Source organism: Mesoplodon mirus (assembly GCF_964341445.2).
Source record: "Mesoplodon mirus genome assembly, chromosome: 8".
Classification (NCBI taxonomy): Eukaryota; Metazoa; Chordata; class Mammalia; order Artiodactyla; family Ziphiidae; genus Mesoplodon; species Mesoplodon mirus.
Genome location: NC_138984.1, coordinates 14656023 through 14716045, shown reverse-complemented (window position 1 = coordinate 14716045; position 60023 = coordinate 14656023). Strand labels below are relative to the sequence as shown.

The window sequence follows — 60023 nt, the reverse complement described above, 5'->3', positions numbered from 1 at the left end:
GGAATCGGAACTGGGCCCCTGGCAGTGAGAGCCCTGAGTCTTAACTACTGGACTGCCAGGGAATTCCCAATAAACATATTATCTTGATGATGAGAGAAAATAAAGCTTTAGTGCTTAAAAAAAAAAAAAAATCAATAAACTGCCATTCTGATCTCTAAACCAACCCCTTATCAGTTAAGCTGAGGACTCAGTTCTCCTGGGTCTGAACCACCCTGTGTTTCTTCATAAGACTGAGCTGTTGGCAAGGGGACCTAGCGCAGGGATCATGGTGTTTCCACGTGGCTCAGGGCACTCAGGGGGCCTGTAGATCCTGAGTGATCCGACTCCAGGGCTTCACAGACTTCAAAACAGATCATACCTACTTCCTTTATATAAAACCCTCATTCCACGCTACCACATTAAGGCAGGCGGTATGAAGAAGGCACGTGCTTTCAAGTCAGACAGACAGTATCTACTTGGTTTTCTCATTTGTAAGACGGGGAAAACAATGCCTTGCAGGAGTGCCGCCGGGACTGAATAATGCAAAGTCCACAGAGCACCCAGCACACAGACAGTGCTAAGCCACGGTAGCTACTACTGCTGCCCTATGTCCAGATCAGACATAACAAAAGCCAAATTAAGCAACAGAGTAACAAGCAAGGGACACTTTATTGTACGCACATCCTCAAAAAAAACACAAAAAACAGAACCCGCAAATAGAAACAAAGAACCAAGTTTTCTAGCTGTCTGGGACACGCAGGGCACCCCATCTCACAGAAACATAGCTACTACAAGACAAAATGTACTAATCAACATTGCCCTTTGCTTCCCCGGTCAAAAAAGTCTCTAGAGAAAAACACTTCAAATTGTATTCTAATATAAATTTGTTGCACAATTAAACTTCAACTTACTCAAAGAGTTACTGTATAGTAAATAGCAGAAAATAGAGTAGGCATTCAATAATCTGCTCACAGTTAACAATTAAGCAACAGACACTTGAATAAATATAGTATGTATTACTTACTTGTTAAACTTCACATTTATAATGAGGAGATGGTTTATCATTAATAGTAACGGGTTTCTTATATTTAAGGAGACACCAGGTCCAGTAACGGAAGTAGGACGTAATGTAATGAAAACTGATTTTAGAAAATATCTCCTTGGGTCTGAGCCACTATGGTATTTATTCCATACTTAGGCCTGTTTCAACAGTTTAAAAATGTAGGTATTAACAGACTGAATGCTTCGGGGGGAGAACAAAGGGACACCATCTTCTAGAGCAGTATGCTTTGTTTATATCCTCTAGGCTGCAGGATAGAACTAAGACATAGTAAACAGAGATTTACAATGTAATGAATAATGTTTCCATCTCATGCTATAAGGGTATATTCCTATCACCTGCACTAATAAAGAGCAATTTTAGAACATGTTTAGAATGAAGAATTGGCCAAGTCCTGATCACAAACATACTAGATCTAAACAGAAGGATATTCTCTAACATTCTGTGCTTTGTGATCCCTAATGGCAACTCAGCGTGAGTATTCAGGAATGGAAAAACCGGTAAACCCTTACTCGGTAAACACTTAAGTGACCCGTTTAAAGAGTAACGCAGTCAAAATAAGGCAATAACTAGAAGTCTAGCTGTACTCTATGTGCCCAGTCCCTAAAACTGTGAAAATAATTTTTACCCACCTTTATAAAAAATATTACCCCATTTGCTACCTAGTGTGTGATAGAGACAAGGCAAGCCTGCCATGTGCATTTCAAAAAAAAAAAAAAAACTGGTAATAAGCTCTGGTGGAGAAAAAATACATTGAAACATTCTCCTTTCCTTTTCTGGATACCCTGTTCCAATTCTTCCTCACACAGACCTTTCCTCCTTGACTTAGGTTAACCCCTTAGGAAGCGCTATATCAGCCTTATATTCTCTATGAAACACTGAGTTTTTCATTAAGGATTTTTTAAAATAAAAAAAGTCTCAAAGCTATGGCATATTCTCAGCAGCTGCGAAACTCTGCTCAGTCTACCACAGACATCATAAAATCACATTTTACAGAGGTTAAAGGAAAGCAAAACCACAGTTCGGCACTCTTCAACATGGCAAGGGATAGATCATGTTCTATTTTCTTTGCAGGACTTCATAAAATCCCCAGGATAGCACCTTTGTATGAGCTGAACCATTGACTAAACTAAGCTAACATTCAACACTGCCATTCAAGTTACCATCACTCAAGTTTTCTTCTGGATTATGTCGGTAACAGACATTATGCAAAGGGCCTAGTAAAAATTTTTAAAGAAAACATCTTTTTCAGGTGATATAACACAAAAATTACAAGGAGCAACAAAGTCGACTTCTACTGCAGATCCTTCTAGAACATGATGTGCCTGACCTCCTTTCCTTATTTGTGCCACTTGGCCATTAAGACATCTTAGTTTAACTGCCTGTCTTAAACTATTATTAAAAAAAAACTCATACAGAGTGAAGTAAGTCAGAAAGAGAAAAACAAATACCATATGCTAACACATATATAAGGAGGAATCTAAAAACAAAAAAAAGGTTCTGATGAACCTAGGGGCAGGACAGGAATAAAGACGCAGATGTAGAGAATGGACTTGAGGACACGGGGAGGGGGAAGGGTGAGCTGGGACGAAGTGAGAGAGTCGCACTGACATATATACACTCCCAAATGTAAAACAGATAGCTAGTGGGAGCAGCCTCATAGCACAGGGAGATCAGCTCGGCGCTTTGTGACCACCTAGAGGGATGGGATAAGGAGGGTGGGAAGGAGACGCAAGAGGGAGGGGATATATGTATATGTACAGCTGATTCACTTTATTATACAGCAGAAACTAACACACCATTGTAAACCAATTATACTCCAATAAAGATGTTAAAAAAACCATTTTAATTAACAGCTGTTATTTTAAAATATTTAGTCCCTTAGTTATATCATACAGAATGATGTTGTCTTGATATGATCCCCCAAAAGCGATGCAGTAGTTTTTTTCAATATCCATTAGTAAGACTAACAAAAATAATTTTGCTATCTATTTTAAAATCTGTCCTTAATAAAAGTCGACGTCTCTCCACTCACTTCCATAGCCCTAAAGTAACAGGTACATGTTTTGCTGTTAAAAACAAATAGATATTTGAATATTAAAAGACAGGCTCCCCATTCCCTACCTCCGCCCCATCCTGGTACTAAGTCGCCAAAAACTTTTAAAATGCCGTTTGATACAACAGATTTTGCTAATTGTTATGAAAGTAATTTACAAGTTAGGAATTACTGTGCAGGACCTGGTTAACAGTTACTGCTCTGGATTACTGATTTCCTTCTGTGAAATAAGTTATAACTAAAAGTCAACCTAGTTTAAAAAGCTTTGGAGTTCTTTTCTGAGGTGTCTATTAAATTGCCACAGTATCACAGGGACTCATCTTGAAACTGCAAATAGATTGTGTCTTTTAGGAGGACTGGGCTGTTCCATGGAATGGACTGATCATTTCCCATCACAGTCATGCTGGTAGCTGGGTTTTCCATTAGTCATCACTGACTGCAATCAGAAAAAGTCAGGCGGCTTGTGTGAGTCCCGTGTTAACAGCACCATAGAAACGTCTTGTCCTCAGAGCACATCTGGGGGAAAGGGAAGAGTGTGGACTGCCTTGGTTAGTGTAGAAACTGTACAGCTCACTTAGTGACAATCTGAGAGCTCGCCCACGGCATGCTGGCTGGGACGAGAAACAACTGAAGTGGGCCACACACTAAGAGCAGACATGGCACTCCCTGGAGAGGACAGATATTGTTAAGAGGTTTCTCAGTGACTAGGGGTAGAGAATATTCACAGACTGCCAGCAGATGAGGAGGATCTCTGGGCTCCTAAGTCCCACTGCAGCCCCCAAGGGAGAGAAAAAGTCCTCCTCCCCTGACCCCTGCTCTGCCTGCAGAGAAGCATGGGAGCCCCTGCGGGCCCAGCAGGTCTGGGGGGAAGTGTGTTTGTAGTTGGAATTGCTTGAAGAAAGTTCTAGGCTTTAACTCTTCCGTTCAGAATTTTTCCTCCGGAACTCTCACGTGCTCAATTACTGCCTCAGCACGCGTCAGCTCACCACTCCAGAGGACGTCTCGCTGGGGTTAACTCCACTCCTCGGGGACCCGCTACATCCCGCGGGTACTTCCACAAATGCCCCAAAACACACTTTTACATTTTTTTCTTTTTAAAAACGTTGATTTGTTTTTTTAGTGGCTGCTGTCCATCCACGTGACAGTGACTGTGGAGCTACAGGGAAGCATCGTGTTTGGTGAAGGCTGCTGCTGGGAAGGCACAGACCCCGCCCGGCTCCCGGATCAATGTGGAGAAAACCCAGTCGCCAGGCTGCAGCCCACCACGGGCGTCATGTCCCAAATCTGCAAGAGAAGGGGGAGGCCTGGAGACGCAGCACCGGTCACGTGGCCCCCCAGGAGGCGCTGCTGGCACTGAGCACAGACAGCTGTTACACTCTCAAAGGGGCCAACATAACTCATTCCCTTCTTTCCCTACAAAACCTTCTCGAGATTTACATAGCGGCGAAACAACGTGGTCGGCTACAATATGAAAAAAGCTTATAAGCAGTATCTCTCTAGACACCTGCAAATTACATCATAATGATGTTTTACTATAAATTTACTTTTATTTTTAATAAAAAGCCCACTGGGGAAAAGCCCATTTTCTTTTTATGATGAAATAAACTATGTCATAGTTTTACAACTCAAGAGTGGTACTAGGATAAAACACTTACTTTCAGTTTCTGCGTTAGCCACCCAGGGATTTAATAAAAAAGCGTGTGGTTATTTCTTATACGTGGGAAGCCTTCTGCCCAGGATGAAAGGATCAACAGCCAGGGAAGGAGTGATCAGAGAAAGGGGTCAGCTAAGGCCAGGCAGTGGGAGGGAGGACCCTGGGGCTGGCTCAGGGCAGCCAGTGACAGAGGTGAGCCAGGCCCTCACTGGCTCACCTGGAGAGACCGACGTGGCCAAGCGAGACACCACTGAGTGCGTGGAAACTCACAAACATGCAGTTTGTTTCCAGGTTTCCACGTGGCTATAGGCTGTTCATCAAAAGGCAAGGCGAGCTTGCCAATCAGAAATGCCTTATGCACATTCATAGCGTGATGGTGGAGCAGTCTACACTGAGGTGCTAATTGGCAGGTTACCTTCACCACGCGATCGGTCCCACAGGTCACCATCAGGCCCCTAGCAACATCCATGGACATGTGGGAGATGTTATGTTTTCCTTCGTGAAAGGTTGCTAGAGAAGTCCGACTAACAGAGAGAAAAGAAACCATTTAAACTCACCCCGCTGTTTCTAGAGCCAAGGGGTGAATTTTCTTAGCAACAGAGAGGAAATATGATAACAGTGTCAAAATCCGCTCCTAAAAGTGTGGCTACAGTTTTGAAAACTATAATTAAAGGATGATAGAAAGCATGATAAGTTGCAAGACTGTTTTATAAAAGATTTTCTAAAACTCCCAAGATAACCAAAATATTTTTTTCTTTTTTTTTTTAGTGGAAAGGCTGGTACCTTCCTAGACACAAGGACAAGACTAGCATGAGATCCCAGGCCGCAGGCTCCCTCAGAACCCTGGTGTGAGCAGCAGCACTCCTGCGCACGCTGACCCTCACTCTGCTCCAAAGCCCGCAGCAACACAGGCCCCATCTCCAGCTCCCTGACTGACACCAGTGATGCCGCACTAGCTTTCCTACTTGGGCCTCCACCAAGGTATGTCCGCCTGCTACTTTCAAAGACGATTCAGAAAGGAGCAAAAGAGGGCTTCCCCGGTGGCGCAGTGGTTAAGAATCCGCTTGCCAATACAGGGGACACGGGTTCGAGCCCTGGTCCGGGAAGATCCCCCATGCCGCGGAGCAACTAAGCCCGTGCGTCACAACTACTGAGTTGCGTGCTACGACTACTGAAGCCCGCGCACCTAGAGCCTGTGCTCCGCAACAAGAGAAGCCACTGCAGTGAGGAGCGTGTGCACCGCAACGAACAGTAGCCCCCGCTCGCCGCAACTAGTGAAAGCCTGCGCGCACCAACAAAGACCCAATGCGGCCAAAAATTAATAAAAATAAAAGAAAGGAGTAAAATAAAATGCTGGTTCTGTCCAAATGGATCTGCCTGCGTCAGCAGAGAATGGAGGACAGACAGACTTGTCTTACACACAAATAGTTATTTAAGAACAGATTGCTGGGTCGGATTGTTGTGGAAGAGAGAACAGGGGTCTCCGGAGTTTTCCCACAAATAAAATTTCCATGCGTGTGTGCGCACAGGTGGAAACCGGGGTGCTTTTGTAGGGCGCCAGTTCAGCCACCCATCAGTGTGCACACGGCCTTGAGCCTCACAGCATCCCGAGTGGTGCGGGGGCTCCTGGCCAGACTGGTCTTAGCAGCATCATTTCTCACAGTGTTTGGGAGAAACATGTCTTAAGTCATAAAGCTAGGGCAGAATCCTCTCTTTAGAAATTGTTTATGAAAGGGATAAACGAGTGGGCAGAAATACAGGGGATCCTGAACAACACGCTTCCAACGGCGTAGGTCCGCTGATACCCGGAGTTTTTTCAACAGTAAATACCACAGCACTACGTGATCCGCAGAACCGTGGATAGGAGGGGCCGACTCTTTTTATACCTAAGTTACCCACTACGCGGAGGGCTGCACCTCTGACCCTCACATTGTTCAAGGGTCAACCATGTATCTGTATCATTTCTCCGTCTCTCCCACTGCAGATGGACACACAAAAAGATAAAGATAAGCAAACACTCACTCCTCGTCCTTGATGGAGTCATAGCAGGAATCGCAGACGCGGACCTGGAACTCAAAGCCCATGACAGGGTAGCTGGAGCGCTTGCTGCTGCACTTCCCACAGACAGCCTGCCCACACTTCCTGCAGTGGTGCTTCGGGGACCAGAAGGAGGAAAAGGAGGAGTTTACCTTTTGTTTTAATGCCCATGGCCTCACTTCAGAGTAGGGGAAATGGAATTGGGACAATGTGCCTCGAATTATAATCACCCCCAATTCAATGTATCAGTAAACACGCCAAAGGCAGACAATATCAGCACCCGTTGAGGATTTCCAAATATCTTTGCTTTGTTATTGGTCAAATACTAGTTTTTATTCACTCATATTATCTGCCTAGGCGACCATAAACAACATTGTTAAGACCAAGTTCAAGCTCTTTCAGGAACCCAAATGGCTAGAGACTTCAGGAGGGAAAAATTATTCCTATTACAGAGAAAAGTTTTGATATAAAGTTTTAAATGTAATTTGCCCTCATTAAGAAACAGATACCTATAATCATGTTGTGCTATTTCTTTTAATCTTTCAAATTGTGATTCTGGAAATAAGCACCAAGAACATTCCAAAATAGCCCAGTTATTATTACTAATGTTAACATATATAATTTTTAAACCACTAAAAGCCTTGTGACCCACACCTTTCCTCTCTCTATCACTAGTTGTTAACTCATAAGATTAAAATTAATTCTTCATGTTTCCTTTGAAGTAGAGACTACTTCACACATCAGTTACCACCAGACATGCGTTGCGAAAACTAGGCCAAGGGTGCAATGTGGGTGCTATTTCCAAGCATTAGAACGTTATGAATGCTAAAACAATTCCTGCACTGCCTGCCAGTCTCATACCTGACCTTGCTGTAGAGTAGCTTCATAAGTAAAGTCAAAGAAAGTTTATTAACACACACAAACTTTCTGTCAGTCCCTTAGAGAGGTGCAACCAGTAATAAAAGGAATAAAATTGCATTATTTTTTACTTATCTGCACAAATTCATATTCAATCTGAACGAGTGGCTACCTTCAAGGCTACTGAAGAACTATGTTTTTTGTAGAACTTTAGTGTTACGTGACTAACCAGTTCTAAGCGCTTCCTTGAAATCTGTAGGCTATTTGGGACATGTATCTTCAACAAATTAAAAAAAATAAAAAACAGTACATACTTGAAACGTGCTTAATAGAAACGCTCCAGGTACGCTTACGTGGAACAAGTTATGAATAATCTAAAATTCTTGGTGTCAGAGTATTCCAGTGAGGGCTAATCTGTTACTTGTTGTCTGTTTGTGCAAGCTTTAGGCTTAGATGCCTTAGTTCATTCTGATTTTGTGCTGGGCTAGTACAAACACTGACTTTAACAAGTAATAGTCCTAAACTCAAAACTTTTTCATCTGTTGACGAACGGGCTCCCAGGGTTTTCTGTGCGTCCCGGCTTTTCCACTGCAGGACAAGCAGTGGCATAGTTTGCTAACAGTCTCACTATTACCTGGGAAAGGCCCTGCTCATGGTCAGCCACACGATGATGGTGACACCACAAAGGTAGGAATCAACAGCATTTACAGGGAAAAGTGCGATCCCAAACAAAATGACAGATTAATCATATAAATAACAAAATACATAACCCAGTGATGACTCGATGTTGGCTACTCACCTGTCTCAACCCCAGTGTCTTCGTGTCCCACATCTGCTTTATATTCCAGAAAAAGGGCTGCTCACATTTCTGACAAGAGTCACTTTCTAACCACTGAGGAGCCTGGGGGACGAGAAAGTGAAACCCAACATGTGAGCGTCTGCCTGTTTACACTGAGTTGCCAGAAATTAATACAACAGTTCCAGACCCTGGTGGGGTTATCCTTTTTTCAAACTCTTCAATATATTATAGCTGTTGCCATATTCAATATTATGTTTGTGTTTTGAATCATCTTTATCATTTTTGCCATGTTTTCAGGATTGTTCACTTTTAATCTATCGACAGGAGGGAGTAGTTCATTTTGCATTATGAACTCTTAAGAGCTGTCTTCATACACTTCTTTTTTATGCCCAAAGTTTTTAAAGTTGTTTGGTAACTATATCCAGTTGAGCAAAAACCTTTCCTGCAGAACCTGACGAACTACCACTTGGGAAGGCTTGTGGGGTCACAAGGTGACCAACAGGAGATCTTCGGGGCGGGGCATCGTGTCAGACAGATGAGCTGCCCCGCCCCCATTCCCAGCTCCCGGAGTGGTGCCCTTCCCTCCCTGTGCCCGCACAGCCAGCCTGCGGACCCCCATTCGAGCAGTGATCTCTCTGCACTGCAATTCTTTTTTTTTTTTTTTTTTTTGCGGTACACGGGCCTCTCACTGTTGTGGCCTCTCCGGTTGCGGAGCACAGGCTCCGGATGTGCAGGCTCAGCGGCCATGGCTCACGGGCCCAGCTGCTCCGCGGCACGTGGGATCTTCCCGGACCGGGGCATGAACCTGTGTCCCCTGCATCGTCAGGCGGACTCTCAAACAGTGCACCACCAGGGAAGCCCTGCACTGCAATTCTTTATGCACATTTCCTCTCCCCAGCCCCTTCGACTAATCTATGAATTATTCACTGGTCTTTTCATCTTTAAATACGTCCAGCCTGTCACAGGGTAGGCACTCAATGAATTTTTGTTGAAACGGGGCAATTAGGCCTCAAAATTACTTCACTCAGAACTTAGAAAATACTTCTCTAAACAAAACATTACAAGTTGTATTCGATTACAAGATGAACCTGCTAAAAGCCTACTTAACCTCAATCATGTACCGTCATATACGTGCAATAAAAATGGAAAATACTATTTCCATAAAATTAAACCAAAGGTCATGAAGTAAGAAATAATCTGTTCTTGATCTTGAAAGTTAACACTCAAGAAAAATGTATCTGATAAGAGGAGACGATGGGACAACCACAGGAAATGACCTACACTGACTACCTTATAAAATATGCAGTGAAGATGGTCAGCTTTACAGAGATTCGAAAGGGGACTTTTGGTGGTTTAAAGAATGAGTTTCCCAACTTCTTTTTTTGTTTCCTATTTCATCAAAACTTTTGGCTTTCTTATTCCTTATTTTAGATAGGACAGCCATTACAAAGGTCTTTCTTTCAGGGGTCGGGGGGTAAGGCACTCACAAACAGAATGAAGTGGGCTGAGACAGAGGAGAGGTTTCTTTTTGTGTGTGTGTGTGGTACGTGGGCCTCTCACTGTTGTGGCCTCTCCCGTTGCGAAGCACAGGCTCCGGACGCGCAGGCTCAGCAGCCATGGCTCACGGGCCCAGCCGCTCCATGGCATGGGGGATCTTCCCGGACCGGGGCACGAACCTGCGTCCCCTGCATCAGCAGGCGGACTCTCAACCACTGCGCCACCAGGGAAGCCCAGAGGAGAGGTTTCTTTAAATAACTGCGCTAATGTTGGAAATGGGAAGGGAGGACAGTAAGAGTGATAAAGAGATGCGCACCTCCGTGAGGAAGATTACCACTTGATGTAGAATTACTTGTTTCTGTGACCAGGGAAGAGAGAAGGTGGTTTGAAAACACTGCCTGTGAACAATGCTCCTGAAGGAGAAACGGTGATTACAACGACACGACAGGCCCTGCTGCCAACAACGTGGGGACATTAAATCGCAGGGGGAAGGAAAGCAGGGGCCACTGTCTAGTCTTATGTTTGTGACACACGCCAGTGTTAACTCCTGCAATACCACTCACGTGAGGAACAGTCCCGTGGAACAAGATGAACGCAAAAACGTATTCACGGCAGTGATATTCAAATAGAAGTATACACCGCATAAGGCTGTGAGGATTACATGAGGCAACATTGGCGAAGTGTTCTGCATAATGCCTGGTATACACAAAGGGCCTTGTAAGTCCAGCAGTGTGTGCCAAGGGTTTTATATGCCATATTTTGCTTAATTTTCAACACAACCCTAGGAGATACAGAGCAACATTCTCCCCATTTTACAGGCAAAGAAACTGTGGCTCAGACATTGAATCGACTGTCCATGGTTGGTTAGTGGGTGGAGCTCCCAGTAGACCCAAGAGTCCAGCCCACAGCCCTGCACTCGTCCACTGCGCTCTACACAGCCTCTGGACATGGTCCTTTTCACCTCAACATGTCAGGGTCTCCAAACATGTTTCTGGAGTATGACAACCAATGGGGACTGAGTTCCTGCCCTCAGGAAGCATGCTTCTGCCTAAGGGTTAGGAAAGAATATTACTTTGCTGAGCTGGAAGGCAGAGGGGCATGAGGGAAGAAAAAAATATGCTTAAAATAATTTGAGATAACAAATGAAAAAATGAACTCAGAAATCAACAGACTTTTTGGAACATATTTTGATATAAGAAATACCCATAACTTTGTTTCTTTTAATAGAATTAAGTGTTACGGTGTAAGCTATCATGAACCATCCTATTAAATGCTTATTCTCTAAGGAGACAAAGTTTTCTTTTATGCTGAGAAGAGCTGAAGAGAACATTAATCAAGTTTTCTGTTTCACTCTCTTTTCTCCATCTTGCTCCATCTGCCTAATCTGGACAAAGATGATGTAACAAGAATAACCCCAATACACTGCTGCTGCTATCTGGTGCGCTCATCTACTTTGCACTAATGTATAAAACAGTATCCATTCCGTGATCGACTAGCTCCTCATTTCAAGAGGATTCATTCTAATAATTGTTACTTGCTCATTTATGTTTCATGCCTACTTCCAGAAAGGAGTCCCTTTGATTACAATCTGGCAGGGAGGGAGATCTGCTTCCAACCAGCCAGTGTGGTGGCCGACAGCCATTGTAGGCTGGGGACACTCCACAGTGAGTGTTTCCAGGTGACTCAGAAAGAAATTCCAGCAAACACTGTGGGGCTAGAGAATCTGGGATTAATCCTCTAGGCCTGTGCCTAAAGAAGTCCTACAAAGTGTCCAAAACCCTAACTCAAGTTCAGAATCTAATAGATCGGAGGCTGCTTACTTTTGCACGAATATTTACTCAGCTGGTAGAAACAAAACAAAACAACAACTAAAAACCAAAAAAAAACCTACTAAAAATGCTGCATCTTTTTGACATAATTTTCTTTCCCACCAATACTGCCAACCATTGAGACAGAAAAGCTCGTAGAGCAAAACGTATTACCAGCTGTGTGCTCATGATTTGGGGTACTCTTCCATAAGTGACTACAAGGAAAAGAGTGACCCCCACAGGAATGACAGGATTGTCTTTTCTTTCCCTGGAGGCACAGGTAAACTCCACACTCACATCACCTTGAAGGTGAGAACTCTGCTTCTACTTTCTACATCTAAAAGAACTTACCAAGGCTGAGAAAGGTGGATTGAAATCCAAGTCGTTAAACCCTTACAAGAGCCACCAGTAGCATCAGGCCCCCATGGTCTCCTCCCTCATGATCCAGGAAACACAGAATAAGACTGAAAAACAACAGGCCGAGTCTAGGAAATAGAACAGTATACTAGCTGCCACTGTCGCATGTAACGAGCAGATGAGAAATATAAAACGCAGTTCAAATAGACCTTTGAAATGAAAGTATTACACATTCTGTAATATCGAGCCAATGTTACCTATGTTTAATAACAAGGTACTCTAAGCCTTACCAAAAGATCTTTAGAAAGTTCAAAAAGGGAAATTAACCAGCAGACACGCAATCAAGATTGCCTCTATGTGACTTGTCTTACAAGGTCACTAAAAAACTAGCAATCGGTACTTCTCCAGATGACGGACTGCATTGTATCATTTATACGGTAGTCTGTTTCCTTCACTAGATTACAAACTTCTTGCAGGTATGAATCTTTGTGTATAAAGCATGGTAATCATAAAGTCTGGAAGTGAGTAATATTGCTATTTCTTTTATTTTTTTTAATAAATTTATTTTTATTTATTTATTATTTTTGGCTCTGTTGGGTCTTCGTTGCTGTGTGCAGGCTTTCTCTAGTTGTGGCGAGCAGGGTCTACTCTTCGTTGTGGTCATTCACGCCTGGCGTCCACCACAGAGGTATGCAGCATACTGACCTACACGCTGTGTAAAGGACAGCACCCAGAACACATCATGTGACATCATGCAATACAGTATGTACTGCAATGCAGTATCATTTATGATGCATATGCACCTAAGTTTCCAGACTTTAGGGTCACCCTTTAGATGCTCAATAAATGTTTCTGAAGTTAAACCATAAGTCTTTAACACCCCTCACACTAAAATCTTCTCTGGAATCAACTCCGCTATCTACATCACAGGTTTTAAACGCCACTTGGAAACGACAGATAAGTACCTGTGCTGGCAGAGATGAGAATGGAAATCCTGCCTGGAAATCCTCTGACAAGATCTATAAAAAGCATTCAGAATGCACATATCCTTGACCCAAAGGGTCTATTTTCAGAAATTTGTCTGAAATAAATAATTGAACAATCACACAATGACAAGGTCAAAAATGTTCCCTGCAGCAATATTTAAAATAGAAAAAAAAGACAGAAAGATTGCTTAGATAGAGTGTCTGTCTAAAGAATTGGAAGAGACCTTAGAAGTCATCTCATTCAACTATTTCACTTTATGGAAGAAGGAACGGAGACTCAGGGAAATTAAGGCACTTAGAACTCGGGTCTCCTGAAAAGAACACTATGTTGACATGGACTCAGTGGAACAGAAGTCAGTGGAAAATAAAATCAGAGAACAGAGATATATTTTCCCAGAGGAGCTATGCCCCTGGTGCGCGTCTCGGGGACCCCAGGGCAGGTGTGCAGCCTCGGAGCGCTTCCCCACAGTCACTCCCCTGGGCGTGCCAGACCGTCTCCCGTGTCCTCTCCTTGCCCTTCTCTGTGAAAATCAGCCTAAATGCCCTGGCTGTGTATATCGCTTGTCCCTGTGGAAACTCTCCAATGAGTAGTGAATGCAGTGCAAAGTGACATGCAGGACCCTGTCAGCTGATAACCAGTAAGAGCTGGGACTGTCTGCACCTTGGCTGGCATCTCCGGTCACCGGGTAGAAAACCAAGAGGCAGGCTGTGGGGGCTCTCCTGGTCAGCCCTGCCTTGCCCTCTCTTACCTCCTCTCTGCTAACGTCCATGTTCCACACTGCGATTCCGCCGTCTGAGGAACAGGAGACCAGCTGCCTCGTGAGCTGAAGGTAACACAGCGACTGCACCCTGTCACTGCAAACAGTACACACAGCACTTACATGTCTCGATGTGGAGAACACAGACCTCGTCTTCACGCAGGCTCAAATCTCTCCCCTCGTTGGAATCAGCAACTGACGTTTTATCATTGGGGATCTGGATCCCAGTATAAACTTTAACTGGCATTCAGTAACTTATTATACAGAATAATAGTTTCTATGAAATAAACACTACTAATCAGTCATTAAGAACTGCAGGTCAGAGTCCCCCACCAGCGGCTGGCAGGCACCCTATTTGTGGGGAGAGGCTAACTCCACGTCTTCCCACACTGCCATCTTGTTTATAGCAATACAATCTCACCTCAAGAAACAAGAAAAGTCTCAAATAAACAATCTAACCCTACACTTAAAACAACTAGACAAAGAAGAACAAAAAAAACCCAAAGTCAGTAGAAGGAAAGAAATCATAAAGATCGGAGCAGAAATAAATGAAATAGAAAGGAAGAAAGCAATAGCAAAGATCAATAAAACTAAAAGCTGGTTCTTTGAGAAGATAAGCAAAACTGATAAACCCTTAGCCAGACTCATCAAGAAAAAAAGGGAGAGGATGAAAGCAGTAAAATTAGAAATGAAAAAGGAGAAATCACAACTGACACTGCAGAAATGCAAAAGGATTATAAGAGACTACTATAAACAACTATATGCCAATAAAACGGACAACCACGAAGAAATGGACAAATTCTTGGAAAGGTACAATTTTCCAAGACTGAACCAGGAAGAATTAGAAAATATAAACAGACCTATCACAAGTAATGACATTGAAACCATAATTTAAAATCTTCCAACAAACAAAAGTCCAGGACCAGATAGCTTCACAGGCGAATTCTATCAAACATTTACAGAAAAGCTAACACCCATCCTTCTCAAACTCTTCCAAAAAATTGCAGAGGGAGAAACACTCCCAAATTCATTCTACAAAGCCACCATCACCCTGATATCAAAACCAGAAAAAGGATCACAAAAAAAGAAAATTATAGACCAATATCACTGATGAACAGAGATGCAAAAATCCTCAACAAAATACTAGCAAACAGAATCCAACAGCACATTAAAAGGATCATACACCATGATTAAATGGGATTTATCCCAGGGATGCAAGGATTCTTCAGTATACAGAAATCAATCAATGTGATACACCATATGAACAAATTGAAGAAGAAAAACCATATGATCATCTCAATAGATGCAGAAAAAGCTTCTGACAAAATTCAACACCGATTTATGATAAAAACTCTCCAGAAAATGGGCAGAGAGGGAACCTACCTCAACATAATAAAGGCCATATATGATAAACCCACAGCAAGCATCATTCTCAATGGTGAAAAACTGAAAGGATTTCCACTAAGATCAGGAACAAGACAAGGATGTCCACCCTCACCACTCTTATTCAACATAGTTTTGGAAGTCCTAGACACAGCAATCAGAGAAGAAAAAGACATAAAAGAAATACAAATTGGAAAAGAAGAAGTAAAACTGTCACTGTTTGCAGATGACATGATACTATACATAGAAAATCCTAAAGATGCCACCAGAAAACTACTAGAACTAATCAGTGAATTTGGTAAGTTTGCAGGATACAAAATTAATGCACAGAAGTCTCTTGCATTCCTATCCACCAACAACAAAAAATCAGAACGAGAAATTAAGGAAACATTCCGATTTACCATTGCAACAAAACGAATAAAATACCCAGGAATAAACTTGCCTAAGGAGGCGAAAGACTTGTACTCAGAAAACTATAAAACACTGATGAAAGAAATCAAAGATGACATAAACAGATGGAGAGATATACCATGTTCTTGGATTGGAAGAATCAACATTGTGAAAATGACTATACTACTCAAAGCAATCTACAGATTCAGTGCAATTCCCTATCAAACTACCAATGGCACGGTAGTTACTACCAATGGACTAAGGAAGAAGAAAATCCTGGCCTCTATTTTTGCTACAGAACACCAGACACTCAGGACTCACGGAAAAGCAGTTCGAAGCAGACTGAGTGAGCCCTATCAAACAGGGCTCACTGTCTGCTAAAAGACGGGGTTTGGAGAAAGTAGTCTCAGAATACTAACGCCTCCCCCCGACCTGCCCCAACTCAGATTCCTTCCCCACCCTCACAAACAGTCACGCACTGGTGGCCCTGGAGCAAGAGCGTGCGGCCTTTCCTTCCTCCGATGTCCCACATGATGATGCTGTTGTCAGAGGCTCCTGAGAAGAGTAACCGTTGAATAGGGTCCCACCAGAGGCAGGCGACACTACCTAGGTGTGAGAGAGGGAGGCTAAATGTAACTCTACATCAGGACATACACATCTGAGGCAGAAGACCGAACGAGGACCAGCTGAGTCTTTAAGTAAAAATGTATTTTCATTGTACAAAAGGGCGTTCAACACTTTATCGCGAGTCACAGAGAAGGCACAGCACATCTGCTGTCCCGAGCTACAGGATTAGGATTTTCAGTTGCATATCAAACTGCTTTGAACACAAATGTGTTTAAAGAAGATTTTCCCTGTCTATACCAAAAAATTATAGAATAGCTGTATATGAGGGTTAGTTCAGAAAAAGCTTTTGAAGAAAAACAAAAAAAAATAGTTACCAATGTCTAATGAGAAAAGGCAGTGAAGTTTTCTGTGGTTATCTTATATAAGATTAAAATCTAGATTATTCTAGGGCTCTGGGACCTTGCAGGTGTCTTACCGCAGGATGCCTGCGTTTAAGAAAACTGAATTAAGTATCTCAGAGGAAAAAAAAAAAAGAGATGCAGGCATACCATCCAATTATGCCAGAGAACTTAGGTAAAAAAATCCAAACCCTACAGTTCACACTCTATATTGGCTAAACTTATTAAATTTGATATCTTTGGGAAAATCTTTCTTTCTACAGATTTCTCTTTCAACAGATCTTTTCATTGTTCCATTGATTGCTGCTTGCCTAGAAAAAAACTATTAATAAACCTAATAAAATTGAACCAGTCACACAAGCTAATAATATTTTTGGTTGGGTATACAGAAAACTGATAAAGCCACATTCAAAAGCAACCAACAGAGACTAGTTTCTCACAGAAGCTTAACGAAAGTGAAAAAAGAAGTATTGTGCAAAACTGGCTTCAGGGATCAACTTTGCAGAAATCCTGACCCTGTCTGATCCTAAGCCCCATGCACTTCAGCTAGAGGCCTACTAGCAGGCAAGCAAGGTCTTTCTACATGAACACTGCTAAGTAGTTATCAGAACCCACTCTGCCCTTAGCAACCTAGAGAATACTTAACAGCATGGGGATCATGAGACCATTAGTCATAACAGAAAGTGGTTTCTGCAGGGCCTGTGCTTTCCTGCCTAAATCTATTCAAACTTACTGTCCTTCTCTCTCCCTTTTCCCCTTCAAGGTCCCTGATCTGATACACTCGGTTTTATATAAATAGATTAGCTATGGAGGACATTTAACTTGTTACACTTAAAAACACTATTTTCATAAATAAGTCCATCATTAATTCCTTCAACAAACCCCCAATTCTTCGATGTGAACCAGATGGCCTCAGAGCTTCTAATTTGTTACTCAATATAGCCGATTGAGTTTTAAAGCCTTTCCACAAAGCCTGGCCAACTCACCACCCTACAGAAATAATAAAATTCCACCCAGTCATTCTTTTCCCTCGGTCCCTCCCCTGGGGATGTTTCCCAAGTAGAGACAGAACCAGCTCATACATTTCTTCTAATTGTACTCACCTACTACATCTTGCTTGGTGTCCTAGAAAGTGACAAATTTAAGACAGTAATAACAACATTCTTCCAAAGGTCTCACCATTTATAAGACATTTTAAAGGGTCTTCAAACATAATTTAATTTAAAAGGTAAACAAAATAGAAAGTATTATCCACACAAGCAATCTAGAAGGGATTTGGACAACACAAAACCCTACCCAACACCCTGCCTTCACTTAGTTTTCACTCTTTGAGATCTTTTGAGATTTAATTCCCCTATCTGGCCAATCGAATTGAAATCTGACAGATCATAAGGAGGTGATCATTCGTGAAACCACAGAGCTGAGAACTAAATTTGGATGCCCAAATTAGGTGAAAAACGGCGGTGAGTATACAGCCTACCTTCATGTCCTTTAAGGGTGGTAATAACTGAACAGGAGCTCTGTTCAAGCTTCAGCAGGCTTATCTGTCCAGAACAGTCGCCGACAAAAGCATACTGAGTATCAAAGTCATATCTGTGGAGAAGCAGTCAAGGACGTATAACACAATCCATCTCAAAGTTATAAAGAAGAAAATGTACATTCTAAAGAGAGTAAGCACACACCTAAAACTATGAGAAAAGAAATACCCAACTGAAAATCATACAACATGTAAATATTGAAGAAAAAGAATGTTTTAAGCTAGAATTATCAGGAAAATTAATATTCATTCATTCAACAAGAATTCACTGAGTAGCTGTTACTATTCCAACCAGTATCCTAGGAATTGACAACAAAAAAGTTAAGAGCTGATAGAGAAGACAGACCTAAAAACAAGTGATTATAAGCAAATTATAACAAAGTGTTAAAAAGTAAAACGCTCAATAATGAAAACAGCCAAAAAGAACTGGAAGAAAACTGCTTTTCATGAAAAATCTCTGGAAATGGTGTAAAACTGACAGCAAATATGGACATGACCCCATCTTTTTGGGGGGCCTAGATGACTTAGCGTTAAGTGAAGAGGATGGTTTAAATTGATGTGAAGAGTTTAATTTTAATCATCCAAAAGGCAGTCATTTGGCATAGTAGTAAACTTTAAATTTAAAAGTATATTAACTATTGGCAACAACTCATTACTTTCTTGGTCGCTTTATGGCCATAGACATTTGTGGCAAATCAGTAGTTTACACACAATAGGATAACTACTATTTTAATTCCAAAACATAGATCAAAAGGACGACCACAGGCTGGGCCATGATTATGTGATTCGGTGCCATTTTCTATCAATCCATACGAAAGCCAAACACGTAACAGAAAAACTTATTTAGCACATGATACATCTGAGTAGCCTTCCCTTGCTTGATTCTAAAGCATATGGTACTATTTTAAATATCTCATGCGGTGCATTCATTTGTAGCACACGTTTTTTTATAAAGGCTTTCAATGGAAGAAAAGAATTTTACTACACCAGACGTCCAACTCTCAAAGAGAAATTACTGCAGGGCATTTGCCTGTTGCTGGCAGCCTTGACCTTGCCATCACTAAGATACACAGCTACCACAGGCAGCCTTAAGCAAGAGTGAGTTCTACGTGAAACAAATCCCATAGAGTAGTAGAAAAATTTGAGAGCGGCAATTTTGTAACATTTGGGGTATCCTGAGGCATCTTTGAGAGTATTATAAGGATTATGAACCCTCTCCAAACACATTGTAGCCCATTTATGAACTCCAGGGTCACAGACCCTTCTTATATTCTCCTGTGGGGTCTGCAAAGAAACCATCACCAGAAGAGTCGTTCCTTTCTTTCTACAACAGAAAGTCTTTTCTTTCACTTTGAAAAGCAAAGGAGTGGAGGGGTCTGCGTTAATGAAGTTTAGATTTTCCCAGATTTTGTATTAAAACACCTAGAGCACATCCCAGGAGAGAACAGCAATTCAGTTAGTCATTATCTTTAATAAACCAACTTTATAGCAAAAAAGCAGAGACAGAAATTCTTAGATTTTATGTGAAATATGTAGGAATCGTTCAGTCTTTGGATCTCAATCAGCAATTTCCAAGCACATTCAAAACTAACTACTGAGACTGGGAGGCGCTGGGCAGGGAAGGATACTGCAGACACGAAGCCCAGGAAGTGGAGAAGTGCCTCCCGAGCATGTTCCCGCTGCGGGTGCACATCCAGCTGACACACTTGTCGTGGCCGGTGCTGATCACCCACTCTGTGGCCAGGCTGAAGATAATCGCAGTCACCCGGTTCTGATGAGCTGTGGGGACAGAGAGGGAAAGTCTGCGCCCTTCAGGAAGAAATGTGATCTTTGGAATCCAGTTTCCGTGGGTGTGAACTGAGGCTCCCCTTCTCCACTTGGTCGGTCTGCAGACTCACAGACTCAGCAGTCCTATCCCGGAGATGCCCGCACTCCAAACAGGCTGCAGAGCATCTGCCCGCCCCAACCCAAGATCTATCGCAGGCTCTCCGTGGCCCTGCCCTCTGCCTCCCTACAGGGAAGACCATCAGAAGCTACAAATCATTACAGAGTAATGCTCAAGAGGGATTCAAATAATATATTAGAGAACTGATTAAAAAACACACATACAACTCTCAATGAGTTCCATATGGAAAACAGCAGTCTTATCTCCAAAGAATATGTTTGTTTGTTTTTTATTGTCTATACCTTTAGTGTTTTGACTCTTTAGAAAACACTGGCATTGTAAAAAATGGCAACTGAAATTTTCTGAAATTAACTTTTTATTTTTAAGATGAAGCATTTGTAAAGTTCTTCATTCCAAAGCAATAGCTGAGAATGAGGAAGGTGTTCTATTACCTAACTTCTAGAATATTTCTATTTCCAGGTCAATTGCAAGCCACACCAGGGCAATGACCTGTCTGCTTTATCTGGAACAGGATCTTGCATGCAGCTGGTTCATAAATGCCCAGTTTGATGAATGAAGTCAGAGGCTAGACAGAGACACCTCTGACCTTGCTCTCAGCTGTGTAGCCTGCTTCAGAAAAACGGAGGGGCTCTGATAAATTAATCAGAAAAATCAGAAAATACTACAACTCCCAGGAAATATGGGCTAAATCATGAACAGATATTCATAAAACATGACAAATGGTCAACATTAAATAAAGCTTAAATAATTTTAAAACTGAGAACTATTTTTGACTATCAAACTGGCAATAAACATTTATAAAGATCAATACAGACTTAATGAACAGGCACTCTCAATCACCACTCATTAAAAGTTTACACTATTGCTAGAAAGAGTTTTGCAAAATAAATCCAGAGTACTAAAAAAAGTTTTAAAGTTTGACCCAGTTATTCTACTTTCAGTAATCTGTCTTAAATAGAAATAATCAGAGTTACAGAATTAGAGTAAGAGTAACCATCAAGGACACACACACACACATACATATGTGTATATACATATATATGAAATACACACACAGATATGTATACACACCATCATATATGTTAGTATGTGTTATAAAAAAAATGGAAGCAGTCTACATTTTCAAAAACAGAGGAATGATTAAATTAAATCTGACACATGCACCCAATGGAATAGTATACAAAATTTCAAATGTTAATAAGCAGGAAAAGGATGGTAAATAACTCTGAAGAGCTAATAACCTCCCACATAACTGGGGTAACAAAACTTTTAAAAAGTTAATGTGAAAACCTAATTTTGATCATAAGACATGGTATTCTAGTTGTGTGTGTGTATTATAATTACCTGGGTAGGTCTTGATAAAGTTCATTTTATTAAAATCTTCAGAAACGTGAAATTCCTAAAAGTAAACACATGCAATAAGAAAACAGTTATGGTTTTAAAAACAACAGGACCTTAACTTTCAAAAGGAAGTAAAATCCAAACATGGCCATCACCAGCCTTGGGACTCAAGATTAGCTACATAAGAACAACAGGGAATTGCTTCTTGGTCCTGTCCTCGGGTTACCGTTTCTTTTGGAACCAGACAAGTAAAGGAAGTGCTGTGGACCATCACAGCATTTTTGTCCAATTCTTCCTCTACAAATCAGTGCTCTGTATTTCCTCTCCCTCTAATTGCAAAGGAGGCATCTTGTTAATTTTGCTCTCTTGGCTTCACTAGAATTTCAAGATGACACATACAAAGTAAAACTACAAAGACCCATTACTAACAGAATTCTCAGCACTAGTGAAAATAAGGCATTGGGTATATGTGGCAATAGAGGAGGAAAATTACGTATATTTAATATATAAACACACACTAAAAAGGAAATTTAGGGCTTCCCTGGTGGCGCAGTGGTTGAGAGTCCGCCTGCTGATGCAGGGGACGTGGGTTCATGCCCCGGTCTGGGAGGATCCCACATGCCGCAGAGCGGCTGGGCCCGTGAGCCATGGCCGCTGAGCCTACGCGTCCGGAGCCTGTGCTCCGCAACGAGAGAAGCCACAGCAGTGAGAGGCCCGCGTAACGCAAAAAAAAAAAAAGGAAATTTAGACACTGTGGGTGTTGTTTTTTTTTTAATACTCCTGTATCTTCTAAAATTTATATAGACTACATAATACTTTATAACGAGGAAAAAATTAAAAGTACATATTTCTTAACGAGAAAATGAGCCTCAGCATAAAACTGAGAAGATAAAACTCTAAAGAAAAAGCACTAATTAAAAATTCTACTGATCAGTGCTAAACTGATAAGTCCTTAAGGGTCTCGATAACATGGACATTATGAATTGCTGATTGGTCAGGATGAAAAAAAAAAAAAAAACAACCCACAAAGGAATACTGATTCCTTGTCCTCCATCTTGGTTTTTTACAAAGTACAAAAATGTATCAGCATTTTATACATACTAATTTCTACTCGGGGGAAATCAATAGATTAATACTAACTAATAATAAATTGAATTTACATTGCCCCTTTCCACTGAGGAGCTATGAGTTTTTATATGCCACCCTATAACCGCAGAGAGTACCCTTGAACCACGAGCCACAAGAATGGTCCCTAGAGAAATAAATGCATGACCACTACCACCACTGGAGAAGGCATTTGAGGCTTGCACTCGTGGCTTCTCGTTATATATGTGTGCACACATCACCACGATATTCCTTTAAAATCTTCAGAGGGAGAAAAACAAGACAACCAGCATTTATTACTACACGACGTATACACAGCAGCCCCAAGCAGGTGGGCACTGACCCTCAAGCCCGCAGCTCCCCAGCCCTCACCAGCGGCCCACTGTTGCGTGAACTGCTTAAGCAGAGAGCCTGTCCTTTCTCTTGGCTCTTTCTTTCTTGGCCCTTAAACACACTCAAGGCTTCTTCTCCTTTACTTTAAAAAGCAAAACAAGCAAACAAAAAACAACAAAATTCTCTTAACGATACTAAAACTTTCTTCATCCCCTCCCCAGCCAAAACCTTCTCTACAGATGAGTCCACACTCACCACGTTCAGGGTCTCTAGCTGCTCACCCCGGTCACTCTTTTTTTTTTTTGGCGGTACGCGGGCCTCTCACTGTTGTGGCCTCTCTGGTTGCGGAGCACAGGCTCCGGACGTGCAGGCTCAGCGACCATGGCTCACGGGCCCAGCCGCTCTGCGGCATGTGGGATCTTCCCGGACCGGGGCACGAACCCGCGTCCGCTGCATTGGCAGGCGGACTCTCCACCACTGCGCCACCAGGGAAGCCCGATCACAGCTATTCTTATGGCTTGAAAGACGCCCTATGTGCAGATGACTCCCTAGCCTGGGCTCCCACTGGGCTCCAGGCCTGCAAATCCAATGCCAATTCTGCATCGCCATTGGGTGTCTCACTGGTATCTCAACTGTACAGATGGTTCCTCACTGTCTTCTTTCCCTCTAAATGCCCCCTCTCCCCACATGCCCCTAAGCCTTTCTCTTCTCAATAAATGATACCTCTGTCTAGCGGTTACTCAAGCCGGAAACCTGGCTGTCACCTGAGTTGCTCCCCTTCCTCCCCTCCCCACACCCAACCTGCCACAGATGTATGTCCGTCATCTGCTTCTGTCCATCATCACTGCCACTGACCTCTCACCCAGAAGGTGACAACACCTGACGTTCCCGCCTCCACTCTTGCGGCCCCTCGATCCACTCTCCACTGAGCAGCCAGAGTGATCTTTTAAAAATGTAAATTAAATCACGCCATTCATCTGCTGAAAACCCTGTAAGAGCTTCCCACAGATTTACAAAACTTAAAACTTCACCCAGACCTACAAGGCCCTGCATGACCTGGCCTCAGCCCACTTGTCGCATCGCCCCTCGTCCTGCCCCGTCGCTCAGCACCATCCCGCCAAGATGACCCCCTTCAAGTCCTCAGACACAGAGATCTTCCTGCCTCGAGTCTTTACTTGGACCTTCACTTCTGGAAAACTTACTCTGGCTCTGCCTGGCTGTCTCCTACCTACCCTTCAGGCCTCAGCTGAACGTCACACCCTTGGAGCAGTCTTCCTTCCTGACGATCCTGTTTGCTAGGAGTGGGGCCACACATCTCTCTGGATTCCCTCTTTCACTGCACCTGTTCACTTCTTCACGGCACCTACCACAACCTGCAATTTGATGTTTACTTGTATATTACCTGTCCCTCCCACGAGGCCATAAGACTCCTGAGAGCAGGGACCACGTCTACCTTCTTCTTAATTAGCACTCTGCATGACACCTAGTGCTGAATGCAAGGCTCTCTATGACCCGCTCCAGCCATCTCTTCAGTCTTACGTGCTTCATGCTGCCAAGCTGCTTCATTCTTGTTCCCTGCGCACACTCTGACTTTAAAAGCCCCTCTGTCTTTGCTCATGCTGTCCTCTGCATCTGGAAGTCCTCCTCCTCCCTCTTTCCTGGTTAACTCCTAGCCATCCTCTATGACTCAGCACAGTAACAGGCTGGCCTTGCCGCTCTCCGACCAGGTGCAGGCACCAGTCTGTGCTCTCACTGCTCTGTGTGCAGTTCTATAAAGCAATGATACTCAAAGTGCGGTCTGCGGACCACTGGTCCTGATGAAAGAAGCAGAGAAATAGGGAATGTGTGTTCAGAAACCTTTACAGCAATTTAATATTATTATGACATCCAAGCAGAAAAAACCAGCAAATTTTCTCAATCAACAATGTAATACCCAAAATATCAATCCAGCAAACTAAACTCAAAGCAAACCAAAGGAAAAATAAAAGAGTTGAAATACATTATCAGAGAATAGAAAAAAACAATAGAGAATCAATTAAATCAAAACTGGTTCTTTGAAAAAATCAACAAAATTGACACACATTTAGTCAGAGTGGTGAAAAAAGAAAGAGAGACGACTTAAACTACTAAATTCAGGAATGAAAGGGGGAGCGTTACTATAAACCTTACAGAAAGAAAAAGGACTGTAAAGGCTGCTATGAACAATTACATGCCAACAAATTAGATAAGCTAGATAAAATGGACAAACTCCTAAAAAGACATAAACAACAAACACCGGCTGAAGAAGAAACAGAAAACCCATAACAAGTAAACAGATTAAATTAGCACTCAAAAAACTTCCCAGGACGAAAAGCCCAGGACCAGGTGGTTTCACTGATGAAACTCTTCCAAGCTGAAGGTCCAAGTATTTTACAACTCAACAATTAAAAAAAAAAAAAAAAAAGGCAAAGGACTTGAATAGATATTTCTCCAAAGAAGATATACAAATGACTAACAGGCATATGAGAAGATGCTCAAGATCACTAGCTATTAGGGCAATGCAAATCAAAACCATAATGAGATACCGCTTCACACCGATTAGGATGTCCATAATAAAACAAAAACAAACCCAGAAAATAACAAGTGTTGGTAAATACGTAAAAAACTTAGAACCTTTATATATTGCTGTTGGGAAAATGGTATAGAAACTTTGGAAAACAGTTTGGCAGTTCTGTAAAAAGTTAAGTACAGAGGTACCATATGACCCAGCAATTCCTTTCCTAGGTGTATATACCCAATAACATTGAAAACTTAGGTTCACATGCAAACTGTTATGCGACTATTCATAGTAATATTATTCATAATAGCCAAAAAGTAGAAACAACCCAACTATCCATCAACTAATGAATGGATAAACAAAGTGTGGTATATCTATATAACGGAATATTATCCCACCACAAAAAGGAATGAAGTATTAACTCAAGCTACAACATAGATGAACCTTGAAAATATGCTAAGTGAAAGAAGCCATACATAAAAGGATATATACCTTATATGATTCTATTTATGTAAAATGTTTAGAATAAGCAAATCTCTGAATTCAGAAAGTAGATTAGCTACTGCCAGGAGCTGAAGGAAAGGGGACTGTAGTGTGACTGCTAATAGGTGTGGGATTTCTTTTTTCAGGGGTTGGAGGAGCTGATAAAAATGTTGTAGAATTAGAGTATTAACGGTTGCATGATCTTGTAACTATACTATAAGACCAATGAATTGCACACTTTAAACTGGTGAATTTTATGATGTATGAATTACATCTCCATTAAATATATGCGCACACACACACACAGTTAGACCCACAAAAATACCAATCTATAATAAACTGAAAATTTAAATATCTGGTCCTTCACCAAAGATGGTTTGAGATGTAGAGCCTCAAAGAGTTATATGAGCTGTTGGCTGAATGACTAGTCCCTAGTCTTGTTTTCCTTCCTCCTCATCCTACACACACACACACACACACACACACACACACACACACGTGCGTGCGCTCTCTCCCACACTTTCCTTGCCCCAGCCTCCTCCTTCATGGGTTCAGGGGTCAGGGCTGCTACAGGACTCACGTCCCCTGTACGAAGGCTGTGCTTTGTGGGCTAGACTGAGCACCAAACCATCAATCATGACAGCATTCAGAGCTCCATGGAACTACAGATGGTCCCTGACTTATGATGCTTCAACTTATGATTTTTCAATTTTATGATGGTGCTAAAGCAATATGCCTTCAGTAGAAACCATGCTTCGATTAATGTTGATCTTTTCCCATACGATCCTCCCTCATGATGCTGGGGAGGGGCAGCCGCAGCCCCACTCAGCCATGTGATCATGAAGGTTAACAACCAACACACTTACCATCATTCTGGACTCACACAATCATTCTGTTTTTCACTTTCAGTATGGTATTCAATAATTAACATGAGATATTCAATACTTTATTATAAAATAGGCTTTGTGTTAGGTGATTTTGCCCAACTGTAGGCTAACGTAAGTGTTCTGAGCACGTTTAAGGTAGGCTAGGCTAAGCTATGATATTCAGTAGATTGTGTATTAAATATATTTTCTTTTTTTTTACTAATTAATTTTTTTTTTTTTTTTAAGTTTTGGCTGCATTGGGTCTTCGTCGCTGTGTGTGGGCTTTCTCTAGTTGTGGCAAGCAGGGGCTACTCTTCACTGCAGTGCACAGGCTTCTCATTACTGTGGGTTCTCTTGTTGCGAAGCACGGGCTCTAGGCGCGCGGGCTTCAGTAGTTGTGGCTTGTGGGTTCTAGAGCGCAGGCTCAGTAGTTGTGGCACACGGGCTTAGCTCCTCTGCGGCATGTGGGATCTTCCCAGACCAGGGATCGAACCCGTGTCCCCTGAATTGGCAGGAGGATTCCTCACCATAGCTCCACAAGGGAAGTCCCAAATGTATTTTCAACTTACGATGGGTTTATCAGGATATAACCCCATCATAAGTTGAGGAAGACCTGTAGTTTACAATTAAGCACAAACTAAAATTAATCCATTTTTAGGCCTAACATCTGTACCGAATGAAACATTTTCTAATGCCAAACAAGCAGGCATTCATTGTTAGCTTTATTTACACTGTCCAACAGGAGTGAACACAGGAGGTCAATATAATGAATACATTCTGGAAGCTACCTACCATCACGGCTCCGTTATCCTGGCCCACAAATATCCGTCTGCTATCATGATGGTAAGCCATAGCAGAGCAAGGAGCTGCCAGAAAGACAAAGATCATGTTACGTGCAAAGCTAAGCATGTTAAGTCATTGTTCAAGGTACATTATTAAAAAGAGTTATAAAACTTAGGTTAAAAGAAAGAGGGCAAAAACACTTTATAAAAAAAAATTACTAAAATTCTGTTGTCTTAGTGTAAAATTTTAACTTTAACAATCTTCCAAGTTACTTTTATCACTTTGGGTGAGGCGAGCTCCATGAAGTTTCATCTGATTGAAACTCCTACCTGTTTCTGGAAAGGTCTGGGGTCCAGTGCTTAGAGTAGGTGATCTGCTACCCAAATTCCACAGGTCATCCTGCCCCTCCCACTTCCCCATCACAGGTAAAACAGCACCTGGCATCTGTGGAAAGAACAGTTCCCAGCACCACAATTCCCTTTCCGTGGCATGTGAGCAAGCTGGGAAAGCCACTTTGGGATTACTTGTTTTTTTTTCCCCCAATGATGAAAAAAATGTTCCGTTTTGCGATGACTCATACAACCCCAGTTTGTGCTAACGAGTTGTGAGGGGTAGATATGTTTCTTTGTCCATAGCATGTCATGTGACTAGGACAGCCCCGACTCTTCCCATGTATGCACCCCTCTTCCAGCTTCTACATAGTCTTCTTCCAGAAAGCATGGGCCAGAGAATGAGTTTCACAAGGGAGAAACTCTAAATCATCTCCTCTGCTAAAAATCAGAATTAAAGTGATTTAGAAAATGGAGCATTTGGAAAAAGAAATGTTTGGGTTCACTTCAGCCTTAAGAATTTTAATTGACTGTGGAATGAAATGCATGCTAGGAAATAAACAAACTTGAGTTTATTTTGAAATAAAACTTCTTAAAAAAAGTAAAAGAGAAAAATCTTATAAATGAAGTTACGATTTGAAAGCAGTTTAAAGTTCTCTAACTACAATGGCTGATATTCTCCACCAAAGGAAGAAAATAAACTACAATACTGAATTGTACTCAAAGGCAGAAACATAGTTAGCTGTATGATCAGACTATTTCAGTTTCATTCAAAAAACTATCTCGTTGAAATGCAGAGACCAAAACTGTCTACACACAAAACAGTTAGAACTGACTACAAGTTTGTACACCCTTATCCACCATATTGATGTTTGAAACTACAAAGAACGATCATGTTTAAGAATTATAACCACAAAGATATATGTATCTTCATACAAAGTGCTTTTTAATAAACACACATAAAATTATCTTTGAGAAATCAAATCTCTTTGATGATTTTAAAGATTCACTGTCATCATTTTTGCTTGCTTTTCAGTTGGTACTAAATCTTAATGCTTTAGTTTTAAGCTTCTTTTCAATTCTTTTTATGCCCAATCCTATAACTAACTGTACATAGACATGTTAAAATCGTTTGCGTAAAAATTACAATGTGCTGAGTAATTTTATAAGACTAGAGAATTCTAACATATTTTAAAAAAAAGCCTCGCTAGTTTGCTTTGTATCTAAAAATGTCCTGGCTTTTTTCCTAGAAGGGAAGCTTCTACTGAGATAAACTATACTTTTTTTTTTTTTAATGTGAATGTTCACATAGTTTTATAAACAAGCAAAACACAAATCATCTTTCAAATCAGTGACCTTTTAAAAAGGCACCATTGCAGTCCAAAATCATATGCTTAAAACTTTAGTTTTGTAAACAAAGGGTTTTCTGGAATATAGTCAGGCTCTTTCATTTATGTATTCCTATGGCTGCTTTCACATGACCATGGCAGAGTTGAGAAGTTGCCACAGAGATTGTTTGGCCCATAAAGCGTAGTATTTATGGCCCCTTGCAGAAAAAGTTTGTGGACCTACCCCATATCACGGTGAGCAGCACAGTTTTGGAGTCAGATGGGCATGAACTGCAATTCCAACCTCTGGCCTCAGTTTCCTTGTCTACTAAATGGTGAAAATATCATCTACCTTATATAGCTGTTGTGATGATTTCATAAAATAGCACCAAAAAACAAAAATGCATGAGGCACATAGTAGATACAGAAACTAAGAGTTACATCTTTCTTCAGCTAAAGCAGATTCTGAAAGTTATTTTTGTTATGTGAGGTAATGTTCTGAATCATAATTGGTCCACATACAGCAACATTCTAAGGTTTGCTTACTGATCACCTCTGTTAGGTCACAGGAAACAAACTGGTGGATGACCACTAAAATGTCCTCAACTGGGTAATCTGCAGACAGTTTTTAAAACCAACATGGCACTTTTCTTCTCATACTTCAAATTTAATTTTAAAATAAAACAGACAAGCAGTTATTTCTCAAAATTCATTCATTCCGTTTTCTTCTGGCAGTGTTCTTGAAATTTCATCAGTAGACATTGTTCCAGATGGAGGAGACAAAGAGGCATCTGGAAGCAACAGGCTGCATACGTGTAGATACAAACATGAAGGTGTCAGTCACCCACAGCAGAGATGTGTTTTTACTAGTCTTTCCAGCCACAGCGCTGGAAGCTACTTCTGGAGGGTACAGTTAGGCCAAGATAGCAAGGGATGGCAACAGAGAAAGCAAAGCCACATGCCCAAGACCCAAAAGCCAAGGAAGAGTGTGCACTGCTACACTAGGTTCTGGTGCCCTGGGGGAGAAATCAATTACAAAGTGAACTAGATATCTGGGGGAAATACAAGCCAAGGAGTCACTGAACTAAACACTGGACAAAAATCTATCTCAGCCTCTCTCTGTTCTTAAGAGCATGAACTCCAAGGTTGAGGTCTCAGGAGATTGAGCTGTGGCCAGACTATGAAGTGCGGGGAAATGGAGAGGAGGGAGGGATAACAGCAAGAGCATTAGCAGGACTGTCCACAAAGATGGCAAAACACCCCCCAGCACAGGTAGCAGGTCCCCAGGCTGTTGGATCTATCACTGGGTCACTGGAAGTAAGGAGTTATCTGTCTAAGAGAAGCCTTTTATTTTTCAATTGGGTAAAGGATAGGCTCAGAGGCCCAGAGTACCCCACCTACCTCTACCCTGCTCCCTCAAAATCCCAAAGTAAATGTATCAAACGGCCTCCATAAGCACATTCACAAGACATCAGCCGCTTCCTATTTCACACTGAGTAACCAAGGTGACAAGTCCACAGACACACATGGACACAGGCCGGGAGGTACTACTGCCTGGCACAGTAAATCATGATTAGGGTTTCAGGTAGTCTTAACACACTGCATATGGTAAAGTTTTATGGTTCCTTTTATAATAGTTAGCTTTAAACCAGTATTCCAAAAAGCCCACTTCATTTTCATTGAATGGTTATCAAGATAGAAAAGATAACCAGCCTGCCCAAGCTGTCAGTAGAAGGCAGAACAAATGAAAATCCTGATAAACTACTAATTTGTGGAAATGCTTATAGGATCTAAACCCTGCATGTACCCTGCGATAAATGTGCAAATGAGAAAGTGCTAGCCAAGAAAGGAGGTGCTTGGAAGGATGACTCAAGCTGATATAAGGAATTTGCTGAATAACTGGCAGCTCCGTGTTTGTAAGAAACTCCACAGCCCCTGGAATAACTCTTAAGGGGGCTATGAACAGTGTCCACAGCGTCTGGAACTAGCAAACACTCTTCTTTGGAGAACTTCCTAACAGTCGTCACTAGCAAACCGTCAAGCCTGCTCCAGAGCCTTTTGTCTTTTCCTAGGGGATCCTCTGATTATTGAAACCTTAACTGAGGAAAAGCCCTCATTAAGGACCAAAACCACCAGGAAATAAGCAGCTATGGATGCCTTCCGTGTGGCCACTGGGGGTGGCAGGACTCAACCCCAGCTTGGACCTGGGTGGTATCCAGGTGCTTTTTTTCAAGAAAGGATGGAGAAGTGGGAAAGAAGGATACAAAGCTGCTTAGATCTGCAGAAAGGGCTGGATTTAAATGTAATTTTATGTCACTACATCTCAGGGCTGTTTTAAAATCTCAATGCAAAAGCTTTATCGTCAAGGTTTATTTTTAGAACATATTTGACTACTGAGAAAAATCTCCATGTAGAATGCATTGTGCCTTGGATCAAATCTCTCAACAGTACCCAGAGTTTATGAAAAAGTTGGGCAAAAGGCCAGTTAAGAAGGCAGAGTGTTCAGAGCCCTGTTTTAGTGTCAATATCAGCTATTACTAAGAAGAAAGTTACTACTAATACAAGTTGGCAAAAAGAAGACAAAGGAAAATGGAGGAGGTGGGAGGCTTTCCTCTTCCTTTTATTTTCTCCAGTTCTGTTCAAGTCCACTTCAGTTAAGCCGGTAGACCCAGCTTCATTCGCAAGAGAAAGGGAGTCTTCCTGTGGTTTAACACAGCCTATCAGAGGTATCAGGCAACTAAGAAGCTCATTTCGAAATCTAGCGGCATTTTTTTTAATCAGGAATTTTGAAATTTAAATCCTCAAAGACAGCTACTCACAGGCCATTGTGTGGTAAATGCTGGGCCAGTACTGACCGCTGTCTCTTTTCAGCCATACTCGGATAGTTCTGTGGAGAAAAGCAAAGAAAAAAACGAGTAGTCTTTAGTAATTTTACCTTCTTTTCCGCTCCAGGCAAACTTTTTATTTTATTTTCAATATTGTTTCCCATTGACCTTATAACATTAATAACTGGAAAAATTAGACAAATACACACACAGAGTATTATGGTATACTTTATACTAGTATATATGTGTGTATATACGCACACACATATTATATAGTTACCTACAGTATGTCCATACATGGTGAGTTATGCAGTAACTAGGAGTCAGGATTCTAAATAACTTTAATAATATGGAAAATATTCATCATATAATGATATACAAAGAAAGCTGAGAACTATTAACTACTTTTCTTGGCAACAAACTGCAAACTTGGTCGCCTGGCTGTCTCAGCCAAATGAGAGTCGTAGACGTAGATGGAAAGAAAATGTTTCTGGAGAACTTGGAGAGACGTGCGTACAAAGCAGAGCCCACGCCACCGCTCGTTCACAGATAATTCCCAGTCGTCTCGGCCCCGGGAGGAAATCCTTCCACACCCGTCTCTGAGCCTCTCCTTTCACCAGAATGCACACTGAGAGATGAGGAAATCCTGGACACAGGCAGGAAAATGACACATGACCAAAACAGCCAAGGTTTAATATTTTGGCTTAGCACCTCAGAAGAACACTATGGAATATTTCTCCAGCACTCATGGAACCTCCAGGAAGCTCTGGGCCTCTTCCTCTTCAGAGTAGGACACTCACTGCCTTTTCCGGCACAGCTGTGCTCTGCCTTCGCCATGACTCCTGTCTCAGTGTCCCTTATTGTCAGCTCTGTCACACTCTTGTATTTCTAACAGCAACACAGATTCTGGCCCACAGCCAGCACGGAATTAATGGTTGCAACCTTGAACTAAAATACAGTAAGGCTAAATGTTGACACTATGTTTCCATTCTGCTTGAAGTTCAAGACAAGTAAGACAGGTCTATGAGGATAAAAATCAGAATGGTGGTTGCTTCTCGGGATGAGGACAGAATGCAGTGAAGGGATGTGAGGGAACCTTCTAGGGCCATGGTAAGGCTCTGGGGAGCAGGTGACGTGGGTGTATGCATCTTTCAGAACCTGCCCAGCTGCACTTAAGATCTGACAGATTACTGTAAATGATTAGAGCTAAATAAAAGAAAATAAAGACTAGATGTTAACTTTCATTCATCCAAATAAATAAGATGACCGAGCAGCGCAGTGGGAATCACGCTATTTTAAATGTGAACTGGCCATATAGGCCGTAGTGTGGGAACAGCCATTTGTAAAACATGACCCATCTTCCAGCCACTGCTAACTGGTCATGATGGAACCTTTGGCCAAGTTGAATCCCTCAGAATGTTTCTCTACATCCCACCTCTGATCACAACTGGCCAGACCAGAAATGGGATCAGTCAGTTCCTTCCCTGGGAAATCAGAAACCAGGAGAGACAGAAATAGATCAGTATGTCTCCAGTTGTTGAAATGACTGTTTCTGGTCACACATTTCGCAATTGGGACTGGAGAATTTTGTACGTTAATAAAAGGGAAAGAATGAAGCCGGCCGAAGAGGAGAAGCAGTAGCAAGCTGGAGACAGTCCAGGTGGAGAGTCCCCCATGCCAGCTGCTCCTGAAGCCGCTATTTCCCTAGACTTGGGTTCCGTGAGGCAGATGCCCCAGCATCCTCACCATAAACACCCTCAGCGGCTTAAGCGAATCTGAGTAATCTTTGCTATTTGCAATCAAACAGGTACTCATACACTGTGTCTGCGTGGGAAGAGTCTTCACACCATGAAGACTCTCAGACACTGTCTCTTCGTTCAAGCACCATTAAACAAGATCCTATGTAACAAAGTTCACAAGGCAAGGCAATCAGGCAGACTCCTTCAGGAGTACCTATATTGTGATAGGAAGTTCTAGAAAGTTCAAGTTCACATACAAAATTAAAAGGGAAAGAGAGAGAAAGATCAGACTAAAGCATCTGTGAACAGACCTATACTTTTTACTGTTTGTAGTTCGGCATCTTCAACCAAAATTTGACACTCTTTGAGGTAACGTTTTAAACCACTGTTATTATTTGTGGGTTCTTGGTTACTGTTCGTGATTATTTAGTTTTCTTTTTTCACAAACCTCAGAGGTTAAGACTTTTTCATGGAACAGATCTTTCTAGTTTGAAACCATTTAAATGAAGCTATGAAAAATACTTAATGGGGATTTCTCTGGTGGCACACTGGTTAAGACCCCGCCTGCTAATGCAGGTGACACAGGTTCAAGCCCTGGCCCAGGAAGATCCCACATGCCGCGGAGCAGCTAAGCCCGTGCACCACAACTACTGAGCCCATGCGTCGCAACTACTGAAGCCTGCGCGCCTAGAGCCCATGCTCCGCAACAAGAGAAGCCACTGCAGTGAGAAGCCTGCGCACCGCAACGAAGAGTAGCCCCTGTTCGCCGCAACTAGAGAAAGCCTGCGCGCAGCAACTAAGACCCAACAACGAAGACCCAATGCAGCCATAAATAAATAAATAAATTTATTAAAAAAAAATACTGCTTATTTCTTTAGGGGTGATAATGGTGTTGCAGGTTTTTGCTTGGTTTTTTAAGAAGTAAGCAGTAATGCCTACCTGCGACACTGGCCCTTATCTCTGTTCTCAGCATGCCCCCCACCGTCCAGCCCTCATCACTCATGTCTCAGTGCAGCCTACTCTCAGGTTACGTGGTGGGCTCATCCCTCTGGTCCACCTCGGGCATGTCGGCTACTGGCTACATCTCCCAAGGAACCATGCATCCCACTGCCCCTGTGTTCAGAGCCAACAACTGTTGTCTCAAATCAGGGGTTCGGGCTTCCCTGGTGGCGCAGTGGTTGAGAGTCCGCCTGCCGATGCAGGGGACATGGGTTCGTGCCCGGGTCCGGGAAGATCCCACATGCCGTGGAGCGGCTGGGCCCGTGAGCCTTGGCCGCTGAGCCTGCGCTCCTCAACAGGAGAGGCCACAACAGTGAGAGGCCCGCGTACCACAAAAAAAAAAAAAAAAAAAAAAATCAGGGGTTCAACTGACATAATTATGATTCTGAGACCCAGACCCTACATCCCAGCAAGCTGTCAACCTCAGAGGCCCCAAATATGCTGAGCTCAGGTTATGTCCTAATCCCTCCTCCCTCACCACTCCACCAAGGACTTTTCTCTCTAGGCAGTAGTTCATCTGGGCAGCACCCGCAGGATGGGTACCATTTCAGCACGACCTCCTTCACTTAAATTAATCAATAGAAGCGTATACTGATGATCCTTAGGCCTGAACTACTGACACAATATTACATTCTGTTGACTATATTTTATGTTACTTAGTACAGAATGTTTAGGGATACATTTCATTACTTATGTTCAACATAGGGGATGAAACAGGAGTTATAAGAAGTTAAAGGCCAACTCACCTCTAAGCGTTAAATCTGTTCAAGGATTCTACTCCACTTGCAAAGACAGGACAGCAAAGGCCAAGGCACTTGAAGATGAGAGCAGCGTACAGCGCCTTCATTCACTCAAAGGGATTAAGCCTGTCTGTCTGTTTTTTTTAAGGGTCTAAAGACCAGAATGCTGATGTAGTCTAAAAGCCCCCAGATCAACCCCAAAAGTTGTGGGTCATGAATGCACTGGTAGCTCAATGGAGGCCTCAGTGGCACATGCTTTTCCCTGTGTCCTCTTGAAAGAAGAGTGATTTCAGACAGCACAGAAGTCACTGTGAGCTGGAAACCTTAAAGGTTGTCTCTTCCATCCAATCATCTAACCTGGAAAAGTCAAATTTTAACTTCATGCAGCTTAGTCCAAGGTCAAAATGGGACCTACCTAGACCCAGCATCTTTGAAACACAGTATTATTTCCTTTGGAGGACAAACATAAGTTACTACCATTTGTTCTGCACCCAGTTGACACACTAGGAAACTGGCAAGACAAATGATCTCTTGGGGTGTTTCATTTGGAAACTATTTATCACATCCAGGCTGAGAGAAGACCATCCTTGCTTGGGAATCAGGTTCCAAATCAAGCAGCTGACCTTGATAGTTGGCTTTACCTCTGTACTCACACTTTCTATCTGGAATTCCCTTCCTTCTCTTTTCAAGCCAAACTCTTTCCCTTACTTAGGGGATGCATTAAAATCTCCCACTTCTGACATAAAAATCAAAACGATATTAAATTTAACTCCTAGTACTCTGGCACTCTCAAGAAACTATGATATTAAACAAAGGTGTATAATTTCTACTAAGTAATATAGAAATTTGTTTTGTACTGTAGTCAGAACATGCCTCATTGGTTTAAAAAAATGGTTTATAAAAACGGGCTTAAGTTGGGCTGCTTATTTAAAAAAATCAACAAATTCCACAGACTAAAAAAATTTACTATTCAGAAAACTGGAAACAAAATCTACTAGTCACAAACAGTTTAGTAACATTTTACAGGAGCGAACTATTAAAAACTCTAGGATGATATTAATGAATGATATAATCACCAAAGTGTCAGGATCAGATGGCTTTATTTTTCCAAAAACCACAATATTTTCTGCCTAGATGAATGTCTAAGTCCCTCTCTGACTGAAGTAAAACAGCTTAACTTTTCCTTCACTATTCTGACAACCTACACCCACTCACCTAAACTCATTTTATGTTTTGCTTGCTGCTTATCCTACCCATTTTTCTAGTAGAGGGGTCTTGTTTGATGTTCCAAGACTGCGTCAATCTGGGAAAAAAGTCTTTCCTTAAAGCCAGAACCTTAGAAACATGTTCATCTTTGCCAAGATCTACTTTTAAGTTCTTTTAAAAACAATAGTCCGATATTTTTCCAAAAGGTACTTAGAAAGGAAATGTGTCATTTCTTTCAGAGCCTACACTACTCTAAGTGCTTTTCAATCTTCCCCACGCTCCTGCTGTCCCTGTGGAGGGCTGCACCATCAGTCTCCTTTGCCCTCCTAGTTTGAGAAGCATGAACTCATGTAGGGCTGCAGCGTTTTCCATGGAGACATGAGAGGAAGTCTCTCTGTAAGACTATAGCCCCACTGCATGCGCATCAAACCATCATCTTATTTGCCTCGTTGTTCAGCACGGTGGATCATCATCTATTCATTTTCTAAATAAATGAAATGCCAAAGTTGGATTGTATTTCTTTATTTTAAATATTTCAGACTGAAATGTGTTTAAAATGTATTGCCGGGCAGAGCTAAGCAAAGGAACAGCTGAAAACAATAATAACACGCCGTTTCTAGGGCTCTCATGATTTTCTGTCAGCACTCACTGCACACTAGAGCTAATCCTTTGGCAAGAATTGTGCTCCAGGGCTTCCCTGGTGGCGCAGTGGTTGAGAGCCCGCCTGCTGGTGCGGGGGACACGGGTTTGTGCCCCGGTCCGGGAAGATCCCACATGCCGCGGAGCGGCTGGGCCCGTGAGCCATGGCCGCTGAACCTGCACGTCCGGAGCCTGTGCTGCACAACGGGAGAGGCCACAACAGTGAGAGGCCCGCGTACCGCAAAAAAAAAAAAAAGCATTTTGCTCCATAGAGTGAGAAGCACGTTTCCTGCCTAATCATAAAGATAACAATAATAACAATGATGATGATGATGACGACAACAATAAACTGATTTAGGAATTCCAGGCTCGGCAACTGATCCTGAAGAAATTTTTTAATAGAGGAAAAAAGGAACTACATATTTTTAAAAGTTCATATGAACATTATTCAAAGGAATAAAGTTAGGGGAACATGTTAAATAATGAAATGGATTAATGACACATGAATTTAATTGCCTATATAGTCATTAAAATTAGTTATGAAGACCATAGAACCATGAAAAAATGTTTATAATATATTAAGGGTTTTTTTTTTTTTAAGCTTAATATAAGATGATAGAAGTAAATTCCATGACTACGCTGAGTCAGGCTGGGCAGGGAGGATAAGGCGGCTGATGACGGGGAGAAGGAAGGAGAGGAGGGAACACGCCCCGCCCCCGGGGCAGACAAGGACTCTGGTTCCTAGGGGGGGGGGGGCGTTCCCAGAGAAAAGATGTGAAGCAGCTGAGAAGCAGGAAAACAGCAGGGCCACCAACAATTAAACACCTCCTCATAAGCCCTGAAGCACATAAGGACTTATCTTGCCTGATTTTCAAGGGTACCTCTCTCAAATTCTAAATGTAAAAACCGTCCCCCTGGGAGTGAGCCCGTTAAATCATTACCACTGAGAGCAAGTGAGGCTGAGTACTAAAGCAGGGGTCAGACTGAAGCTCTGGCGCGGCTGCAGGCACTAGAATCAGAGGCAGTTTCAAATAGGGCTCGACCACTTTCCCTTTTTTCAGTGCGGCAGAGTCTAGGAGGCCCTGTGCCCCCATGGAGTCTGTCAGTGGATCCGCTGCACCCATGGAGGTCAGCGCAGAGGAGTGAGGAGGGTCTGGACACGAGGGCTAGAGGTGCCGGGTGGACGGGGCCTTGAGAGCATCAGTTACGCCCGGGAGCAGTGAGCAGGGGCAGAATGGGCAGAGCTGGGCAAAGAAGTCCAGTGCAGCAAGGCAGGAAAGAGAAGACACCAAAAGGCACAGGACTCGATGGTCTCAAAGATACAAGGCAAGAAACCGCGCCTCTTCACAAACGTGTCCCCGCTTAACTTCTCAAAGTTCCCAGAGAAGAGCTCCAGTGGCACAGACGCTACCTCCTGCCTTCTACATATGCACTGGGAATCTAGAAAAGCTGTGGTCTGTCGAGAACATGATGCCACACCCTCAAGGCAAAGATGACAGCCAAGACCTCCTTTGGTTTTTTTTTTGTTTTTTTGTGTTTTTTTTTTTTGCGGTACGCGGGCCTCTCACTGTTGTGGCCTCTCCCGTCGCGGAGCACAGGCTCCGGACGCGCAGGCTCAGCGGCCATGGCTCACGGGCCCAGCCGCTCCGCGGCATGTGGGATCCTCCCGGACGGGGGCACGAACCCGTGTCCCCTGCATCGGCAGGCGGACTCCCAACCACTGCGCCACCAGGGAAGCCCAAGACCTCCACTTTATACTTAGGGAGGCAGAAGTCAGGAGGCGGAAAGTCCTAAAACGAAACAAACCAACAGCAGCCCTGGATCAGATTTTCAAACTCTGTCTACTTATTCTGCCAGAAGGTGATGAAAATTCACATTTCAAAACAATACCAAAGTAAATAATTCAAAGCAAAGAAGCTTTATATGGTAATTAATCAATATATAGAACAATTTTTAAAGGGCATTCAGAAAACTCTACATTTTATCCTCCAAAGCAGTAACTCCTAAACAATAAGCAAACATGAAGCATTAAATTCCTTTTTTCTCCAAATAAATGCATAAGGTGGAAAAGTCCAGGTCTAACTCCAAAATTCTCACTTAGCTCAAAAAAATCCTGACTTCTGTGCTCAATATGTACAATCATTCTAACAAAATCTCTCACTACCTCAAGATCAACTACAGTATACGATTCAATATGTAAGTGCTTGAGGTAGCAAGTTGCAAAAATGGGCCCAATGCTTTACCCCTCCCTGCATCCATGCCCTTTACAATGTGACTCTGTAGCTCTTCCCATCAAGAGGTGGAAGCTACTTCTCTGATCTTGAAAATGGGCTGCCTTGTGACTTGCTTTGGCCAGAAGAACATGGTTGTAGCAATGCAGTGCCAGCTCTGAGTAAAGAGACCCTCTTTTGGAAGCCTACCATGGTTACATGAACAAGAGGGGCTAGCCTGCTGGAGGATGAGAGATCGCACAGAAGAGAGCCCCACTGTGCCAGGTGAAGCCATCCTCCACAGGGCTGCGGCTAGCAAGCCACGTGAAAGAGACGGACTAAGATGAGCAGGGCCAACACGTGTATAAGTGAGCCTGGCTGTGACCAGATGGACTGTCTAGGTGACCTATAGGCTCATGATCAATGATAACACTTGTTGTTTTAAGCCACTGAATTTTCGGTTCGTTTGTGACATAGCAATAGCTAACTGATACAATGCTATCTGTCCCAAGCAGTATATCTTTAAGAATAGTTAGGAATCTGACCTTAAAACTGGAAATAAAAACAGCATTTGGCATTGACCAAGTGTCAAGAATTTCAAAGTACTTAGTAAACACATAGGTCCACTTTAACTTTTAACTGAGCTCTAGGATCCTCACTTTGCTCAGATGCTAATTTGATTCCCAAGAAACTGAAGACATTACTGTAAAAGCATAAATGAAGTCATTACTCTTAATTAAATATTATTCAATATTTTCATCCTGTCTATCAAGGATAATAATTCCGTATGTTCTTTTACCTTACTACAGTAGATACATAAAAAGCAGACTAAAAACCAAAGGTTTGATTAAGAAAGAAGTACTTATTCCTGGGAGATTAATCTGTGATCTGCTCAAAGACATTCCTGATGAGGAGCAGAGAGGCCCCTTTTATTTCTTCTAGTCCCTTTGTTTGACTCTTTCAGAGAGCTGATTGAAAGCAAGTTAAAAATATACTTTAGGAAATCACCAAGTCTATAAAGCCTCATCTGCTTAAGCTACAACATACTAGAGCAAAGACAGACTCAAAGCATGATTTTTCTTCTAAAAAGCACTGGCTCTCAAAACAGGAGGCATCTCATGTAAGTCATGATTAACACCATTTTCAAACCTGTAACTCCATGAGAACATACATTTGGTTCAATACATGTTATTTTCTGGTATGATTACCTTGAAAGTCATGCCCACACTTTGATAAACAGATTCAAATAGCACACAAGTGTTTCTGTAAAATCACAAGGCCAAGTTCCACCTCGCCCGACACATCAGCATTTCTAAAACCAGCTCTTTTTTTTTTTTTTTTTTTGGTGAGTATGACTTTTAGTTTTTAGCATCTTTATTGGAGTATAATTGCTTTACAATGGTGTGTTACTTTCTGCTTCATAACAAAGCGAATCAGCTATACATACACATATATCCCCATATCTCCTCCTTCTTGCCTCTCCCTCCCACCCTCCCTACCCCACCCCTCTAGGTGCTCACAAAGCACCGAGCTGATCTCCCTGTGCTATGCAGCTGCTTCCCACTATCTATTTTAGTTTGGTAGTGTATATATGTCAATGCCACTCTCTCACTTCGTCCCAGCTTACCCTTCCCCCTCCCCGTGTCCTCAAGTCCATTCTCTATGTCTGTGTCTATTCCTGTCCTGGCCCTAGGTTCTTCAGAACCATTTTTTTTTAGGTTTCGTATATATGTGTTAGCATACGGTATTTGTTTTTCTCTTTCTGACTTACTTCACTCTGTATGACAGACTCTAGGTCCATCCACCTCACTACAAATAACTCAATTTCGTTTCTTTTTATGGCTGAGTAATATTCCATTGTATATATGGGTCACATCTTTTTTATTCATTCATCTGTCGATGGACACTTAGGTTGCTTCCATCTCCTGGCTATTGTAAATAGTACTGCAATGAACATTGTGGTACATGTCTCTTTTTGAATTATGGTTTTCTCAGGGTATATGCCCAGTAGTGGGATTGCTGGGTCGTATGGTAGTTCTATTTTTAGTTTTTTAAGGAACCTACATACTGTTCTCCATAGTGGCTGTATCCATTTACATTCCCACCAACAGTGCAAGAGGGTTCCCTTTTCTCCACACCCTCTCCAGCATTTATGGTTTGTAGATTTTTTGATGATTAAAACCAGCTCTTTTAAAAAAGTTCTCAGGGGTCTTCCCTGGTGGTCCAGTGGGTAAGACTCCACACTCCCAGTGCAGGGGGCCCAGGTTCGATCCCTGTTCGGGGAACTAGGTCCCACATGCATGCCACAGCTAAAGATCCCATGTGCTGCAACTAAGACCCGGCACAGCCTAAATAAATAATTATTTTTTAAAACTTAAAAAAAAAAAAGTTCTCAAAAAAACACCCTAATCATCCCAAAATAGCTAAATTAAAGCAATTTAACCATCTTTAAGTTGTAAACTGATATACAGGGGTTATTCAACAAAATGATTTAAAAGAGTACAGAGTATAGCATATGCTACAAATTAATTAAGCCTCAGGCCTGATTTCTTTTAAACTCTGAACAAATAGTAAGTTTGGGGAAATCTGATTTTCCAGTCACTCTTAGGATTGCTGATGCTATTTTATATCTTGGTAAATCACCAAACATTTGTGTTACCTACTACAAAGGATATTTTTTCCTAGTCTGACAGTACCTCCAGGGTTACCTACAAAAATGTGTAATTCTGGTAGCCTGGCTGGTTTCTATAACATTAAAATGTTAGCCTAAGAGGGAGAGGAAAGGATATGGTACAATCTGCTTTTATCAAATAAACAGCAGTTTCCTTCCAGCCAAGTCTCCTGAACTCTGCCCTCTTCATTACCGCGGCAGAAAGCAGCCTTTCTCCTTTGATAACAAAGGGGGGAAACACTAGATTTTTATTGAATTGATTATCTAAACTGAAAGGCAGGGAAACCAGCCTCTTTCTACAGAGGAGAATCAGACTGGTTTAAAAAAATTAAAATTTCCACCCCCTTCTACAGTCCAGGGAAGGAATCCGGGGCAGCTTCAAGGGTCCATGACAATGGTGACTCTCACACTGCAGATCGTGTCACAGGCAGACTTTTATCCTGGAGGGAAGGCCACTTGCACTTGTGTGGTACTTGCACCAGCCCCTAAATGAATAATGCTGCTCCAGAAGCCTGATGGCTGGGTTTTCTACCTGCAGATGTTTTCTTTTTTATTTGGGGAACCACTCCTGCTGTTATCTTTTCACTGTTAGCATCAAAATTATTTTTTTGTGACCTCTGTGCCACCCAGGAGGGTAAAAGCTATCACAACCTTTGAGGAGCAGGGGCAGGAGGACAGGATGGAGTCAATCAATGTAGGGTCCACGCAACACTGATTCTTGAATTAAAAATAAAAAGTTTCAAACTCTGTTCACAGCCCAGAAGTCTTGAAATGCAAGGTTATACTAACCTAAAAGAAGCACCGTTGGAGGCCATAAGGAAGAAGCCTGTTTTTCAATTCTGGTCCATGCTTCTTCATACCTACCAGGTTTATTTGTTCATTGATTCACTCAAACTAACATTTGAGAGACCGCTGACCACATGCTTTCCTTCTGGGAGTCTGGAATTTCAGCACGTGTGAGGCAGAGGCTGACTTCATGACCAACCCCTAGTGAAAGCCTTGGGTATTGAGTCTCCAGCCACCTTTTTGCTGGTAGAAGGTATTTCACACATGTGATGTAACTCTGCTGGCGGAACGGAGCACCTCCTGAGTGCCTCCACAGGGCCAGGACTCTTGCAAGCTCATGCCTGCTTTCCTCTAGACTTCACCCCACGCCTTTCCCTTCATAGATTTTGTTTTGGGTTGTCCCACTGTAATAAATCATGGCCGTGAGCATGACTGTATAATGACAGTCCTAGTGAATCAAGGAAATTGGCGGTGGCCTTCACGCCCCCTAACACAGCAGGGCAAAGATTTTTATAAGGGAAAACTTATGGCTGACGTGACTTGTAAGTGACCAAATATGGAAATGATGAAAAGGCATAACTCGAAGACAGTTATAAGAACTTAGGTGTGTAAGTGACCCCCAAAACAGTATTATCCTATTCAGACAGGAGAAATTTCATTTTATGTACACAACACACACATACATACCCACAGACAGAATAAGCAGAGAGAACTTTAGCTTCTGATGAGATTAAAGCAATTAAATGGAAAATAAATGGGAATGAAAACAGTAATAGCCAACACACAAAAAGCACTTTATCTGTGCCAGGCACAGTTCAAAATGCTTTGCATGTGAATTCATCTAACTCCCACAAAACCCTATGAGGTAGGTGCCTTTATTATCTCCATTTTGCAGATGAGGAAAATATGATACAGAGAGAATAAGTAACCTGCCCAGGGTCACATGGCTGGGATTCAAACTCTGGCATTCTGGATCCAGAATCTGTTCTAAACTATGCTATAAAAAGAAAATGATCATAACAATGAAAAACTACTCTAACGACAGAGGAATAAATGCTCTCCCACCCAGGCTTCCCATTTCTCACTTCTTCACTTTATTTTGTAACACAAACGAAAGAGTCTATTTTTAGGCACTGCATGACAACAAAAATACAGTGGTTAACATTCTGGTTTTCTGTATAAACTAAAAACTTCCAGCTACGCCAGGTTTCCTCCTAAGCATAACACTTAAAAATCAAGTTGTTTATTTAAGATTGTTTCCATGTGAACAGCTACTAAATACATAATTTTTCCTTCAAACCGTCTTGATATGCTTAGAAATGTCTAAAAGAAAACAAAAAAATTAAATAGCTGGTGTAACAACAACAAAAAAGGAAGATGCCACCAAAAATATTTTAAAAGTTGATTTTCTATAATCTCTATTATTTACCAGCCTAAGAGAAACATCCTAAACTATCTTAAAATATATGAGATATCTCTTTGTTTGACTTGGGCCAGACAAAATTGAGCTTCTTGCAGAAATCAACCTTGGCCCACAGGCCCCTGAAGCAATAGTATTAGCACGCTTTTCTCCACTCTATTTTTCAAAAAATGAAGACAGCGGGCCCACAGCCTTAACTTATTGAGAAGGCTTTTAATAAAGTTTTTATCTTTAAAAAATGCTATCTATCCTTTTCAACCAACTGACTGTCTAATTTTTTGGTGCAGTTCACAGCAAAGAAGTTCAAAAAGCAAACGTGTCTAGGGGATCAATTCCTCCTGCCTCACCACATTTCAGTTCTGTCCTGAAAGCAGAGTCTCATTTTCTGTTTCCCTTACCAGGAAAATGACTGCTGCGGTTCAAATTCTGAAACGTAATACTGAGGTTATTACTTTTATTTTCACAGTCTCCTGACTAGAAAGACAGTCATACTCCGTTGACTCAAGAATATTTTTTTTTCACTTTACAAATGTATCATTCTACTTTGCATGCTCAAATATTCTAGTTCCAAAGTGCAAGCAACTGAAAACTAAAATTTAAAAATACTAATTAAGGTTTCATGAAGAATGAAGTTTAAGCAAAAGAGCGTGGGGTACTTATTACTTCAACAAAATGGAAATGAATGCATGTGAGAGGAGCGCCATTCTCTGTTAACCCTTCATGGCACAGTAACCCCTGAAGGTTTCTGATTAGACCCCCTAAGCTCACTGCCCAAACCATTACCAGTGACACCAGGTCCGATGGAATTAAGCTGAATACTCCACAATGGTTTATTACTCCCTGGGGGGATTCTCTGTATGTAGCTCTATCACATATATAGTTTGGTTTTACTGGGAAATAGGTGGGTATATCTAAAGGACTCCAGGCAAATACATCCCAGAAGCTGACAAAAAAGAGGACAACGTATAAACAGTATTCTCTCCCAGTGGGTTTCCACAGACAAGCATCATGACAAGTAAACTCTCGACAAACTCTCAGGCCCCGCCCCAGACTTACTAAACTAGAATCTCTGTGTTTTAACAAGATTTATCTCCATGCGACTCTGATGAACACTCAAGTTTGAGAACCACTGTCTAGAGAGACCAGATAAACATGTACATTAAGCCTAGACCAGGGTTTCTCAACCTGGGCATTATTGACATTTGGGGCTGCGTAATCCTTTTCATGAGGGTCTGTCCTGGGCATTAAAGGATGTTGAGCATCCTCTACTCACTAGATGCCAGGAGTGCCCTCCCCGAGTTATGACGACCAAAATGCCTGCAGATATTACCCAATGTCCCCGGGGGGAGGGGGGAGGGGTGGAAGGCAGAATCCTAGCATTTTACACTTGCTGCCGGAGTAGACAGTCACTGACACTGCCTGGACTCAGGTTTTCCAAATGTGTGGAACTAGGGCCGTGGCAGAAAGAACTGGGGGCCTCAGAGTCAGACCTGGGTTCAAATCGCAGTCCTATCGTTTACTGGCTACATGACCTTGGGTACTTACTCAAGGTCCTTTGTGCCCCAGTTTTCCAAATGGTCAAATGCCCGTTACAATAAGATGCCTACACCAAATGTTCCATAAACCTCCCAGCGGGGCCTGGGGCAGCGCCTGCAATTAAATGCATTGCTCTTTCTGCAGCGAAACAAATGAATATTCACACCACATGGGACAAATAAAGATTACAAATAGTCTCAACTCTATAGGTCAAGTTTTAGGAGCAATGAGTTTTCAGGCCTAACTCACACACAGAAAACAAACAAACAAAAAGCACATCTGACTTTTTAAATACTTTGAATTTTGGAACTGCTGATAAGACTAGGTGACTGAACTCGCCTCACAGGGAGATGTGAGGATCGGATGCAGTCACGTACATGGGTCCACTTCTGTACTGAGAGAGGAAAGGGGCTTTTAAAAGGTTAACTATTGTTACTTCTCAAGTACAAATTCTGATCATGTCATTTGCTTGCTTTGAACTCTTTGATGGTCCCCCACTGCTTGCAAACTAAAGTCCAAATTCTCCTGTCCTTTCCCATTGCCTGGACCAGGGTCACACAGACCACTCCTCTCTCCAGTGATTTCTCCTCTGGGAGGCTTTCCTTGAAACCCAGCCCTCACCCAAGGATACTCCTTCCTCTGTGTCTCCCCAGCACCCAGGAAGCTGAGAGCACACGGCCATCTCTTCACCACACCATCCAGCCCTTTGGAAAAAACAATTTCAGCGCCAGCTTTTTCTACCCACTGGTCTAGCGTGGGCCCGGCACACAGTAAGTGTCCAATAAATGCTTGTTTGATGAATTAGGGTGGTCAGTGTTCTATTTCCTCAACAGGCTGGTTCTATCAGTCAGAGGCCATAAAATCAATGATTCCAAAGTTATATAAGGGCAGGTGCTATGACTTTTGATCCTTGTTCTATCTCTAGGGCCTGGCACTCAGTAAGTACAGTATTGCTAAATATAGAAATGAGTGAATAAATAAATGATTGAAGAATACGACACATATTTATGACAATGTAAAAACCAACCACCATATCCAACAACAACAAAAACCCCATAGCCGTGTGCTTTCGTAAATCTCATAAAGTGTAGCACCTGCTGAAAAGAGTGTCCTACCTTCCAGGACGGTCCATGGGCCTGAAACACCAATTAGAAACCCGAGGCCCCAACCCTCGCCTGGTCCAGTCATCTGCCAGGATCCTGCTGTGCCCCAGTGACAAAATGAGCTGATCTAAGGCTCCCCCAGAACACTTCAGTCCCAGGGCAGCTAAGTAATCACTTTCCATAAAACCTTTATCAGCACTGCTCCTGGCCAATAATCTCAAATATTCAGCGATTGACCCAACACATGAGTCATGAATAAAATATTTTACTGAATAAAGACAGCTAACTTGTATAAAGTGTTGTCTGCATCTATGTTCATATCATGCAAATATCATTATTCTGTTCTTTGCCTTTTTTTACATTCCCCTCTTCTCCCTGTGGCTCATGTATCCCTCTCTCTCCCATTCCCATCCTGGTGACGCACCCACACCCAGGTCCCACCAAGTTCAGCTACATGTAAATTGCCTGCGCACAATAAACTCACTCAAAAGCAAAATACAAAGGTCAAAGAGGCACTGAGGGCTTCAGGTTTCCTCTTTCCATTTGGGACAGGCCCTCAAAGGTACTTACTTCAAAAGATAGATTACAAAAAGCCTCCAGCTTTAAGAGAACAACAGTACCTTCCTTCTTCCAGAAAGCCTTTCCACTTTTGCAATATCACCCTTTAAGACCACTCATTGTCGCAAGGAAACACAGTTTCTCTCAATAACCTCAGTCATTTCCTCCAAATTCCCACAGTAAAGCCACTAACCTTTTAAACTTTCAGGGTTTAAAAAAATGCCAAAGTTTTAAAACAAATAACCTCTCTCCGATCCAATCACACAGCCCTGGGAAGACCAGAGAGCTGGACTGGGGAATCCTGGGGTGCATTTGTGGCGTCACCAGTATTTCTGTGCCTCTCCATGGGCCTCAGTTTCCTTTTAGATAGAATGAGAAAATCGCATCAGATCAGTGTTTCCCAAAATACGGTGGGCAAGATGTCTTGTTACAAGATAGAGCTGACTTTAGGTGACACAGATGAACATGTTTTAGCTATTAGTTTAATTTTTTATGGCAAGTGATAACCGGTTTTCCATTAATAGTGGAAATATCAAATTATCTGAAAAATAAAAGTATCTTTCACTATTCTTATTAAGTTTTTTCTTAAGTGAGTCACTTTTAGAAAAAAAAAAAACTATTTTGTAAATAACAATTCAGGTGGTCCGAGCTGCTGTGATAAAATAACTGATCTAGGGACCTGGTGTGCGCGACACAAACAGAGGTGTAAACTCCAGCGTAAAGCAGAAGGAAGACCTTTGAAGCCCCGGGAGGTTTGTTGCAAGAAGGGAATCACTGGCACCGGGTCCCGCGGTGACCGGCCGCCAGTCCCGGCTCCCAGAGAAAGCGGCTCGGAACTGACCGAGGAAGGGGCGCATCCAGCTCTGGGCGAAATCCCACAAAGGAGAGTGCGAGGGCGGGTGGGAGTCCCAGACTGGAGGGACGTGGCGGAGATGCGGGTCTCGGGCTGGCAGAGCGCAGTGGACGCGGGTGGGACAGGTGTCCCGGACTGAAGGTGCGAAGCGGGTACGGCGTCCCGGGCGGGAGGGGAGCGGCGGGGGTCGAGACTGGAGAACCCAAAAGCGGGAACCCTGGACGGGGGTGGGGCCCAGAGGCCAGAAAGGCCGGCGGGGCGACAGGCCGCGGGACCCGGGGGCCGTGGACGTCCCCACGAGAAAAGGGACGAGGCCGCCGACCCCACGGTCCCTACACCCGGTCGCCGGCGGGAGTCCGGGCCGCCCCCGTCGCGCCTCGGCCCCGCGCTCGACCCGCCGTCCCTACCTGTCCTCGCTGGCTGTGATCACGCCGTCCTCCTTGGGGATGAGCAGCGCGGCCGTGACGGCGTCCTGGTGTCCCTCGATCTTGCTCAGCAGCACCGGGCGGCTGCTCTGCGGCCTGGAGTGGATCTCGGCCGCCATGTTCGCACAGCAGCGGCGGCGGCGGCGGCGGCGGCGGCGGTCTTCGCGGCGGGCGGCCCATCAGCTGATGGCCGGGCGGGGACCTGCAGGTTTCGCTTCGGCTCCTTGGCGGTGAGGGTGCCGCGCCGCCGTAAGCTCCCGAGTGCTGCCGCCAACGATCGTATTGGCTGGGGAATCCGCGCAACTAAAATTACTTGGCGGAGAGAGAGGCCCTTAGGGATTTGCCAGAGAAGTGGTGAAACTCACAAAGGTTGAAAAGTAAAGTCATTCACCCAGGAGTGGATTGAGCAGATGGCGGCGAAGAGGAATCGTCCCCCAAACCAGAGCCTTGGGAAAATAATAATACTACATTGTATCCATTCTAAGAAGCCTTTGTTTGGACCACAGCTCCATTTCAGACATGATAAAGTGTGAAAAAATGAGTGCAATTTAGAATCTTTGAAAGGTACTCATTGAGGGGTGACTATATACCAAGCACTATCCCAAAGTCTTCACATGGGTTATCTCAATACTGATAACAACCATAAGAGGTGGAGAGATAAGTGCTCTTTTAATCTCATTTTGGAGATGAGAAAACCGAACCATGGAGAAGTTAAATCACTTGCTTAACGTCACAAAGCTATGAGAAAGAGAAAAGCAGCCCTAGACCTCTAGGAGCTGGCCTGGTACTGTCAGTCAGACTTGGGTGTTGCTAAGAGCTTCTGGGTGCTCACAGCTGGTTCCTGTGGAACATAAATGTCACTGAACCGAACTTGGGTCCATTAGGCCGCAGCGCAGCAAAGCCAACCTACTGACACCAGGTTGTGGTGAAGGAAAGTACAGCATTTATTTGCAGGGCACCAAGCAAGGAGAACAGGCAGCTCGTGCTCAAAAGACTCAACTCCCTGATGGCTTTCAGGGAAGGGTTTTTAAAGGCAACATTTGGGGTGCAGGTTGCAGTTTGTGGACTTTCCTCTGGTTGGTTGGTGGTGAGGTAACGGGTTATGTTTCAGAATCTTAAACATCAACCTCTGGTTCCAACTGGTCTGGAGTCTACGTGCTTTTGGTCAGCCTGTAGTCACCATCCTCCACCTGGATGGAGGGGAGGTCTTAGTTTCTGCAGAATACCTCAGAGGTATGCATCAGACTGCTATGTCTCTTCCTTGAGAAGGAACAAGGACTATGTTTTATGGCTAAACTATTGTTTAAGCTATCATTACTTTCCTTGCTTGACCGCTATTCCTTTGTTTCTATGTTCCTTCACTCCCCTAATTAGTAACTGAGTCTGCTCTTTGGAACTCAGGGAAGACCTAGTGACTAAAGCCTTTTTCTACCAACAAGAAATTGGGGACATGGAAGGGCTTTTTTGTCCTGCTTGGTTTCAATCCCCCCCTTTTCTTTAGTACTGCTCAATGAGAAACTTTCAATACAGAGACACTTCATTTAACATTATTGTGCTCCAACTAGATTATTAGATCATTTATTAGATTATTTCTCTCAAGTAATGGGATATTGCAAAAATACAGTTCCCTGTGCTTTCTTCCATTCCATTTATTCAATTGATATTCCATGAATTTTCAATAGTTCACATTGCAGTGTAATACAAAGACCAATCACAATCCCCTCTCACCTTTTCTTAGAGAACTTGCTTCATCCAGAAATTCATCAGCTTGTTTTGTGATATGTACCAAATCCCTCTTTTCTTCTCTCCCTCCCTATAGGGAACCTTTTTACAAGCTGGAATGAACAGTTCAGATTCCTCCTCTTGAAAAGTTAAGCTAAGAGAACTAAACTGTTGTATGACTTGTCAAAGAAAAATAACAGCTAGACAGTAGTTAATAACAGATTTTATTTAGGAACTGTTGCAATGAGGGAAAAGGGACCCCAGCATACAACTGGGATCAATTCCCAATATAGCAGGGACAAGTGGGGATTTGAGGCCAAGGAGCAGGGTGGGTGGTCAGTGGGTGGAAAAGTACTAAGAGGAAACATCAGGGGTAAAGGAGGAGTCTGGCTAAACCAAGTTGACAGAACTCTTGCAGAAGGCAGGCCAGGGTGATCAGACATCACTGGAGGATAGAGAGGCTTATAAGTTTGACTAGATATCAAGGGTGATGAGATAATGAGGATGGGGGAGCCTCTATAAACTGACTTAACAGGATTCTTGCTGAAACTGGGTGATGCAGGCCTGTCAAGTGGGGGACACTGGAACCTAAGATCAAAGCCTTGTTGAGGAGAGGGCTTACGGCAGCCTGACTGAACTTTGGTCAAGGGAGAATCTTTGCCAGATCCTAACATCAGAGATGCTTGAGCTAAGTAGTAACATGTTTGGGTCTGTGTTTCAGGGAGATGAATGTAGGTGAGATGTGCGAGGGAAGAGAGGAAGGTATAAGATTGATTACAATGAAGGCTGATTACACTAACCTCGGAGAGAGGTAGCCTAAGCCATCAGGTAGCTGCTTTCAGTCTGAACTGAAAAAGACTTGGCAACTAGACAAAAGAGGGTGTTTGTGGAAAAAGGAACAACTGAAGACATAGGAGCCCAATCTGGGTGAGGAGGGATTTTAACGCCGTTAACAAGTAGAGAGACCACAGAAAGAGGTGCCCCCTTTCAATATCTAGATGTTCTGCACCCAACTCAAAATTGAGAATTCAGGGCTTCCCTGGTGGCGCAGTGGTTGAGAGTCCACTTGCCGATGCGGGGGACACGGGTTCGTGCCCCGGTCCGGGAAGATCCCACATGCTGCGGAGTGGCTGGGCCCGTGAGCCATGGCTGCTGAGCCTGAGCATCCAGAGCCTGTGCTCCACAACGGGAGAGGCCACAGCAGTGAGAGGCCCTCTTACCGCAAAAAAAAAAAAAAAAAAAGAGAATTCAGACAAGATTTCCCTTGTGATTTAATATTAAATTTAAAATATATATATATTTACAGTTTGGTAAGAAAGCAATATAATGATATTGCTAAAAAGTGAAAGATTAAAAAAAGACATAAGTCCACTGTTCCCATCTTGATGTGTTTTTTTCCATTCTTTCCCTTTTTTTTTTCTGTAAAAAAGTTCGTACTTAGTTTTTAAATAAAAATGTTTATTTTGGATAAATCAATATGTTTTAGCATAGGTGTCCTAAAACGAAGGCTTCTGGAGACATGCCAGGTAAATATTTGCTCATAAATAGCGGCTGGATTGATGGTCTGGAGCTCTAAGACATGTTGATAAGAAGTGTTTTCTTTTTTTGAGAATTTAAGTGTTTTCTTTAAACTAAACGTGAAACAACGTTTTTGTTTTACTTTAATTAGGACGGAAGGAACGAGAGCAACTGACAGGATGAAGAAACTTTTCCAGAAATTCCTGCACCCAAATACCCAGCAGGCCCTGTTCCCCCAAGAGAAATTCCCAGGCGCGCAAAAACACCAACGTTTGCGCATGCGCACTAAAACAGCCCAGTCGTCCCACCCGCCGCTCGCTGGCTCCGCCCCGGCCTCGCTCTCCTACCCCGGTTCGGGGGGAACTGTGTTACCGTGACGCTGGGCCGACTTTCTTCCTTCCGCCGTCCATTGCTTTCTTCTGCGCGATGGCATCCGGGTTGGTGAGGTTGCTGTTGTGGAGGCCTCGCTGCCTCCTGGCACCGGCCGTACCCGCTGTCGCCCCGCCGATTCGGGGAGTGAAGAAGGCATTCCGCGCCGCCTTCCGCTTCCAGAAGGAGTTAGAGCGGTGGCGCCTGCTTCGGTGCCCGCCACCGCCCGTGCGCCGGTAGGAGCCACCTCGGGACGGTGTTGGGGTGGCGGTTGGGGACCCTGGCCTCCCCTCCCCGCAGCTTCGGCCCGGCGGCGGGAAGGATTGCTCATTGCTAGTGCGCCCCTGGCTTGACCCTAGTTGTGCCATAGGGACACCCGCGGGACGTGGACGCGTGGCCGAGGCAAAGGGAATGATGGATTTCTGCTAAGGGGTTGGGCGCGTGGCTGCCCCCGACGCTTTCGGAACTCCCATTTAGAATCCAAAAGTTGTGAGAAATGAGGCCGGCTGGAGGGTAATCTTTATCTGGGCTTGGGTGTTGTAGCCCCTGCTTTGTGATGATGCCTGCGAACTCTTTGGGTACGGACAAGAGGGAAGAAAGCACTCTACAGTATTGCGATTTAGGGCAAGAAAAAAATTACACAATCACAAGTCCACTGTCCAGAGAAAAAGGAAAACGGTTCGGCTTTAGATTTCTGCCGAAATTAATCTTGTTCCAGCAGTAGAAAATCTGGTAGGAGTAGACGCAGATCTTTATAGCTTCAAAAAAGACTTTACTATGCATGAGGTTTTGCACCTTTTTTTCTTTAATAATGTGTCTTTGACATGTAGTTGTGGCTATACAGGTTGATGCACCTCACTCTTTTATGACTCCATTTATGGTTGTTTGAGTTCCATACTGTTGCTATTACAACCGATGAAACAGTGTACATCTGTTAGTTACATTGATGTAACAGCTTTGAAGTTATTACTGTTTTGGAAATTTAGTATGAAAATTTGATAGGTACTTTAATGTTGCCCTCCAAAAAAAAAGGTCGATCCGGTTTATACACCTACTAGGAGTTGTATACGTGTTCATAGTCCTATATACTTTCAACACAGAATATTAAGTTCTTTCTAAAGAGAAAAATAAAATAATGTTTCTTCTTAATTCACATTTGATTATTGTGAGGTTAGTCACTTTAGGCTTTTATAGTTGGAAGAAACTTTATGGATTGTATAGATTATATACATCGTATGACTTACAACCCATATCTTTATACTTTGCTGCACTTTTTTACTTAAAAGAGTTTTATTTTCGATTTATTGTCTTTATTTTATTTATTTATTTATGTTTGCGGTACGCGGGCCTCTCACTGTTGTGGCCTCTCCCGTTGCGGAGCACAGGCTCCAGACACAGAGGCTCAGCGGCCATGGCTCACGGGCCCAGCCGCTCCACGGCATGTGGGATCTTCCCGAACCGGGATACGAACCCGTGTCCCCTGCATCGGCAGGCGGACTCTCAACCACTGTGCCACCAGGGAAGCCCTATTGTCTTTATTTTTTAAAAGACCTATTAATCATTCTTGAGAATGATGATGAACTTTTAACCTATTTGTAATAGTGATACTAGATTATTTAATTGCTAATTTAAATGGTTGCTTTCAAAACTTAAAATAATAAAATATAAGATAAATATAATATACTTACTGTTTATGGGTTGACCCTATGAAATTATAATTTGTATTTCATATCTAAGTATGAAGCGTAGTCCCATTTAGAGCAGAAGTAAAGAACCTAAAAGTTAGGATAATGGCTTAGTCTCTGATGTTGAAGAACCACTTTGATGTGGCATTTGACTCAAAGGGAAAATTAATCTGGCAAAGAACCACAAGTAATCATGAGACATAAGTTTTAATTTTCAGAAAATCAGAGTCTGGAATTTAAATGAAACTCAGTATTTTAAAATCTCCTTTATATAATTAATAAAATTGCATCACAATGAAAAATGTTTGCATCATAGTAACATCTTGTTTTCTTTCCCATCTATCTTCTGTTTTACATTTTCAGTTCAGAGAAGCCCAACTGGGATTACCATGCTGAAGTGCAAGCATTTGGCCATCGGTTACAGGAAACCTTTTCCTTAGATCTTCTCAAAACTGCATTTGTTAATAGCTGCTATATTAAAAGTGAGGAGGCCAGACGCCAAAAACTTGGAATAGAGAAAGAAGCTGTTCTTCTGAACCTTAAAGACAATCAAGAACTATCTGAACAAGGGACATCTTTTTCACGAACCTGCCTCACACAGTTTTTTGAGGACGCATTCTCAGACTTGCCCACTGAAGGCGTTAAAAGTCTAGTTGACTTTCTCACCAGTGAGGAAGTTGTGTGTCACGTAGCTAGAAACTTGGCAGTGGAGCAGTTAACGTTGAGTGCAGAGTTCCCAGTCCCCCCAGCTGTGTTAAGGCAGACTTTCTTTGCAGTGATTGGAGTCCTGTTACAGAGCAGCGGACCTGAGAGGACGGCACTTTTCATCAGGGTAGGTGATCGTTCATTGCACACGCTGGGACATGCTTGAGGTAGACAGAAAGAGAAATTTATTTTTGTACTTAATGTCTTTGCTCTGTGACCTTGGCAGGTTACGTGTGAGTTTTTCTCCCTGCCCAAACTGAGAAAGACCTAAAGCTTTTTTACGGTAGTGTCTTAATTATTCCAGTTGTCTCTTACTGAGGGCAGCATCAGAGGTGAATACTAAATTCTGGGTTGTGAGTTCGTAAGCACTGCAAGCCCTGCCTTTAGCTTTACATCCTCAGGTACAAGGGTCGTGCCTACATGGTGGATGCTCAGTAGATGTTTAGTGAGTGAATGAGTCCAAAGACCACTATTGGAGAGGCTAGTATGGTTAGGGAGCGCCATGCTTAAGTACTAGCTGCTGTTCTGTTCTTCTAAAGTGATAAAGTCTTAGATTTCTGAGTCCCTATGATGTATACCTAACTCCTTGTTAGCCAGTAGCTTGGCTAATTAAAATACTTAATAAATAATTGGTATGACTTAACTCCAGTGTCCTTTTAGAATTGTTAACTGGGAGAAGTTTCATCCTTTGCTTTTGGATGAAAACAAGAGTTTTTGGTCTTTCTTACATAATGGATAGTCCAGGCAATCACTTCAAGTCACAAAAACAGTCTTGATTCAGACCTTTGAACGTCAGGTGTTTTAAACCAGCATCCCTTACTGTTGGAATCTGTTTATTTAGTTTTGACACTGAGTTTGATCATTTTGATCAAGAAGGATACCTGTATTGACCAACACTCAGACTTCGTTCATAGATGAGACCTGTCTTCCTCCTTCCCCAACCAGGGCTTATAATAGGTAGACTACCTGTTTGCCTTTGGGAAGCAGGTATGTTAAGTGACCCCTCTGGAGTGGGAGCTGAGGGAAAAAAGGAAAGCAGAAGATACTTACTTGATGTCTGTAAACTGGTTTAGTGCTTTCTGAGCCTGATCAGTGTTTAAAACAGACTCTAGTGAGCATTTTGTTCCCTGATGGAACCTTGTAACCAGGTTCCTTTACATGGGTGTTGGCTGTCAGCTTCTAGCGTCCTGGGTGGGATTCCTTTCAAAAGGACATCCCTTCTGTGAGTTCCACGTCGGGTCTTAAGGATTTGTATACCTGTGAGATCAGGTGCAGACTTCTACCCCACCACTGCGGGCAGCTGCTGCCAGCCTGCTGAGCAGGCGTGTGTGTTGGCTGCCAGTTGACTGATCATCACTTGCCTCAGATTCAGAAGCCAGTGGACCCTGTGAAGCCCTCTAGGCTTAAGGTGAAAAGGGAAGCCTCTCCTGCCCCTTCCTCCCCCTGCAATTAAATAGCTTTTTCTAAAGAAATTCTGACAAAATCTTCCCTTGATTTCCATTCTCTCACTATCACTATAGTTTATGTAGAGGCTAGAACTGCCTAGTTTTGGGTCACCTCTTTGAAATTTCACAGGGTAGTCATGAGACCATTTTGGAAATACTTGTTTATCATATTTTAGTGCCTCTGTTGACAATTCCAATTGTAGATCCTAGTAGAGTCAGATAATTCAGATAACCATTCCTAAGTCAAGAGCTTTGATATCTCCCATAGTAAAACTGACTGCATTGGTGGTGTAGTGGTGAGTGTAGCTGCCTTCCATAGTAGAACTGACAGGTTTGAATTGTCTTATTTCATTCATTTGTCCACCTAATATTTATTGTCTGCTGTGTGCCGGGCACTGTGCTGAGCACTGAAGCCCGAGCTTAGTAGCATTCGATCCTTGCCTTCATGGTCCTACTCACAGCTCATTAGACAGGTGGAGTGGAATATGGGCGGTGTTCCCAGTTATTGTAAGGAGGAGAGGGAGCCCAGGAGGCAATAACTAACTCTAGCAGGGCTGGGGCAGCTTTACGGAAGTGACACCTGCCCCAAGAAGGTCATTCCAGGAAGAAACCTTGAGGATGAGCTTCTGCTCTAGGAACTACAAGTAATTTTGTGTTGGCAGATCATTTTGTATCTGGGGAAATGATGGGAGATGGGTCTGGACCTTTTAGAGCCAGTGTGGGGAAGATCTTTTGAAACTGTGCGTCAGTATTACCATCACTGAGAACGTGCTAGAAATGCAGACTCTCAGGCACCACCTCAGACTGCTAATGAGAATCCCTGGGAGTATGGCCTAGGAATCTGTTTTAACTAGATCTCCAGCTGATCCTTAAGCACCCCAGAATTTGAACAGCACTATTTTTAGCCATGCTGAGGAGTCTGTATTTGATGGTCTAGTAAAGGCTAATGTGGAGACAACTGGAGAAGCTCTAGGTAGGAGATCTTCATGATCAAATGTGCATTTACTTGTTTATTTTGATTTACAGTATGAATTTCAGGTGTGCAATATAGTGATTCAATATTTTTATAGATTATACTCCACTTAAAGTTATTATAAATTATTGACTATATTTCCTGTGCCATACAGTATATCCTTGTGGTTTATTTATTTTATACATAGTAGTTCTTACCTCTTAATCCTGTTAAATTTTTAAATTTCTATAAAAAATATAATTTGAATTATGGCCCTTATTTTCTTTATACTAATTTAAATGTATCAATTGTATTTTTTATATGCAGGACTTCTTAATTACTCAAATGACTGGCAAAGAACTCTTTGAGATTTGGAAGATAATAAATCCCATGGGGCTACTGGTAGAAGAATTGAAGAAAAGGAATATCTCAGCTCCCGAATCTAGACTTACTAGGCAGTCTGGAAGCACCACAGCTTTGCCTGTGTATTTTGTTGGCTTATACTGGTTAGTAAAATTTTAATCTTAACTTCATAATATTGATCGGAAGCCTTAAAAACTGACTTTTCACAATTTCTTAGTATAACCTCTAATTGCATTAAAAGATTTTATAAAAATCTCATTCCCATGGTTATCTAGTCACTACTTCCTTTCCTGCTGGTCATCCTTAGAATAGTAGCTTTTGTTAACCAACTATTCACTGTAGAATTTCATGGAGTATCTGCTAATCTAAATATTTCTGTAAAAAAATTTTGACTCATAAGTATTACAGATTTAACCCCAATCCACACTTGTAACAGCTTCAATTGAGCCTAGAACTGGGAAAGAAAAGAAACTAAACGTTGTCCACCAAAAATGTATAATTCACCCATGCTGAGAACATTTTTGGTTTCTTAGTAACAGCTGACCTGCCTCAAATTGATTTCAGGTGGATTGAAGTATTAAATGTAAACTGTGAATATCTAAGGTAACTAACCAAAATTTAGGTAAATATTTTTCTGATCTTTATGTGATGTAGGACTTTATAGGTATGAAAGCAATGGAAGACATCACAAAGGAGAAAATTGATAATGTTTTAAGAAGTTTCTTCTTTAGTTTTAATTGAAGTACAAAGCAAAATGAGATACTCTTGCTTATCAGATTGACAAGCTTTAAACACATCCTTTATCAGCAGTTCATACACTGCTGGTAGAAAGAAAAAAAAGCGCAATATTTCTGTTACTTTTGGTGAATATTGTTGCCAAAATTAGATCAGGCAAAACTGATTTGTGCACTTTGTTTTATGATGCACCATGTAATTTTAGGCTACTGTTGGGTTTTTTTCCTAGTGATAAAAAGTTGATTGCAGAAGGACCTGGGGAGACAGTGATGGTTGCAGAAGAAGAAGCTGCTCGAGTGGCACTTAGGAAACTCTACGGGTTCACCGAGAATCGCCGGCCCTGGGACTATTCCAAGCCCAAAGAACATGTGAGAGCAGAAAAGACCATCACTGCCAGCTAGCCAGCCAGAGATGTGGCAGCCTGAAATTTGTAAGCAAAACAGCGAGACAAATGTCAAAAGACGTCCAAAGCTGGACATTTTTTAAATTGTAAAGAAATATATCTTTTTTTTTTTTTTTTTTTTTTGCTGTACGCGGGCCTCTCACTGTTGTGGCCTCTCCCGTTGCGGAGCACAGGCTCCGGACGCACAGGCTCAGCGGCCATGGCTCACGGGCCCAGCCGCTCCGCGGCATATGGGATCCTCCCAGACCGGGGCACGAACCCGTATCCCCTGCATCGGCAGGCGGACTCTCAACCACTGCGCCACCAGGGAGGCCCAAGAAATATATCTTATTCCTCATACTGAGTTCCTAAAATTAACAAGTATTGATATTTATCAGGTCACTTTTTTTTTTCTTTTTAATCATTTTCGTTTTGTCAGAAGTCTTTTTTGTTTTTCTGATAAATTTTAACTAAAGTTCTTGATTTTATTATTGTAAATATTTAACTTGTACAGTTAGGTGTATTTTATTCCCTTCTAGCTTTGAAGTATAATAATTTGAATATATGTTTTATGTGAAGTTTGCTGTAATGCCAATAAAAAGTTACTCTTTAAGTGTTTCATTGTAGCTTAATTTGCTATACCCAGGTTAGTGAACTTTGCTTCCCTAGTATGGATTTAGCTAAAAAGTAATGTTATAACTCTTAACCTTTAGAAATGTAAGGGGCTGATTATAATAATTAGGCATTTACATGAACTCTAGATTCTGTCTAGGTTTAAAATTCTGTATACTAATTAATTTCATAGTTATTCAATATCTATAAAACAAATGAACAGCAGGGAACGTACATTTTATGCTTTTAAAATAAAATCAAAAGCAGCTTAAAATGTTGAAGCTAATGGAAAAGTAAGGTATGTATTTATCAATTAGTATTCCATAATCATCATCATACCTACCATGTACCAAGCACTCTTCTAAGTATTTTATTATAACACGTTTAATTCAGTAGAGGACAAATCTTAAGAGTGTGTCCTGGTTCTTTAATCCTTTGTGTTCAATTCAGTAATCCTTCTGCGAATTCCCTTTGATTTATTTCTTTTCAACTTTTTGGCAACAGTAATAATTTTTAGTTTCATTTTGCCAGTAGTCACTCCCAGAGGTTAACAAGAAAAGTGGGACTTGGGAGTTGAGAATAGAAAAGTGGTAAAATGTTTAAACTGACCGCACTTTTGCCATGAAATCTTTTTTATAAGGGAAGATGAAGGATCTTTGAAACTCCTTTCCTGAGACTGGTTAGGAAAGTGG

The 60023-nt window shown here is 42.4% G+C and overlaps 2 protein-coding genes across 2 annotated transcripts; one reads left to right on the top strand and one right to left on the bottom strand.

Moving 5' to 3' along the window:
- Positions 1-2866: 2866 nt before the first annotated feature.
- On the bottom strand, positions 2867-49081 carry WDFY1 (WD repeat and FYVE domain containing 1). The gene is made up of 12 exons (XM_082630095.1): positions 48826-49081; positions 31953-32020; positions 27486-27559; positions 21375-21429; positions 19753-19903; positions 18068-18180; positions 16102-16228; positions 13841-13946; positions 8444-8545; positions 6772-6902; positions 5165-5273; positions 2867-4379 (listed from the first exon to the last, which is right to left on the bottom strand). The coding sequence occupies exons 1-12, from the start codon at positions 48960-48962 to the stop codon at positions 4320-4322; spliced, it is 1233 nt and encodes a 410-aa protein (XP_082486221.1). The 5' UTR covers positions 48963-49081; the 3' UTR covers positions 2867-4319.
- A 3387-nt stretch (positions 49082-52468) lies between these two features.
- MRPL44 (mitochondrial ribosomal protein L44) lies at positions 52469-59332 on the top strand. The gene is made up of 4 exons (XM_082630096.1): positions 52469-52688; positions 54501-54969; positions 57567-57745; positions 58567-59332. The coding sequence occupies exons 1-4, from the start codon at positions 52510-52512 to the stop codon at positions 58736-58738; spliced, it is 999 nt and encodes a 332-aa protein (XP_082486222.1). The 5' UTR covers positions 52469-52509; the 3' UTR covers positions 58739-59332.
- The last annotated feature ends 691 nt before the right edge of the window (positions 59333-60023 follow it).

Bases quoted from the DNA above. Each gene is read 5' to 3' on its own strand.
- MRPL44 (XM_082630096.1), top strand. From the start codon at position 52,510: ATGGCATCCGGGTTGGTGAGGTTGCTGTTGTGGAGGCCTCGCTGCCTC. The intron at 54,970-57,566 runs GTAGGTGATCGT...TTTTATATGCAG, and splicing joins GGACGGCACTTTTCATCAGG to GACTTCTTAATTACTCAAAT. The intron at 57,746-58,566 runs GTTAGTAAAATT...TTTTTTTCCTAG, and splicing joins TATTTTGTTGGCTTATACTG to TGATAAAAAGTTGATTGCAG.
- WDFY1 (XM_082630095.1), bottom strand. From the start codon at position 48,962: ATGGCGGCCGAGATCCACTCCAGGCCGCAGAGCAGCCGCCCGGTGCTG. The intron at 6,903-8,443 runs GTGAGTAGCCAA...TGGTCCCCGAAG, and splicing joins AGACACTGGGGTTGAGACAG to CACCACTGCAGGAAGTGTGG. The intron at 4,380-5,164 runs GTAACCTGCCAA...CTTCTCTTGCAG, and splicing joins GGACCGATCGCGTGGTGAAG to ATTTGGGACATGACGCCCGT.